Here is a 72,089-nt window from a genome sequence, read left to right on the forward strand (position 1 = left end):
GTGGACGAACTGCGACCTAAATCCGGCCTCTCGGCTCTATCTTTGAGAACAGTAGAGTTTTACGTGGCAATATAATCGTACAACGTGCACCAGTTTCAAGCTTGAGGCTAACATGCAGTATCCACCCTGAGCAGAAGCACCCCCTCATAGTTTGGAAAAAGTTATTTTGGTTGGGAGGGCTCATTTTCTTGGTGGCGATGCGACTGCAACGCTTGCAATTCATGGACGCTCGTGAACCAGCAATGTTACATGTACCAGCACAGGAGAATCAGTTGCTAGGGAAATTGCGCCCTCACTTAAACCAGCTCAGCCCCAATTTTCCAATATTTTTACCAATAAACTCGGCGATGAGTAATGACTAACCAGTCTTATTTTCTCATGCTCATCCATGCACAAGTCTCATGTAAAGCTTAGAAAGAAGCTTCAGCAAAACAGTGTATCAACTTCTATCACAGCATCAGTTCGGAATCCCCCTGTACTGTAAATTAAACAAACAAACAAACAAACAAACAAACAAACAAACAAACAACCCCTTCGTACCTTGTATGCAAAATGGGGACCGACTGTTGGACACATTTTAAACCCATAAAGTGGGGACCAATTTGCAACCTGTCTGCAATCCAGGGACCGTTAAGAATCTCAACACAGATAAAGAGTTAATTGTGTTTAAATTAATACCTTGACCACAGAAAGAGAATATGCGTTTTTATGGCAGTGTTGCAGGCGCCACTCAAGCGCAAAGTTCTAGATCCTACTCCTAAGAGTAGAAAAAGCCAATAACACATTTAAAATCCTGAGACACTCATTGCTTATTACAATGTACATGTACGTGGAAGAAAAAATAAACCTGCCCTCACCGCATAAAGTTTTATGTTTACCATTTCAGAATAAACATGTACGCAAACAAACACGTATGTGTACCAGCTGCAATCCCGGGACCAAACAAACACGTACGTGTACCAGCTGCAATCCCGGGACCAAACAAACACGTACGTGTACCAGCTGCAATCCCGGGACCAAACAAACACGTATGTGTACCAGCTGCAATCCCGGGACCAAACAAACACGTATGTGTACCAGCTGCAATCCCGGGACCAAACAAACACGTACGTGTACCAGCTGCAATCCCGGGACCAAACAAACACGTACGTGTACCAGCTGCAATCCCGGGACCAAACAAACACGTACGTGTACCAGCCGCAATCCCGGGACCAAACAAACACGTACGTGTACCAGCCGCAATCCCGGGACCAAACAAACACGTACGTGTACCAGCCGCAATCCCGGGACCAAACAAACACGTACGTGTACCAGCTGCAATCCCGGGACCAAACAAATACGTACTTGTACCAGCCGCAATCCCGGGACCAAACAAACACGTACGTGTACCAGCCGCAATCCCGGGACCAAACAAACACGTACGTGTACCAGCTGCAATCCCGGGACCAAACAAACACGTACGTGTACCAGCCGCAATCCCGGGACCAAACAAATACGTACTTGTACCAGCCGCAATCCCGGGACCAAACAAACACGTACGTGTACCAGCTGCAATCCCGGGACCAAACAAACACGTACGTGTACCAGCTGCAATCCCGGGACCAAACAAATACGTACTTGTACCAGCCGCAATCCCGGGACCAAACAAACACGTACGTGTACCAGCTGCAATCCCGGGACCAAACAAACACGTACGTGTACCAGCTGCAATCCCGGGACCAAACAAACACGTACGTGTACCAGCCACAATCCCGGGACCAAACATGAGTTAATTCCAAGTGTTATTCCTCTCCATGGCTATAATGTCGAATTGAGAGTGAGCGATGTACAGTCGTCTGTCACACGACCGTTTCAGGGAATGTTCAAATAGCATTGTTGCTGATCTGAGAGGATCATCCAATTTTCTGAGATCACATCATTAAAACAGAGGCATTTATTCCACATTATGACTTCACAATAACTGCTTGCAACCAGATTTTTTTTTTGTATGTCTTTCGAACACTGACACAATTTGTAGGCAACAAACAACTGGATGGCAACTATAATGTCAAGTTTTCTTTGCTGTAGCACAATGCCTGACTTTTAATTTGAAATAACAATACACAAAGTACATTTTTCCGGACTTAATACTGGAAAAGCACAGGCGCCAGTATATTATTGTTTATGATTTATGGTAATTTGTTACGGTAAATCGTTGTCATTTATTGGACAGTAATTAACCATAAAACAACAGTATCATCTCATTCAATTGTATGTATACATTAGAACAGCAAGTTACAGTTTTCATTGATTTCAGGTTCATTCTACATATGCATTTATGTAATAAGTTCTATTGATAAAGGATTATCAAACTCATGTTAATTTTAACAGTTAAAATATAATTACGTATTTCAGATATGCAAACTTCATGTTTAGATGCCTTGGTCGCGTCGGAACCTTATTTACATTCCTAATGTGCACTGGCATGCCACATAATGTGCACTGTTTGGCTTCCATGGACAATCATGGATGGAATATGAACAAGTAAGATTTTTCATTTTTTTACGTTCAATTTATCGGTTTTAGGGAATGGTTCGCATTTACGTGTAAAAGTACTTACAAAAAGCACGAACATTTGTCAGACTAATATCAAATAGCCTACTTGCGTAACGAAAATTACTCGGCAAAAGTAGCATCACTCCATTTGTGCCAATATGCAAATTGAGGACAAAGCTTATACCGTTAAATATTACTGTTAATTATACAGTATTGTCCTACATTCACCAAAAGCGCAGTAAATAGTGTAACAAACACGTTTATTTACTTTTAAACTTTGTTAATAGTGGATTAATGTTAGAAAAATACAGTACAATACTACTCATTTAACTATATCATTTAACAGTGTAGACTGTGACATCCCCCAACTACAACTTGGCTGTGGGCATGAAGAAACAACTACACAAAATACTTCCACAGGATTCAAAAGTTAATACTGAATTTTGATCAGCACTTTCGGGAAGTTTCATGCCATGGCTAATGCTGGTGCGTTGACATGCCTCACGTACATGTAAGTTCGTCTTTGAGTCCCTGCTGGCCTTTACACGACATTATAATGTTAAAAAGTATCAATCAAAATAAACCCCCACATTTGAAGGAGTCAATCTACATACGCATTCAGATTCTTCGTAAAAGCTCAGTTTGATTTAACGTGACATCAACAGTAACACAGCCCAAATAGCAACATTAAGGACAACCATGAAAAAAAGGTTTCGATATAAATGGTAAAAACAAACTCTGGCATGATATTTGTCAAGTACTCTACTCTCAGTTGCAAAAAACTTGAAGCATCAAGACATTGGCTATCGGCAAATTATAAACTTATATGTACCCAGCAACCATCAGAGACAAAAGTGCAACACCGTTTTCGTGGCACCAATTAAAAATTTTATTGTGCATGAGGGATTGTGGCATTTTCCACACTTTGTCTAAAATTAAATGGTCCACAGAAGAAAAGAATTTGCGGTTTTACAGAATTGATGTTTCCAAAATGATGGTTGTAAATTTTCCCTATATATCTTTCTACCTGATGGCAGGATCCAACAATTTTGTACAACATATTTACAATCAACAATGCAATGGTTGCATTGAAATTTTGTCCACATGAAGGAAATTTGGGGATTTTATCCTTTATGAAGAGCACTAGAGCCACTGAAACACTTCCAAACATATTTTAAAATCGTGGTTTAAATTACAACATTTACGCAGGCTTTGTTTAGCTAGAAATTACAGATTGCTGTTTTTTTTACAAGTTTCCTGGATACTGTAGTATTGCCCAAGAAACCTTTCCTTGTCCCAGATAAACGGGTAAAGTACATCATAGGAACCTTCAAAAGGCGTGCATGTAGTTGTTTTGAATTACAAATAAAAAAATCTTCAGGCAATTAATTCATTTTATGACTTCAGCCATTAAAGCTATTTTCAGACAGTTCTCCAGAGTTTAAGTGCGGACGTTTTTAACGGGTACAGAAATCTGTTTTCGCTAAAGCTAAATTAATGGTGGAGTGGAAAAATTCAACTCGATTTATTTCAATTAGTGTCTTATCTGAAATAAATTAACTGTTGCGATGGGGTGCAGTGGAAATCACATCGTAAAAATGAAAGAAAAGTAAATAGTTTGCAGCTACCTAGAACTTATTTGTGAGTGCGACGGGGACATGACGATGGAAAAAAAAGTCGGCCGCAGATAATTCATCTGCCACTCTCAGGCATGCAATCTTAGTCATCTGCCCTATAAGCAGCAGATCGAGTGAGATTCAATACAGCGCAATTATCTATTTAATTGCTTTTGACTTAGAACTGAGAAAATACGGAATTCTCCTTTCGAGAGAATATCCCCAACTGCAATGCAGCTATTGAAGTTCTGTATAAAACATAATTAGGTTAGGGTAATTATGACAGCGAATATATCCTAATTACAAAGACTGCAGGGCAATTTGAACTTTTCACTTGGCCTGAAGTTCCATTTTTTTTAGTTTTGCTTTCGCTTTGTTATTTAAATTATGAACTTTATTTCGCACTTCCATCCATGTCTTTGATTCCAGAAGAGGACCTCCCCTTTTAAGAATCAACATGCACAATGACTTCCCTGGTGCTTTTTTGGTTTTAAAGAAAATTTGAAGTTCTTTTTGAGCACGGAGAAACTTTTCTTGTTTGGAGCTCCACCTGTTATAATGTCTGAGATACGTTTTGCCCATTTTACCATCTTTTACACGGTAGTCAGTATGCTTTGTGAGGTTTTTCACCTTGCCAGGAGCTTTCTTCTGCGATTTGGTGATGTGCACATCATCACATCGCAACTCCTGCTCTTGTATTTCATCTTCTTCACTTTCTCCTTCACTTTCACTGACTTCGTTATTTGAAATCGGCGGAATTGACTCATTTAACTCAACATCGATATCTTGGAGGGACTTGCCTTTATACTTGGCTGTTTTACCCTCATGAGCAAGGTGGAGCAGCTTGCTCATTTTGGCCAAGAGAACCGTCTCCATAGGGAGACGGTAGTACTCACGATGGACTGATATGTCATGGCCCATGTGGGTAGCAAGCTGCTCCAACTCATTCTTTTTCAAATCTATTAACTGAGATAATGTTGCCAGGTGTTTCCTGAGCTTGGTACATCTCATGTTTTCTGGGTGTTTTAATCTGGGCGATGCAACAGAAGCTAGGTCGGAAACAACCTGATATGCCCTTATCGGAGTTGAGGCACCCTCACTTGTCCTTGAAAAGAGAAATTCTCTGTCTTTGTTGTAGTGGGCAAGTAAATCCATACTTTCTCTCAAGTGTGGTGGAAGAAGTATGGGAACCCCTCTTCCTCTTTTGCCCCGCACCATTATCAAACTCAGCCTCTTCAGGGCTATTTTTTCTGGTGCGGTGAGGGATTTCTTAACCTCATCTTGAACTGGTCTCTTGCTCTCAAGACTTTCTTTATAATGCCTTACTGTGAGCAATTCTACTTCTTTTGGACGCCTTCGGTTGTATAATATTACTTGAGTTAAAGTAATACGCGCAAGATCTCTGTATGTCGTGGTTGACATACCAGTTTCCCTGATGTCTGCTTTAAGGTGTTCTTCCCTTTTCTTTAGGAAATTATTCAACTTCATGCAATCCTCTGTTAAGGGGAGAATCTTTGGTGCTTTCCAAGCCTTCTCCTGCTGTTGTCGCTGGGCACATGCTGACACTTTCACACGCCACTCACTCTTTAAAAGGTGCAAGAAATCATCTGCTTTTGAGATGTTATCACGGTTCTGATCCCTTATATTATTGTTCTTAACAACAACCGCCAAATCTGTCAGAGCAAAACCTACTCTCAGCGCAGTTGAGTATGCCTCATATGTCTGATTTTCGTAGTTATAACCAGACAAAGTGAGGGCTGCTTCGACAACATTATCGAAGGAGGACGGCAACACCAAATCTTTTGCCTGCTTAATGTTGTCATTAAGGTCCCTGGAAATGCTAAGTATTTTGCCAAGTGTCCTCATTCTCTCCCTGGCCTTGTCCTCTCGCCTATTGGAATTGCTTACCCCAAGGACGTTCCCCCCAACTTGTAATATTTCTCTGTCGTTTCTGACTATTAAAGACAATTTATCATTTTTCATGTCTCGAAGGGCATGCTGCAGTTGTAACGAAACGCTGATTTTTGTGGGAAGAAGCATGCGCCCTTCTCGTACATGATTTGAGGTTCTCTTACCCTCAGAGAATTGACGAGGACACTTTTCTTTATGCTTCCACAAGGTCTTTGCGTGGAAATATCCAAAACACGTACTACATGGCACATAGTTTTGGACACTATGTTTTTCAGTGTTATTTGTTCTAGGCCGCTTTCTAACTATTAGGTCATGTTTTTCATTTTTTAGCACCTCCAAGTTGTGTTCATGGTTGCCGAGGTTTCCTATATGTTGCCACTTTTGCCTCTTCTGGGCTTTACTGTCTTTTGGTAATGCAAGTACCTCGGAAACAAGTGTTTCCCCTGAATGGACTCTTTTACAGTGGCGCGAGATTTTTCTTTGTTTGGTACCACAGTAAAGGCAGTATGTATACTTTGTTGTAGTTACATCTAATACAAACGCTTCCGTCGACTCCTTGTCTGCATGGTCTGTGCTGACTATGTTAGAAGCTGGAACAGTTTCCTCTCCTGCACTGTCACAGCCACGATTCTGGTGAGGCTGCCAAAAAAAAGCAATATAGTCTTAAAATCATTGACATTTTCATGCTGGCTATCAGAATCCTATTAATTTCCAAGAATTGACCTATATGGCATTGAGAACTTTTTAATGTTATGAGTAAATACAAATCAACATTGTCACGTGCAGAGTTAACTTGTTTAATGCATTTTAATTGCTGCAACAGGACATAATGTACGCCCTGTTGAAAAAGAACAGATTCTCTGTATACTGAATAGACAAACTAACTCACTGGATTCCTTTTCCAATAACGCACATGATCACCTCCCATTTCCTGGGTTCCCCTTTCCGAGGAAAGAGTGACACCTTCTTCCTCTCGTTTGCAAATGCGCTTTGGAGACTGTGGGCAAGATTCTTCACTTTCGTCAGAGCTGGTTCCAGATGGCTCATACTCACTTTCAGAGTCACTCTATTTTAAAACAAATGGACAAAATTTAGAAGGAAAAGTGTAAATAGTGTCTGCATAGAATATACTCACCCAAACCCGTCCAAACCTTATAAACCTAGTAAACTGAAGTAAGAATAGAAAGGAAAAACTGCTTCTAGTAAAGAGCTCTTATAACTCAACTTGTCCATAATCTTATGAATTTATTTGGCCACTGATATTCAATTCAGGTTTTTTAAACATTTGTTTTGAAATTTTTTGACCCAGAAATTTACCAATTGAAATTTACTGAGTTTGTAGGCCCATTGTTGCTTACACATATGTCTGAAGAAGCTCCTACTTTGTCAGACGCTTGGCTACTGATCATGTCAGATCCACTCACAGATATTTCACAGTCAATTCCAAGGTTTTCTGAGTAAGCTTCCTGTCAGGGAAAGATTCATAAAATATGACACGACTATTAACACAACCAATTTTCTTTAAATAGCTTTCTTCAAATATTTACTTTGGGGTTTTAAGAATATGGAAAATAGGCCATGTCATTATAGTGGATAGGCCACTGTACTGCAAAATGTTGCCACTGTGGAATACATGTACCTTTTCAGAAAGGTCTAGTTCTTCTAGCGTTGACGTCCTTCCAAAGGAGGCTGTATTGCCTAGAAGTTTTTCATAAAAACACATTTAGCTGTTAGTCAGTACAAATACCAAGGAGACATTTAACCGGTTCATTAAAAAGCTGCGAATTGCAGAATTTTGCAACTGTTTATGTGATCACACAGTGTACCTTACTAGTTGTAGAAAACCTGCTTTCTGCTGAAAACCTTGTGACGGAGGGAAGAAAAATCAAATCTGCATTCATAAAGATTTCCTCTAATATAAATCTGCACCAACAAGTTACCTTTGGCAGAACTTTGCTCACCAGAGATCTCATCCTCTAATTGATATTTCTGGAAGGGTTGGATTGTGTATGAGCCAATGCTGTCCAAAAGCCACTCCTTGGTGACAATGGGCACTTCATATTTTGTACTTAGATCTGTACAAAAGAAAAAGAAAATTATAGTTATGAGCAAATTTTTGCTGATTCTGAGTAATTTGATAGAAATTCAAAGTATCACACCTATTTCTATCACATTAGTCTTTGTGTTTAGGATTTTAAATATGGCTTTACCTTTGATGGCACTGTCAAAAGGATAGTCAGTATCATGTACACAATCAATGACGACCCGAATGAGATTTTGTGACACAGAAGTAAGTTTTGAAGATGAGTCCACTGTTGTCGCCCCACACATTTTAAGAAGCGTCAGGACGCAGTCTGAAACACACACAAAATGTATCAAATCACACACTGTTTGATGCATTAATTAATCCTAAAAAGCCCAAGTGGGACAGAATCTGCACTCTTGATATTTTCATGATATTGTCGCAGGTTTTCATGCATGAACTTTTTAACTTTGAATAAATTACCATACAAAACTACACAAGATTACTTGAAACAGAACATTTATATTGACTATTGGTGGGCAAACTTTTAATAAAATTGGCCACGATAATTTAGCTATTAGAAAGGAAGGCACAATCCCACCCGCTGCATGTGAAATGGTCCAAAAAAGCTGGCTCTTTAAGTGTTTTCAAAATTATGAGCAGAACCGATTGCTCTATTTTACAAATTTTATCCAGAAAATGAATGTCTCAATATGAGGCATGTATATAACAAAAACCGAGGGATCTGCCTGTACGTAAACACAAATTAACTTGTGGAACATATCCTTCTACTGCAAGTGTTTTGAAGAAGTATCCTTTAAAATAGGCAAATCAATGTCACATTTGTGAAAAATATTTATTGTAAATATTTCCCATGTTTGTCTCACAAAATATCAAGGCTTAGCATATTTCATACCTTTAGGAAGCTTTGCTGATGCACCAAGGACATATGCAACATGAGTATGAAGGAGTGCCTCTGCTTGCCAAAGTCTAGCTCGTTCTGGACCATGTGTTTTTCCCATCACCGTATCTCCTTTTACTTCAAAATCTTTTTCTGGAAGCATCTGGCCTCTTTCTAAAGATTCTGTTATCCCTGGAGAAATAAACGATGAATCATGCTTAAATATGCAGATTTTTCACTACATAGGGTACATTCTGGGCAGATTATGCCCAACAAATTGATACATTTTTAATGGATTATTATTAATGATGCTATCGCAGTGTCTGTGTTGAAAATAGGCAAAAGATGGAGCAGACAAGGCTACTTACATTACAGCAAAAGCAATGACAATTAATGAAAGAAAAAAATAAATCTAAAAAAATGTGATTTTCAGTGGAGCTACGTTTACAACAGACTTTCTATACTAGAAATCCTTACATTTGAAGCTGATGATCCAAACTCTGGCAGCAATTCCCTGAAGAAACTTTAAAGATCTTTCTTTGGCAAGCTGGTTGTCATCTACAAATAAGGATGAATTAAACATAATATTCCCATAAAGTAATACTGCATCTATTTTGGTTTCATTATTTAATTTGGGAGACAGCAAACAATACATAATTACAAAGCATTTCTGCGATAACAAAAAAGACATCCTCGGGTAATCCAGCCCTCAATTTTAAGAATGGATAAAAAATACAGCTCGGTTTAAATCCCTAGCGACCTGCCAACTTGTGTGTGGCAACTTCAGCCAAACTATATGTTTGTCCAAAAATAGTAGTGATCACATCCATGGAATTAGAAGTCTCCATGTCCTGCAAGTGCATGGATTGCTTTTTAAGCAATTAAATCAATTTCATTACCAGTGGGAATGACGACGTGAGTGGTGAAACTGTCAAAATCACGTGTATATGCACAGGCGGTCTCCCTTGCAAGTTGTTTAACTTTTCTCTGCATAAAACACAGGAAATGCTTATGAATACATGGAAATCCTCTAAAGTGTTTTGGGTGATTGAAGGTAAAATCCAGTTCTACGTGACATGTTTTAAAGTACAATGCTCTTAATAATTGAATCTCAAAGGACCTGTGATCAAAGGCTCACCTGTTCCTTTGAAGTTAATAGCGATGCAACCAATGACGTTCCCTTTGTTGATGAGACCTGCAGAGTTTGCTTTGACAGGTCTTTTAAGAAAAGAAAACAATCAAATAATGCTCACAGATTTTACCAGAATTACCTACCAATACATAGTAACATAATTCGTAAGGATGAAAATTTTGTTCTGTGTTGAATGTGTGAGAAACTTTCCTCATTACCTTGAAACTTCTCTAAGCAGAATTCTATGGAGGGCCTATCCTTCTCCTCTGAGGACACCATTTCCCTGATAAGGGGCTGCATATACAAGAAGCTCCCAAGATGTTCCAAGTGAAAGGTTCCTGCTTTGAGATTACGGACCACACCCTCTGGCTCTTTTGTGTAGGGAATTGCTGTCTCATGCGGGATGTGTCCATCACTCAGAATGTAATATACAAGGCAGCCAGTCATCTACAAAAAGCCACAAAAATGGACTGCAGCATTTGTTTACTGGCTTGCTTTAGTCAAAAGCATTCACATATAGCACTATATTATATGTAGTTAAACAAATTGGGCACTTTGATGATGTAGTCATGCCTGACAGTTGCCTATGATACGAAATCAAAGTACATGTGCAGCCTCAAATACATATTTTCCAAGAATCATCTGAAAATTAACTTGCTTTATATCTTTAATAGATTACAAGCCCCTCTACGCAGTAATGGTATGTAGCTCCATTTTAAACAGTAAAGCCAGGGAATCTACCTTGACAAAAAAGAGAAACAAACAGTTTCTCTCTTCAGAATGTTTTAGGGTACTCAGGTGACTTATGCACAGGTTTTCTTCACATACAGAAAACGTCATTGTAGAAGTTTTCTGATGAATTAAACTGCCTTTCATATTTCAAGGACTGTGTAATGAGAGATTCAACATGAAGCTGGGGGTCAGAAAGCCATTTAATAATATCTTGTATTTTTTGGTCGTTCACGAGTAGCAAGGAAATGAGTCCTGGTTCAAACAGATTGGAGAATGCAAAACAATATTTCCAAAATGGACATTTACCATGTTTACATTGTAATTTTAATGGACCTGCATACTAACCTCCTTAAAAGGAAATGAGTACTAAAATCATTCAACATGTTTCATGGCTTGTAAATATATGTACCTGTATATCTGAAGACTTCTTATATTTCACCATTTCTCCCTGAAGGCTTTCAATGGCCATCCAGCAGATTGTCCCAATGGATTGGGTAAATAGAGTTGTTTGACCCATCATCCGGCGAGACACACCAAAGTCAGCAATTTTAACATCACCCTTGGTGTCTGTACAAAAAAAATCCTTTCTTTCAATGAAAACTCTCCAAAACAGCATGTCCTGCTCAAAAAATCCCATTGTCTCCCTTTTTTCACACCATGGTCATGTTCTCTTACACGTGGCTGCTAAAACATTGGCAAGCAGTCAATGCAAAATTGAAAGAAGAGTGCACTAAATGAAAATATAACCCTGCATCAAATTGCTCGGACAATTTTATGAGGATGCATACGTCATAAAAAGACGTTAACAAAACCATTTTGTCACTAATGTCAGGTTTTGTTTGGTGTCGATCGCAACCTTCAACAAAATCCCATGAGGGTACTATTATAAGCAAATTTCTAATTACAGTGTCAGCATACCGATCAAAGCATTAGCAGGCTTGATGTCACGGTGAACTATGCCAAGGCTGTGTAATTCCTGGAGGCCGTTTAAAACCCAAGGCATAGTTTCTTCCGGCCCTCGTCTGTGCGGTGCTTGTCGGCAAAAGGAAGCGTCGCTTCAACAACCTCTTGTATATTCATTTCACACAACTCAGATGCAAGATAGGTAAAATCTTCATCATGCTCAACACAGAAGGTTTGCAAGACATTTGTCAAATGCTTTCCTTGAAGACTTTGAAGTATTTCAACTTCTTTTCCTACGTGATCACTATTGACACGTTTTACCGCCACTGGTAGCTGTTTCTCACCAAAGAAGCCAAGGTAGATTTTTGAACCATTACAACCCTCTGCAATAGCCAACTGCCTGCTGAATGCTACCTGTCCAACATGTTTTTGTTTCGCACTGGTTTTCAGTTGCTGGAGCTGTGATGCCCATCTCTGAAAGTACATGTATGATAAGAAACCATTGGAAATAAGGTGAAAGTTTCACTGGAAATGAAAACATTTTCACTTTAAAGATAAAGGGGAAAAGGGAATGTTTGGATGATGGTTGAATCTCTTTTGTGAAGTGTCTTTTTGAAAAAGCAGTTTGGACTGAATTTAGTTTGTAAAGGTGAAATATAATTGAGCGGCTTTTAAATTTTGAGCTGTTCTATGCTCCTAGTCAACACAACCTACATGAAAATACGTGTACATGTACATACCTCGGGAAACTCATGATCAAAGGACTGATGATCAATGTTCTGTCATGAGAAAATTAAAAAGGAGGTAACCAGTTTGTAAGAGTAGCACAGAACAAATGCAAAACACATTTTCAATCTTCCTTTCAACTTAAAATTGGAATTGCATTTTGTGTAAAGCTTTTTTAAAGATAAATTTTTTACCATTGAAGATCTGTCACTTTATGAAAACAGATGTTCGATGAAGCTTCTTTCAATAGGGCCATAGACTTTAAATTGCATTTAGAATTGCTACTTTCATCAAAAATGTTTTTAACATTTCTGTGACTTGTGGCCTTGCTTTATTTGTGATTCTGCATGCACTTGAAAACGATAATGCAGTCAGTTGGCTTACCTTTTGTCGCCAGGGGACACTTTCGTCACCGTAGTCATACCTTAGCTCTTGTCCTGCTGCTATATCCTCGCGAGCGAACAGGCAAAGACATGGTGTACCGTCCACAGAAATCACCTTCATTTGGGAGTTGGACTTTTTCAAGGGGGCATCATTTACCATTCGACAGGCACCATCTGAATTGGTGCCATCAACGCTGAAAGATTGTTGACAATTAAAACGTTCTTAACGTTTTTGTTTCCTTTTTTACTGTCAAATGCCATTCAGAAAAAAATACACTGAAATTTATTTAAATATTAAATGAATTTTCCTTACATTATTGAATGTTGCCCTGCAGTACAACGCTGCAAGTATTAAAAATAACACACACACACACACAAATAATTTCATCTAAACCACAGGGAAAACCACAGAGTCAGCTTACCAGAGTGAATTTCCTTTATCCTGAAAAAAGTAAAGGAAGCTCCCTTTTTCAACTGGGTAGCTCTCTTGGCGACTTTCCCCTTCAGATTGGGAAATCACTTCTCCTCGGTACTGTAGGAGAAAGTCACCCTTGGCAAAGTCCTTTGTCACAAACGTTCCATGTCCTGCAGATTGACATCCAAAATTAACAAGAACAACTCAACTCAACAATCTGAAGATTTTAGTCATGAAGCATTTGCCATGTGCTAACCATGTGGAAAAATTCAGGAACTTGGTTTAAATTTGCACTCAAACAATTAAACAATATTTATACCTTTTTGGGGGGAGATGGAGGAGTATGAGAGGAGGGCGGCAGTATGAGACAAGTTATTTGTTTATTTATAATAAGACTAATAATAGTGCTATGCAGGTTGATCATATTTAAAAGTGCTATGTACACATCTAAGAACCTAGATGTATTTTTAAAAGCAGTATTGGTAATGTTTGCGTAATATTTCTTGGCTACGTACTTCATAGTCACGAAGGACAAGGTTTTGTAACATACCTATGTAATCGTCGATGTATCGCACTTCGAAACCATCACTGTCTTCCTTTTTTCTGCAGGCTTCACATGCCTGCTGAGATGGGGTCATCCTTGATTTTCTTAAACGAGACATCCTGTAATATGAAAATAAAAATAATAAAGAATACGAACTTCACAGAAAGGTTTAGTGCACACTCATTTCTTTTCAACTTCACTCCATTTAAGTGAAAATCCACTCGATAAACAAAATCAAAGACCAGAAAATTCGAGGGAAGTTTCTGTAATCCCCTATTTCTTTTAAAACTTTTAAAATATAATTTCGGAGTAGTTTCTCTCTAAAAGGCCTTGTCCCCACTGAGAACCCTTTTCAGTAATATTTAATGAAGGTCACATTCTTGCTAACAGGTCTCCATGTGTATCCATATGTAGAGCCTGGCCTTCAGGGCCAAGAGGGCACTGCCAGTTGGTATCTTGGGAGCAATAAACCATGGACTTGGTGTGTTGTTGCAAGTACACTGTACTAGGCCTACAATTTCTTAGCTATATCAGCGGCTTATTGTTAATAATGCATGATTTAACCAAATTGAAGGGATATGCACAGTTTTGTTTCATTTTGTAAAACGAAAAGTAAAAAGCACCACATCTGTGAAAAGGCTCTGAACTTTTTTTTTTAAATTTTAGAGGGGGAAATAGACACCTAATAGTAAACATCTTGCTACAACAACAAAATTCATTCAGTGGAATTTGATGTTTTATAGAGTAAGCCTGATTTGTTTCTTCCCATGCTTTCTGCATGTGGTGTACCTTCCACATCTCAAACCTTCCCCTGGCACATCACAAGAGCAAAGTCATAAACCTTAACTGTCCTTGTCCTTAAAGTTCCAGATGTCAAATCCTTCAGTGTAAACCTTTACCCTTACCCTGACCTGAACTGAAACAAGTTGACCTTTTGTCCCTTGTAAAAAATATCAGGCACTTCAGGGTTAAGTTATTCCCTTCAAGTACATCACCAATATATATGTAAAAAATGGTTTCAAAAACATCACTACACCTTGTCCCTCCAACTTTTTTCTTTCACAAAAATACTTTTCTAAGTTACCCCTTACCCTTCTTAATTTGTGGATGCTTGCATTAACACTTAAACCGACTTGGTTTTGGGTTTCTTTATAAATCTGATAAGTAGCAAAAGACCTTTAAGAGTTTCTTGCATGGGTGTCACCCTGGTGATTTAAAAAGGATTTACGGTCAAGTGGATTGCCAAAATCTTTCAATCCGAAAGAAAGTTTTTCCCTCAGTGTACAAATACCGTTTTCAGTAATATTAATGAGGGTCACATTCTTGTAAAGGGATATAGATCCATATGTCAGGTCTGACTTTTTTGGCTAAGTTGAAATTGGTATTCCCAAATGTGAGGGATATGCATAGTATGAAAGGTCCCTTGCTTTGTAAACTTAAAAGTAAAAAAGCACCAGATCTGCTAAGAAACAGCTTTCCACAGTATATATATTATGTAATTGTAATGATTCAGAGGGTCTAGACACAAATTGAAATCTCACACCCCCCCCCCCCCACAAAAATTAAAATATACCTTTATAGACTTATCCAGGTTTGTTTCTTTTTCTGCTTTGCTAAAAATGTATCAGCTGTCATTAGCTTTATGAGTTAGTGACAAGCAAGCAAGTGCGATAATTTAGATATATTAATGGCTTATAACAATGTTGAGAACAGGAAAAAACGAAAGGAATAATCACAGTCAGGTTCCTTGTGTGAATTATTTAACATATTACTGTTTCTTTGATGAATCATTGGCATGCAAGAAGGATGGCCAGTTAACATTATCAGAATGAAATAAACTAGTGCAAAAAGGCAAAACAACAAATTATTAGCCAAATTTGGTAAACTCTTCCAGATTGTGCATTGTTGGTAAAGGATCATTCTATTCTATCTGTTCTAACAATATTGCTTACTAAAAGGACTAAATCTGTTATGAAAAAGCCCTGTACTTTCTGTAATTTTAGAGATTCTGCGGAACGTGAACACCAAATAAGAACCATCTGGAACCCTAAAAAATCTCACTTGGATGATGGATGTTTAATTTTATGGATTATACTGGTTTACTTCCCTCTACGCTTTGCTCAAAATGCAAATAATTATCACCAACCTCATAGTTTAAGAAAACAGTTTCTAATGATCTCATTGCAGATGACATCACATGCAGAGATAAAACTGATCAACTTCAAAATGAAGATTAAAAATAACAGGCTAACAGTAACAAAACTTAGCCCAATATTAAGGTTTTCTGCAGAATCACAGAGTGGTTTCATGTCCACATTACCCAGACAATAAAACAATTAATTCAAAAGATTTAAATGCACTGCCACCTAAGCTTGAATTGTCCTTTCTGTAATTTCTTTCCACTGGTAAATGAACTCCAGGCCTGCATTGACATTACACAATATCATGCATTATTGAGATAGGCCCTAGGCCTAATTTGAAAGTCAGACCAGACGCCCTTTATTACTGATAACATACGTCCTTTTTGATCATTTGCACAGAAAAAACTTTAAAAAACCACCCCCGCTAAAAGTACAAAATAACAGAAACCCTCAAATAAATATATTTTCAGCTACGGTTTACAACTTACATTTAAGTAGGCCTACCATGACTTGGCTCTGAATGTTCTGATTTTCCAGTCTTGAAACAGGGGAACCAGATATAGTACTCGAGCCATCAGCCCTTGCAGTGAGTAAGAATGACGACCTGGTCGTCTTGCACGGCCGGTATATCAAGGTCTTTACTAAAAATGTTCAATCGGTCTGTCTCTTCGAGCCAGGAGGCATAGCAGCGATTGAAGGCACACCAACATGCCGTGCATGCAATAACAACCTGATAGCAGTCGGTTATACAGAAAAAGAACAGATATCGATATCGATTCACCATCTTGACGGATCTGTGCTGAGAGCCATACTGGCTCCAATGATTGGGAAGAACCTGATCATCAGCAAGGATCAACTTTTCGACACAATTTAAATGAAATGTTAGTTAATGGTCGTTGACCTCGAAGGTAAACAAGTCTTCAATATTGGAGGGCTGAGTCAGAATCATAAAGGAGTGTGTTGCGATGAAGCTGGAGATGTTTACAATGAGGATAACGGTGGAATGTACGTTTATAATAAAGCGAATTGCAACATCATTTCCTGGTTTCCTGTAACCGGAAAGACCACCATATTCTCGCCAGACGGTGCATTGCACGCATGGCAGGATGGAAGTATCAGCACTTTTAAGACGGCAGGAGAAAAGTATGTACATGCATCGAACAAAATAAACATTTGCAGGAGCAATTGTAGCAGTCGCCATCACACCACAAGATGGGTGATCGCGTCACTTCTCAAGCATTTACAAGCTTAACTACAATGGAAATGTAGTGGCCGGTCCTTCTACAGTTGTCAGGAGGGTGGAGATCCGTCCGCCAATTAAGGAGGAAACGAGGCACAAAACCAGGCAAAAAATAGACTCGAGGCGACTGTGGCTTGATTCCCTTCGCTTTATTTCCAGGTGTTAATCAGCTATGAAACTGCAACCAAAAAGAAACCAAAAGAAAAACCCTAAAGAAAGACAAAGGACAGACTATTATTGAGTGATGGCTTACATGTACATCGTAATAAACGGTACATTCGCTATGTCCATGATAAATTCACACAAATTGGCTGTTTAGTTAACTGGCCTTGCCTTCGCTGATGATGTTGTACTGATGAGTGACACAGTCAAAGCAGCACAGCCCCTATTCGACCGTTTAGAATCTGTCATGGGTCGCTTGCTGAAGACTCGAAGTGCTTTGGAGGTGTTGAGCAAGTGATCAAACTATTTATCGCGTGCATCGAGTCAGTGCTCTTCTACTGTGGGGCTAGCTGGACGTTGACAGAAACGCTCGAGAAAACAATCGACGCATCACACCGAGCCTTGTTACGCTACGCACTGAATATCAGATACCCTGAATGCATCATCAATGCTGAACTGTAACGTAGATGTAAAGTCAAACCATCATCAACAACGCTTTGCAAACAGCGCCTACAACTGATAGGACACGCAATTAGGTATGATGCTCCGCTGTCATTGCTCCTGGACCAAAACAGCCAACTAACAGAACCATACCGTAGAGGCGGCGCACTTATGCGAACCTACCAACAACAACTTTCTGATGATATGAGGATTGTTCGAATCAGCCTCATCATCAGTTACAACAAGCCACATTGAATGCTGAACAATGGAAAGTGACAATCAACCTAATATGTTAGCCACTGAGCAACGCCCGTGCGCTGCTGGCGCACTGGCGTCACCATGATGATGATGATGATATATTCACACTAAGAACTGTCTCTATACAATCATAAATTCTTTAACCCTGACGTCTAAAAGTTTGCCCAAATTGGTATGAACTCTTGCGGACGGAAAAAAGGCCTTAAGTTATCGATATCCCACAAGGAGCCATGTTGCTGTGACTGCCAGCCCACCAAGGTCCAGGTCTCAAGCGTTGGAACGGTCACTGAGAAAAGCCCAGAAACTTCTCAGGTGCGCCAAAATGTAATACAATGTAAGCAACTTCCGGCCGAAGGGCGTGGCTTAGAGATAATTTAAGTCTGCACACGGCAAGGGACGCTCATACTCACGCATTGATCTCGTGCCAGAGACCGGCAGGTCAGAGTTCATATTCGCACCAAAAGTAATTATCTCACCGGAGAAACCCGAGATCCCTACAGAAAGAAGGAATTAGCTTGAGGTTATGTTGTTGAGTTTGTTTCTGCATTCAACTGGGGACCCTGAACAATAGAGGACAATAAGGTCCCCGACTGACAGAGGGTCCCCGATTGACAACTGTGTACAAAACATATGGGTGGTCTTCTAAAAAAGTTGAAGTACAAAAAAAGAGGAACACTAGGGGTTCCCCAGTTGCAGGCAAATACACAGTTGTATGTGTTGACATGGGTGCCCAGTAACACGGCTTGACAGGGCATTAACGCAATTCAGAATTGTGAACAAGGCCTGTCCTATTGGCAAACATTTTGTTTCTAACGGTATACAATTTCACACCTCGCCATACTCATAGTCTCGCCATGAGCAAAGTCCCACATGCTCTGACAATTCTAGCATTTCTTTCAAATTGCACAAATGTGTTCATATGTAATGACACGATTTTATGATTAGATACATTCTTACTTTGTGTGGCTGTCTATTGTCGATACGTTATGCATAGATACATAACGTTTAACAATAGCTACGAGCCGCTGGAAATGATGCAGGTGCCGCTTATCAGGCACCGGCAGTGAATGCAAATCGTTATTTGCACAAACGCACTCAAGGATCCAATGTGCCATGCCCGCTGAAGCTTGCGTCCAAGATCAATTATATGGAAGGATTTATTTTAGCACGCTGATTTATAATAACTCATGAGTCGATGGTGTTTGACAGAGAATGCTCAAGTTGCTTCATTAAATTTTATCTTAAGAAAGACAAGTGTGTTTTCAATCTGGCTTGTAAAAACAGCTGATATATGTTGGTAAATTTCTCGACACTAAAATCAAAACATTTTTGCTCACTGTATGTATACACTGTATGTTTGAATACAAACATTTATGCCAAGGTGTTCGCTGATCATTATTTGCTTTCAGAGACTTGTTTACCAATAACAGCTGCAGCTTCAATTCAATTTTTTATCATTCTAATTTTCTATCATTCTAATAAGGTGTCGAAATCTGTGTGTAAGCATACTCAATTAACGCAATCATAACTTTTTTCCTTGAAAGTCTGACCAACACTAGCTACTGTTCAATGTAAACACCAATGAACATTATAAGCGTGTCTGTGCATTGGTTGTAAACATGTAACGGTTTAAACTTACAACCTGTTTGGAAATTAGCATGTTTTGATGTTCAAAAAGTGTTACAACCCGATTAATATGTTTTTGCGTCCTGGTATCAACATGTAGATGTGTCATTTGTCTAAATTCATTAATTTATCAACACAACACCACAACATGTTAAGCTTTAGACTATTAACACCACAACACGTTCATAATATGTTAGCAGTTTTGGTGTTGAAACATAGACACTTGTATTTACAGTAGTGCTATTAGATGTTGCTCAAACCGTCAAGAAAGCAAGTAAGGAGAAATTGTAGGAAAGTATTGAATATCCATGCGGTTTTTATACGGCATAATATCAGATCAATTTAAGGATATATCAAATCAGCAGGTTTAGGAATATCCATATATAATAAGGTTGTTCACATGAACTCCAAAGTTGAACCCCTAAGCTGTCTGCATCATTAAAGTTATAAACATTTTTGTGCAAGTTGTGGAGCACGTCGAACTGGTTTAGTTTTTAACTTTGCCCTTTATCAATTAAAGACAGCTGTAAAGACAACTAACTTCACATTTTACGTAATCGATGATCATTAATGAAAGAGTTGAAAAAAACCTGAAAATTGGAATACCTGAACATGTGTTACTCCCTACAAACAACGAGGTCTTGAATTAAGACAGAATATTATACGCATGGGCATCGCCAGGCTTTTTTTTAGTTCGTGTACATGTGTTTGTAAGAAGCCAAGGTAGGCTAAGGCAATGTCCAACAAGTTTTGAAATGCTAGCGCTTCCTCCAAAGAGATACAAGCAGCAAGTTATCCGCCCCTCAGCCCTCGGTTATATCCACCAGTCAGTCTATCAAGGTACTATTTTTTTTAAACAAAATGTATTAGGTTAGTTTCTTCAATTAAAAAAAACCGGGAACGCTAACACCTATTGCAGTTTATGAAATATTATTTAAAACATATTCCGTGGCAGATATTTCTGGTTTGTTTGATTGAAAGAATTTTTTTTAATGTAAAACGATTAAGAGCAACGTTAAATTCTATATGAATCTTTAAAATTGCTTTTGACCTTTTGGAATTTTCTAATAATAAATACTTGTATCCTGGTAGCTGCACTACTTGTTCTGTATGTGAATGAAGATATTTTCAACATTCACGCATGCTGTTGTCATGAATATTTTTGCCCTAGTTTTTTCTTAACCCTCGGGGTTTACAATGTACACGTAATTACGCATTTTTACCGGTACTTCCAGTTTTTAAGGCAAAGGACCTGCATAGGCCTGAAAGTGGTTTAGCCTTATGGCGGATATACCCATCACTCACAGAAATTATATATTTCAATGCCCACGGCCACACAAGTGCAGCGGAGCAATAAATACATTCCGTGCTTTGTTTGGGTATCCCTCCGGTAGCATTCAACTACAGCAGGAACTCGTACAATATGGTGATCTATTCTTCTCATTGGACACAGACCGGTGAAGTCGTTGTGGCCCAATGCACGTTTCCGTCGAAATACTCACGAATGAATCGCAGCGTATATCAAGGCTTTGAAAAACGTTATGTAAGTGCCTAAAGTTAGTCAGTTTATGGGCGATTACTTTGGCACGCTACATGTCACGGTTCACTGATAAATACTGGTTTGTTTTGAAGCAGCGTTTTTGTTAGTGCAAGGAATGAAAAAAATCTGAAAGATGAAGCTTTGGACTTATTTTTTTTACGAAATCTACAAATGTAATAAATGTATGTATATGATAGTTGTATTCTTTACCATGTTATGAGTGCTAAGTGAAATGACCTTTTTTTCCTTAGTGTAAATAATTTAATATGAAAGGGATTAACAGCGAACGCTGTTGATGGTTTATCAGTTCATATAATGAAATACTGAGTGGTTATCTGCTTTGTAACTTTCTTCCTTGGCAAATACTTTGGGGTGTTGAAAATATTTTGCAGCGGTATGGCTTAGCTTGGGTTTTAAACCTCAATAAAAAATGCTGTATACCTTTCTAAATGTATTCCTCATGTGTTGAAAATATACACACCACTTTGTTCTTGGATGTGGTAAACGTACAAGAATCATAGGAAAGAGCTGTGTGCTCGTGCACCCATCTCAGGGTTCATGTGTAAAGGCAATACATCAATGGCACAAAAAAACGCAACTCTTTTGGCTGCCCTAATCTAATTTATTATCATAACATTAAAACAACCTGGACCCCAGCTCATTTTACCGCCTCTCTTAGAGAATTATACTCACAACAAAAATTATAACATGTGGATATTTATTCTATTTGAATCCATACCCGTTTGGATACATGTATTCCACGTCTGACAATGCAGTATATTTCGTTTTTTGTTTGACGTGTTTGTTTGATTTTTTTGCATACACTTTGAAAGACGACACACACCAATTGAGCTTTTATACTCTTGGGTCGTTAAAGGTGTCATTTCACTTTTATATCGACGTTCTGGAGTGTCCTTGAGACCTTGCTTAGAATACAAAGCTGGTTAGAGACAGTGTCACGCTTTTATAGAGTACAGGTTTCTTATCGCTAGGGAAAGAAATTGCTTAAGTGCCCCTGACAATTGTGTGGGGCCCGTGGTCCCTTGCACTTTCACAGCCGGCTCACTTATGCTATTCTATGGACACGACGAGACAGGATCGTTCAATATCATAGTATTTTTGCTTGACAAGAATGAAATATATTTTAACCACCCAGAACACTGACATGGATGCTAGGCTGTTTAAGTGTCTAATTATGCTGGGGTTTTGGTACTCAATCACGACAGTTCCGCTTGTCTCATCGCAGAGAGTGTCTGCGTGGATTGTGGAGCCCCAAAACAACGACATCAGGGAAGGCGATGTGGTTCACATGACGTGCGTGGCATCCTATCTCCAGAGCTACCACGTCGTGGAATGGGCGGCCGGCAGCCCTGTCCGGACTCTCAGATGGGGTAAAGCTACCATCACCAGCGACCCGCGGTTTGCTTTTGAAACGACCGAGAGGTTATCAGCCCGACTGGTCGTCATCCAGGATTTTACCATCACAGGCTTGGAAAAAGCTGACGCCGGCGAGTACATGTGCAATATCAAGGATGTCCAGACAAACCCAGGTAACGTTTCGGTAGCTTCTGCGAGAATAACGCTGCAAGTGTTGTATTTTCCCAGTGAGGCTTTCCCGGTTTGTTCCCCTGAAGGGCCCATTTCGCTGTTTCCCGGAACGATATTAACCATGCAGTGTGTCTCTGAGTACGGTAACCCTAATATCGAGATGAACGTCTATGGTGAGCCAGCCAAGCCTATTAGTTACGTGCGGGCAACGTCGATCTTCAACGGCACCGTTGTACGCTCTTGGCGGCTGACAGTGAACGCTTCCAACGATGCAGGAAGCACCTTTGTATGCACGATCTCATCAACCTTGTTTCCTCAGATGAGTCGTTCTTGTACCGTTGGGCCAATTAGCGTGCAGGGCGGTGTGACAAGACCAAACACGGAACCCACGGCAGAACTTACAACTTCGGCAATACGCGAGTCAGTCACCTCAGCAGGTCTGTCGACAGAAACCGTGCGAGCACCTAATACGCCTTTTGTGACAGTTGCGGGAGCAGAACACACAAAAACATTACTGCATGCGACCTCAAATCCTACTGCCGTGACAGTCAATGCCACGGTCTCGGGCTCAACAACCAAGGAGGTAGAACTGACCAAAGACACACCCATCGAATCTGTGGTTACGCCTTCTTTGTCGGGAACCATGCCTAGCAGAACAATCACCACGATGACCCATGAGCCAGTTTACAGTCTCCTGTCAACAATCGCTAAGATTCATGACCCCTCTCCTTTGACCCCGTGGATGGCCGCCTTTGTAGCCGTTGCTGCTGCCTTCACTTCTTCCCTTGTCGTCGTCGTCGTCCTCGCTTTTTGTCTCATAAAGCTGATGAGACAGCTGAAATCCTCCAGTAAGAATGAACCTGAGCGGCCATTAAGTGAACCGTACATCGAGTTACAACCAAAAGATGTCAAGGCACGATAGAGTCAACAATCGCAAACGTAGGATATTAGTCTTTTTTGTCTCCCCTGACAATACAGAAAGAAAAAGTTTCTTTTTTCGTCTTTCCTGTTGCCATCAAAAATATATTAGTTACTAAACAAATGTAGCATCTTTTATCGAAAATTATCTGTCTTCTTGTTAATATCATGTGAAACATATGTAATTCGTCATAATTCTTGAGGTGGTATGGCGTTGCTTATGTCGTTCTAGTTTTGTGGTGTTTTTCATCTTGTTTTGATATTTTATGGAGTTTGTTAATGAAGGTGAGTGGTAAGTAAATTTTCATTTTGGGGTAGGGAAGGCTTATATTTCATTCCTGTACCTCAGCTGGTATTTATGTTGTGTTAATAATTCAAAGCTTAGCATGCCGTGGTGCCTAGACGTGCCAAGACTTGTTGACGTGCTTATAACTTTAAATACAAAGACACCTTTGGGTTTGAAGAACAAGACACCAAAACACGTTTATCTCGCGGTAACGCTCTTTCAACAACGAAACAGGTTCACTTCAAAAGAGGTGCTTGAATTTTAAATAGTTACATACACTTGTTAACGCAATGACGCCTTCTTAATGGACATTGGTTTGTACAGTGCTGATTGAGGAAGTGTCCAAATCAATTAGCTTTCCGCCCTGAGTTGACGGGCACCCTCATAGGCGGAAGTAAGACAGTCCGGTACGAAGTTTTCCAGCTGGGTTCTTGCCCGCGTTTGGCGTTCACGCAAAGTCCATGCATTCCAGGAAATAAACTCGTTGCCCTTTTTTTTATCGTGCCCTGCGTCAAACGCGCTTAAACTTGCGCGCCTATGCGGTGATTCCGTACCAAAGGACTGTCAATATTGCATTTAGATAAAAGTACGCCACTTGTTTTTCCTGCTGGGAAAGGATAGGCCGACAGTTACATGTGTGTGTACAGACGTTAGCTCCAGCCCCTTGTCATTAGCTAGCCCGAGCGCTTATGTTATAGCCTATCGAACCACAGTCGCAACTTTTGGTACAACGCCTCAGATAATGGCCTAAAGATGTTAAACGGAGATATGACTCAGAGTGAGAACGGTCAGTTACCGGCTGCGCTTCTTTTTTTTTTGAACAAACTGGTGTTATACTGTTATCACGAGATGAATGCTCATCATTTCTGAAATCATTGTGGGGTTGATCCCCACCAGCGTGAGGATCATTTCGATTGGTTCTACGTGTATATGATCAGGTGATCATTGCCACCTCAGTCTGTGTTACTGCCACCGGATCCTCAGATTCGGTTGAATATTGTGCGCATATCTGGTCACTGGTTGACTGATTCGAATTTAGGATTCAAAATGTAACAGATCAGTTTAAATTGAATTTGACAGGAGGTCAAATCTCTAAAGGAAGCAAACTAATCTGACTCAGGTTGATTTATTCTAATAATGACCCTCGGGGTAATTTTTGAAAGATTTTGAGAAAGATTTGTGACAACACGCATGGAATGATTAACTACTAAATTTACTATGAGCATTACTACTGATTTGTTTATTGGAAACAACATTCAATCGATTGGGATAAATACTGATAAAGACTGATGTTATGTGACCCACTCTTTTAAAAAGAGCAACGACAAGTTGCCAAAGCCACTCTTGGGTGACAGACCTGTAGAAGAATCTTGCACCATGGTTATCAGAAGGAGCCCTCTACATTTCTAACCCACATAATGTTTATTTTCTTCATCATACCAAAGTAAGTGATACACGTACATCAACACGAAAAGTTCAGTTTCCTCTTTCTATCTCTAACTGGAACAGAAATTATAGATAAAAGCCTCATGAATCATTTTCAAGGAGACGTTACATATATCCTAATTTTACCGTTTCTCTGCTGCACCTTATTGGTTTACATTCTATCACTTCACAGTATTCTAGACATCGACATTTCTTTTTCTTTTCTTTAGTTTCAACTCCAGATTACTAGATGCACATTTTCCAGTGACATTCACAGCATTAATATTATCGTGCATACCAAGGGGTGGAAAACATCATTATATCAGGCTAACACTACCAACATGACTGTCAATAATGAAATTTACAAACTTGGGCCTTAAAATCTTCTTTCAAATCAGGTAAATGTACGCCTTTTTTAAATCTTAATGATCACCACACCTGAGATTGTCATGTGTAAGGATGTCAGACAGAACCATGCGAGAGGTGTGTTAGCATACTATTTCTTAAGTAGACATATGTTCAGTTTTACTACTAAATGTCTCGTGCTGCTTTCTTAAAGCTATCGACTGTGTTTGATAAAAACCTGGTAGGATGAATTACGGAATAAAATAGTTAATTGGCCAGGAGACCACTAACGTGAACACATGTTTTTGCTACTTCTTTAGTACCGTTCATAAAACACAAACTTTTTAGACCAACTTTTCATTCTCGTGTTCCTCTACTGTGCTAGCCTGCTTACTTTGAACGTCTCAGAATGAATCGCGCGAAGAAAGCAATTAATTTGCTTAGAAGCAAGAAGTCCTGATTGTATTGGGCACAGACACAATATTGTATTGGTGTACGAACTGCGCTATTTTTGTTCCCTTCAGGCGAACGCGTACTTTTTGAAATCACTATGTGAAGAAAATTTACCGCATACAAGTGATGCTCTTTTTAGCACTTGCGCGATGAATCCTTCTTACGGGGCATTAGCAAGTAATAAAAATGATTCACCCGGGGAAGGGCGGGACTCTGAACTAAAACCATTTTCAGTTGCTAAGCAGAAAATGTTACTTTGTGAAAAGGCGGGGACAACGTGTACGCACATCAGAAACAAAAGTGCTGTACACGGATGGGTAAACGTCCTGGTTGAGCACAATGACGAAGTTACACTCAGAACTGTATTAGGTCCTTATTCTTATACCAGTACTCGGGGAAAAATTCGTCCAAGTAAATGAAAATAAATTCTCAATTCCTAGTTAACTCTGTTTGAGCTACAGCTAGTCACGTTAGATGACCTCCCCGTGCTGCGTGACATTGCATTCTTACGGCAGCAGAGAATACGCAGAAAGGCATCCTTGAACAGTGGGTTGGCGACGGCGTAGCAAAACGGATTCAAGGTGCTGCTCAAATGACTCATCCAGCCCAACACCTGAAAATGAAATAAATTATGGCAAGTGGTCAAAGCGATCGACTGTCATCCGGTAAATAAGGAGGAGCAAGTGTTGAAGGCAACGATATAAAGTGTTATTAATTAACAGAACAGACAGAGGACAATTACTGACAGCATATGCGTTTCGCCGGTCCTATAATGGGGGGGGGGGTTGACACTAAATGGGTCGGCTCATCAATGGCTGATGACATGGTCTCACAATTGCCCCCACTTTGAAAATAATTCTGCTGCAACTCTCCCCAAGCGCGCTGGTCTTGGCCCAAAAGAGGCATTTCCCCAGTTGTCAATAAAAAAATCTCAGTTCTGACACAGGAATTTGGGACACCTGGTTCACTACAAAGTGGACGAACTGCGACCTAAATCCGGCCTCTCGGCTCTATCTTTGAGAACAGTAGAGTTTTACGTGGCAATATAATCGTACAACGTGCACCAGTTTCAAGCTTGAGGCTAACATGCAGTATCCACCCTGAGCAGAAGCACCCCCTCATAGTTTGGAAAAAGTTATTTTGGTTGGGAGGGCTCATTTTCTTGGTGGCGATGCGACTGCAACGCTTGCAATTCATGGACGCTCGTGAACCAGCAATGTTACATGTACCAGCACAGGAGAATCAGTTGCTAGGGAAATTGCGCCCTCACTTAAACCAGCTCAGCCCCAATTTTCCAATATTTTTACCAATAAACTCGGCGATGAGTAATGACTAACCAGTCTTATTTTCTCATGCTCATCCATGCACAAGTCTCATGTAAAGCTTAGAAAGAAGCTTCAGCAAAACAGTGTATCAACTTCTATCACAGCATCAGTTCGGAATCCCCCTGTACTGTAAATTAAACAAACAAACAAACAAACAAACAAACAAACAAACAAACACCCCAACAAACAAACAAACAAACAAACAAACAAACACACACCCACCCCAACCAACCAACCAACAAACAAACAAACAAATAAACGACGACTGAAACTGGATGCTCATAAAACAACACTCACCTTGAAGATGTTCACAATTGACGGCGGTAAGCTCACTGGGTCCACTGCTGCCCACAAGGCAAACACCGACCAAGGCATGGCAGACACGATCATGGTCGTGAAGACAAGGGTGAGGGTGCGGGTTGCACGTCCAGTGGCCAGACGACTCTCGCGTTTGGACAATTGTCCAAAGCGCGCTGAGTCTCCCGGTCTGTCGTGGGGGTGAGGTTGCCCTGTTGAAGGTGTAGTCCGCCTTCGTGTTGGCCCAGTCGTTCCATGGTACTTAACCGCGTCAGCGCTTTGATCACTTTCCAGAAAAACCTCCAAAGCTGGGTTGCTCATTCCTCGGGAGACTGCGGCCGAGACGCTCAACACAGAGGAGGCATTCTCCGCGTCTCTCGCTTGTTCGGGTAATTCTGCGTCAGAGCAATTACTTGTCGAGAAAGATTCTTTGGGCAACGCCTTTCTCTTGAAAATGGCCCGGGAGACAGTCGGTTTTGCATTTCCTCGATTTTTTTCAAGACCTTTGCGAATAATAGCGCAGTAGACTAGAGCGTACAGGACAACAGCCAGGCTCATGGGTGCCCAGGATAGAGAGAGCACCGTAAATGTCAACAACCCCGGATAGAAGGCGTATGGGCCATGACAACTGGGAGGTCGCACCCGCCCGATGACTCCGGCGTACGGGAGGATAATGATCACAGGCGTCCACAGCAGTACTGGGATGAAGTAACCGAGGAATATCAGGAAGCATACGTGGCCCAGCGTCTTCTCCGACAAATGCTTCAGCGGCATGTTGGTCGCCCGGAACCGGTCGTAGCAGATGACGAGCGTCATCATGAAGGTTGCTTGCAGGAAAATGTGATCGAAATATATGGTGCATGTGCAGTAGGCCTCACTAAAAGGCCAGTTCTCATGGAAGTCTTCCAAGAATCCTAGTACAGGCATAACGCCGCCACTGACCAAGTCTGCAACTGCTAAGCCTACGATGTAATAATTGGTATAGGTGCGCAGTTTCTTTGTCCTTGCGTACGCGTAAAGAACTAAAACATTCGCCCCAAATGTAATGAACAGGACAACTGCACGTATCACGGCGTAAAGAATTAGCCACGTGGATATCTTGGGCGTATCTTGGACAGGATCGGACTCGGTATAAAGCAAGGCTTCGGTCAGAGTGCTTTCATTAAGGAAGTAGTCACTAATATCAGTGCGTGCTGTAGAATAAGGTCCATTCGGGGATTCCATTGTCAGTGTTGCCGGACTGCTGTCATTGGGCCACGCTGAAAGACCTTCACTCGACACGTCGCCGGACTCCGTTAGTAGCGTGAACAACCAGGATGTACCAGTCTCCATACTGGACGGAATGGCAAGAACTTCACAGGTCAGTTTTGTTCTAAGTGGAATGTTCGATGTGTCTGCTAATAACTCACAACTCAGGAGTTCAGGGCAAACGGAATTTTGTTACCACGTTAACTTCGAAATTTGACAGCTTTTTGTGGCATGCTATATCGCGACGTTGTAATTTCTATACCAGACTGCTTTTCAGATTTCCAAACCTTTCATTCTGAATAAGGCCCACGTCGATAGCTCCTAAAAGCTCTTAAGTCGATCTAATGGGTCATTTTGAGTGCTCAGCAAGCCTTGCATTTATGCCTGCTCAACGTACACGGAGGTCTGTGCTCGTATGAGGATGGATTCAGAGCTGTCTCCTTTTAAGAGGATATCGCTTTCACTTCATGCTCGCATCTGCCACCGCCATATCGCGTAAATCTGTCTTCCCGTCACTCGGGATTTAGACAATCCGTTAATGAAGAGACACGAGGGACGACAAGACACTGTGATGTTGGCCTCTATGGAGCTATTAGATTACTGAGGCGACAATCTACGACAAAGACTCCTACAATCTTGACGTGTTTGAATATATCTTATATAAGCGTGAATGTCTCGGGTTCACTCCATGCAGGAAGATAATGACTGTAACTGATGAAAAATACAGCAGTCAGTACGCCTGTAATAAGATTTCTTGCATTGAAATCGACACGATGATGTTGCTGATACTCCAAGGACTGAAAAATGCACTGGAAGAATGGCGCATCTAGTATGGCATTAAAAATGTGTATTCCTTTTACTTACAGCTGTTCTGTTACACGAACTTGCGGGTCAAATGACAGCGAGAGAGCTGAGCGCACAGTACTGAGGTTATAGCCAATTACTACTTGATCTCTCGGTTGTTAATAGCCTTTAAGTTCACTCTTTAATTCGTGTGTGGTTATTATGTGATCCATTCTGTCCCCATGCTCGGCTGAATAAAAGCTTTACACATCATCGTGTGGTGGGGAGGGTGGACTCATCCAGCGCAGCTGTGAACTCTCTCACATTCTCTGAACCGATCTTATCCCGATGGGCAGACAGGCTGCATCTTGCGTCTAGAACCAAATCTAGAGCCCTGTTTTCATTGGGAGCCTATTGAACGGATATTCGCTAAAATAAGTACTAAACACAAACAAGTTATCGGCGAAGTTTTTGCTCACAGATCAGTGGACGACGCATCATACTTAAAATGAAGTTGTTAATCAGTCGTGTTTGTGGTCTAGAACAACTGATATGAGCGAGCATGCTGCGTCGTTTTACAATTGGCTTCGAAGCCTGTTCACCATTGCCGCGATCCAGTGTGCCGCGCTGATTCGGCCCGGTTACCACGCGTGGTCGTGGGCTGATCAGCACCACTGGTTTCGGCCCACGTCGGCCCACAACCCCACTGTATGGAATTCCATTACTGCCAGTTTACGCGTGGGAGTGTCGCATCGTCGCTTTAACGTTTCTGTGATTTTGTTTTCGCTAGTATGTAGGTGGCGCTGTTTTGAAAGCAGCCGCAGACTAATTCTATCTTGTAACCGATTTATAAAATTTCGGGCAATTTCTTACGGTGGAAAAGGCTCAAGCCTCTTGCGATATGTATATAATTTATGGAGTCTTTGTAGTAGTTGTTGTGCTAGAACTAGTTTTGCTTGACAACGATGAACAGAACTTCATCAGACTACACATTAACGAACCCTTCTTCGCGTTGGCATCAGGACAGTGTCCTTTTTTGACTTCATGCATGAAGTTCTTCGGTGCCTATCCGAACAACTTGACTGCGGGGTGCTTTCCATTTCCCTAAAAATCACACATTAATTTTACTCTGTTTATGGTACTTTTTTGTATGATGTGATACAGATAAAACCCTGAAAGGCTAGGGGGAAAGGAGTACCCAGTTACTTGGATTGCATGGGTCTGGCCGGCATTTGCCCTTGAAATCATTAAAACAAGAAAGTTGCAGAAGGAACAGTGCTGTCGACAGTTGATACGGTGTGGTTATTTCCCCTTTCCGAACTAAACGACCTTCGCAAGTACTGTACATGATGCCACTTTCCACTCCATGACTCATATAACAGTTCCTGAACGATCGATTTTATGTTATGAATTAATTGTCGTGAAACTTTCCTCCACTTCACGTTAAATGATTTTTTTCGAAATTTGGCATATGATTTATTTCTTCACGTTGACAAAAATGTCACAAGATGAGCTAGTACGCCATTCTTTTGGAGCAGGTTACACCTATCCTGAAATTTGTGGCATTCTGGAGATTCGACGCGTTCTTTGTAGGTAATGAATGAATTGTTTTAGGGGTATGTTCCTCAGCTTAAACTTTTTTATGCCTCGGTCCTCGAGCTTTTAGGCAAAAAACATTTAGAGTGGAGAGCGACAAAACATATATAGGAATTTTTCGTTCCTCAAAATATCAATTGCCACATTTAAGAACGCAGGAAGAAAAAATCATTTTGGAAATGAAAGGATTTCCAAATAAAGAACGGTTGCATAGCTTTTAGCGGTGGTTGGAATAAAAAATAATATTGTATCTATTTGATCAATTTTTCTCAGAAAGGTTGGTCCAAAAACATGCCAAAATAATTTATTTTCTAATTCTTTTCAAGGCAGATCGAGAACCAAGAAATAAAAAAGTGTGTCCTCAGCAACAAAACGTGAAATTGTCCACGAGTTAAAAATGTCTTGAGAGGTAGACCACTGGAGATGCCACTCGGATTATTGAATCAGTTGTATGATATTAATTAGATGAGTGGTTCATAGTTTATGCTGTAGGCTTTACTTATCCCACAGCTGCTAGGCTACTAAATTGATGCTTTCTTTACTGTCTGATTTAATTTAGTCTTGATCCTAGTTGCTCACTTTACTCATTCCATAAGATATTGCACCATTACATATTGCGCCAATACGGTTATAAACCCTTTAATACGTTCACTCTGAGCGGAAGCAAGAACACGTGTTTTGTTTTTCGGGGAGGGGAGAGAAAAGCAAGTAGGGGAACTAACTTATAGACCAACAACAGAAGGAGCGAGAGTGTAATTTCACGGAGGATGCTCTTTTCAAAAACCATGGGCAAACCTGACTGTCACAGACGCAAACATTAGCATTATTTGTGTACTGAGCGAGACCGTCTAGTCAAATTGTCTCAGAAGAACCACCACTGATAGGCGTAATTTGCATTTTTATTATTAATTTCAACAGGTAAAACCAAACTTAAAGTACAGTGAGGATGGATTAAACTTTTGAGTTGTCGATTAACTTTGATTAACTTTTTATTTGGCATTTTTGAGAATCATCACAGTGCTGTCAACCGAGCATGTGGCATGAGCGTAGGCTAATCATGTCAATGTTAACTCTGGTCTCCAGTTTCCCGTAAGCTGAGCCCTTAGTTATAACATTTGCTCTCTCTTTCAACGTAAAGCAATGGAATCATTGGTTCAAAATAACACATTAACCCTAAACACTCTCCTTTTTTCATGCACATCTCATCGTACTAAGGTCCATCCATGTGGTTCTAGTTATACCATGGAGGAAGGAAGACTGGTTACACATGTCTGGATTTGTAATTTATAAGTTGGTTCGAAATGGACAAAACTACTACCTCAGTTAATTAAAGTGATTCTTCACTCACTTCCGGAAATGCTAGAGAATATTTGAACTTAAGCTTTGTAATGAGTAGGGCGCTCAATTATCCTGAAGAAATGGTAGGTCTGGAAATTCTGACAGTGAGCTCTGAATTATACCGTAAAAAAATTATATTCGTATGCATGTAAATGCTAGTATTCCAGTAATTTTGCTTGAGCACAAATATACCGATGGTACATTTGCATGTACATATACATTGATGCCAATTTTGTTTGAAAATTGATGTTGACAATCAGTGTTTCCCATGTCTCTGATTCCTAATTTGTATAATTTCGGCAGATTCACCATGGCTCAAACGCCTGGCTCAGGGAAGCTCTTTTGGTGAAAAGAGGAGAGAGAAATTTCATTCCTCTCAACTCCAAATGGCCTCGCCAGAATTAGAATAGTGGGTGTATTTGTAACACTTTACTTGCTTATGCCACCCTGTATTTAAAAGTACAGACTGTCCATGTTTAGAAATTATATCTAAATTCAAGATTATGAGATGATAATATAAAACGACTTTTATAAGACATGCAGCAGTCATCCTTTCAGCGCCCGCCCCTAGTGCTATCCCCCCTTGAATGCCAACCCACAGAGAGACAAACTATCAGCTCAATACCACAACCTGATATAGTGCATGCTTGCAGACTGCCCTCTGCAGATTTTATGGGCATAACCTGACTTTACTGTGCAGTGAGTAATAAACCAACATTGACACAGTGGAGCAGTTCCAACAAACCAACTAGAGACCACCTAATCACTTAGTCTGCCTTTAATGCTTTCACAACCGAATTCCACAAAACGACAATTATTAGTTGGCACTAGCCGGAAAAAAGAAATTAAGAGTTCAAATTTAAAATGATATAAGAAGTTTTCATTGAATACAAAAGCAAAAATTACCATCATTGGACGGAATTCCAATACCCCCCGTTCAATGTTGGGAGAAACTCTGCACCATGCTGGTTCCTTTCTACCGCAACATTGAAGGGGGGGGTGGGATTTCTAGTCAACTGGAATAAAAGCCAACACAATTTGAAACATTCTTTAAACCAAACTACTCAGTTATACTCTATTTTCGGCACCATTCTGGCTCTTTTTGACCCCAACATTGAACCAAAGTAGTCAATTATACTCTAGTCTGTTCTATGTGCACCACCTTGCGCTTACCTCAATACACAACTGTTCCCATGGAAACATTGCAAATTGCATGTAGCCTGTCCGCTTGGCTAGCGTAAGCTGTTTTTTTTTCGACCACTGTACTGCACATCTTGTTATATGGTAAAACCTTGGAACTTATAAAAGCAAAAATATCAATCTTATATCCATTAACGATTCTAAATTCCTACTTCAATGTAAGCAAAGGACTGGCGAGACTCTTTAGAACATATTGGACTTCTTGATTCTGAAATCAGTTAAGCTAAAGTAACCATTCCATTTATTTATATTAGTACATATATTATAGGCCTTAATCTGTGGAGTTTCTCTTCCAGCCATTATTCAATATTATACGAATAAATTGAAAACTATAGTTTTTTATGTAAACGTTGTACAAGCTGCCAATTTTCAGCCCAGGGTAAAAAAACAGAAATAAAAACTCAATGAGCTAAAAGGCTCTAGAAAACCTTTGCCTGACAATTATACTTGATTTTTCTGCACCATGCTGGCTCTGATTTAACCACAACGTTTGAAGGGAGGAGGATTGGGATTTCCAGTCAACTGGAATAAAAACCAACACAAATTGGCAAACCGACAGATTTAAAGAAGAATTCTTGGGGTGGTATAATGTTGCTTATGTCGTTCTAGATTTGAATTTTGTTTTTCATCTTGTTTCGATATTTCACGGAGTTTGCTAATAAACTTGAGTGGTAAGTTAATTTTCATTTTGGGGTAGGCAAGGCTTACGTTTCATTCCTCTACAAAGTAACTCAGCTGGTTATTATGTTGTGTTAACATTTCAAAGCTTAGCATGTTGTGGTGCCTATTTCTTGAACAAAGACTTGTTGACGTGCTCATAAATCTAAATACAAAGACACCTTTGGGTTTGAAGAACATGAAGCCAAAACACGTTTATCTCGTGGTAACGCTCTTTCAACAACGAAACACGTTCACTTCAAAAGAGGTGGTTGAATTTTAAATAGTTGCATACAGTTGTTAACGCAATGACACCTTTTCTTAATGGACATTTGTTTGTACAGTGCTGATTGAGGAAGTGTCCAAAATCAATTGGCTTTCCGCCCAAAGTTGAAGTGCACATTCATAGGCAAAAGAAAGACAGTCCGGTACGAAGTTTTCCAACTGGGTTCTTGCATTCATGCAAAGCCATGCATTCCAGAAAATGAACTTGTTGCCCTTTTTCATCGTGCCCTGCGTCAAACACGCTTAAACTTGCGCGCCTATGCGGTGATTCCGTACCAAAGGACTATCGATATTGCATTTAGATAAAACACAACCCCTTTTTTTCCCGCTGGGAAAGGATAGGCCGGCAGTAACACGTGTGTGTACAGAGGTTGGCTCCAGCCACTTGTCATTAGCTAGTGCGAGCGCGTGTGTTATAGCCTATCGAAACACGGTCGCAAATTTTGGGACAACGCCTCAGATAACGGCCCAAAGATGGTAAACGGAGATATGACTCACAGTGGGAACGGTCAGTTACCGGCTGCGCTTCTTTTTTTTTTTTAACAAACTGGTGTTCTACTGCCTTGACATCACCACTTGAATGCTCATCATTTCAGAGATCATTGTGGCGTTGATCCCCACCAGCGTGAGGATCGTTTCGATTGGTTCTACGTGTATATGATCAGGTGATCATTGCCACCTCAGTCTATGTTACTGCCACCGGATCCTCAGATTCGGTTGAATATTGTGCACCTTTCTGGCACTGGTTGGCTGATTCAAATTCATGATTCAAAATGTACCAGATCATTTTGAAAAAAAAAAAATCTTTTAAAAAGAGCGGCCACGAGTTACCAAAGCCACTCTTGGGTAACAGACCTGTAGAAGAATTTTGCACCATGGTTATCAGAAGGAGCCCTTCACATCTCTGACCTACATAATGTTTATTTCCTTCGTCATACCAAAGTAAGTGATACACGTACATCAACACGAAAAGTTCAGCTTCCTATTTCTATCTCTAACTGGAACAAAAATTACAGAAAAAGCCTCATGAATCATTTTCAAGGAGACGTTACAAATATCCTAATTTTACCTTTTTAATGCTACACTCTATTGGTTTACATTCTATCACTTCACAGTATTCTAGAAACCGACATGTCCTTTTGTTTTTCTTTAGTTTCAACTCGAGATTACTCGATGCACATTTTCCAGTGACATTCACAGCATTAATATTAACGTGCATACCGAGGGATGGAAAACATCATTATATCAGGCTAACACTACCAACTTGACTGTCAATAATGAAATTTACAAATATGGACCTTAAACTCTTCCTCGGAATCAGGTAAATGTACACTTTTTAAATCTTAATGATCACCAGACCCGAGAGTGTCATGTGTAGAGAATGTCAGACAGAACCATGCAAGAGCGGTGTGTTAGCATACTATTTCTTAAGTAGACATATTTTCTCGGTGCTGCTGTCTTAAAGCTATCGATTGTGTTTGATAAAAACCTGGTAGGGTGAATTACAGAATAAAATAGTTAATTGATCAGGAGACCACTAACGTGAACACATGTTTTTGCTACTTCTTTAGTACCGTACATAAAACACAAACTTTTTAGACCAACTTTTCATTCTCGTGTTCCTCTACTGTGCTAGCCTGCTTACTTTGAACGTCTCAGAATGAATCGCGCGAAGAAAGCAATTAATTTGCTAAGAAGCAAGAAGTCCTGATTGTATTGGGCACAGACACAATATTGTATTGGTGTAAGAGCTGCGTCATTTTTTTTCCTTTCACGTGAACGCTTACTTTATGAAATCACTATGTGAAGAAAATTTACAGTGTACAAGTGATGCTCTTTTTACCGCTTGCGCGGTGAATCCTACTTATTGGGCATTATAAAACGACAGTGTGCACAGCAGTGACAACCGATGATCTCAGCAAATATTGAAAATAATGCGCCTGGGTAAGGGCGAGACTCCGAACCAAACCATTTTTCGGTTGCTAAGCAGAAAACATTACTTTGTGAAAAGGTGGGGCAACGTGTACACAAATCAGAAAAAAAGTGCTTTATGCGGATGGGTAAACGTCCCTGGTTGTGCACGATGACGAAGTTACACCCAGAACTGTATTCGGTTCTCATTCTTATACCAGTATTCGGGGGGAAAATTCGTCCTACGTAACTGAAAATAAATTCACAATTCCTAGTTAATTCTGTTTGAGCTACGGCTAGTCACATTAGATGACCTCCCCGTGCTGTGTGGCATTGCAATCTTACGACAGCGGAGAATACGCAGAAAGGCGTCCTTGAAAAGTGGGTTGGCGACGGCGTAGCAAAACGGATTCAAGGTGCTGCTCAAATGACTCATCCAGCCCAACCCCTGAAAATGAAATACAGTTATGGCGCGTGATAATACCGATCAACTGTCATTCAGTTAAGGAGGAACAGGTGTTCAAGGCAATCATATAAAGTGCTATTAACAGAAAAGACAGAGGGCAATCACTGGGTGCGTAAGCGTGGGGGAAGGGCAGGAGGTTCGGTGTCCCCCCCTCTTTTCGACTGGGGACATGATCCCTCCCCCTTGTTCTGCAGGCCCTACAATGGGGACGAGGCTTAATGGATCGGCTCATCAATGGCACGTGTGGGCGTCGAGGATGAAAATACAGGAAAAAGATAATCGATGACTCGCGGAGTCGTGTTGCTGGTAGCGACGTTTCGGCTGCTGGTGCTGCTAGCCTTCATCAGGCAACTGACGCCCACACGTACTGGGACAGGATGGGTAAGCTCATCTCCACGGGCCCTTACTGGAAATTGGCTAAGGACCCCACCGACCGGCTCTGCAGGAAGATCACAGCCCAGCTTCTCGCCCTTAACAAATCCGGAGACCTTGATGACGCCACCTACCGGAAGTTACGCCCCAACAGCAAACAGCCTCCCCGGATGTACAGTCTACCCAATATCCACAAGCCGGGGACACCCTTGAGACCCACCGTTTCGTGCGTGAGTTCCTTTGCCTGCAACCTCTCCAAGCATCTAGCCGGGATCCTGTCACCGCTGACCGGTAACACACCGAACACCGTGCCCAACTCCACAGCTTTCGCAGCACATCGACAGCCATGAGGAGTTGATCTCTTTCGTCGTCGTGTCTTTGTTTACCAACGTCCCCCATAGATAACGCTTGCTGTGTGGCCCTTCGTCGCCTGGAGGAAGACCCTGAGTTGCCTGACCGGACATTGCTCTCCCCAGCCGAGATTGTCTCCCTGCTAGAGTTTGTCCTGCGTTCTACGTATTTCCTGTATGATGGAGCGTACTACGAACAGACAGACGGAGCAGCCATGGAATCGTTCAAGGAGGAGGCCCTGCAGAGTTGCCCACCTGACTGCCGTCCTACCCTGTGGAAGCGATACGTCGATGACACCTTTGTCATTGCACCACGGGATCAAGCAAGCCGTCTACTCAACCACCTGAACAGCCTCAAGCCCAGCATGCAGTTCACCATCGAGAATGAGCAAGACAACAGCATCGCATTCCTGGACACCATGGTCCACAGGGAACCCACAGCAGCCTGACCATCACCGTGTATCGCAAGAATACACACACCGACCAGTACCTGGCCTTTGACTCACACCACCCAGTGTCCGTCAAAAGGGGCGTGGACAAGTGCCTACATGACTGCGCCTCACGCCTAGTCACCAGACCGCACCACACAGCCGCCAAGAGACGCCGAGTCACCGCTGCCCTCACGGCGAACGGGTATCCAGCGTCCTTCATCCGGCAATCATCAAGACCTAAGACCAGCACCGAAGTGGAGCGACCAGAGTACAAGGCTTTCACCGTTCTTCCCTTCGTGGACGGTATCTCCGGACGGCTGAAGAGGATCCTGGAGGACCACGGCGTCCGCACCGTGTTCCGATCATCCACCACCTTGAGGAACCAACTCGTGCATCCTAAAGATCCCATCCCACCCGGAAGACGCGGAGGAGTGGTCTACGGGATACCACGCGGTGACTGTGGCAAGGTATACATCGGCGAAACTGGCAGACCAATCGGCGAGAGAATCAAGGAGCACCAGCGCAACGTGAGACTCTCCCGTGTGGAGTCGTCAGCGGTAGCTGGTCACCACCCCAATTGGGACGGCGTGCAGTGCGTGGACCCAGACCAGCATTGGTACACAAGACGCGTCAAGGAGTCCATACACATCCGCCTGAATGGACACAACATCAACAGAGACAGCGGCATCGCCTTCCCCGGTTCTGGCTCCCCACCATCCGCCAGCACAAACACTGGAGCACCGGAGCGCAACGGAGCCACACCGAGGACACGCCCGCTCACGCCCGTGGAGTGGAGCGTGCGAAGCCCGCTGAGGTCACCCGTACTGCGTCCGCAATACACGGCGGGGGACACGCGGAGGACGCGGTCCAGCGGTATATAGCGGACTCTGCAGTATCTAGACTTCAGTTCCCTGATGAAAGCTAGCAGCACCAGCAGCGGAAACGTCGCTACCAGCAACACGACACCGCGAGTCATCGATTATCTTTTTCCTGTATAAAGTGAAGTTACATGTACAGACACAGGTGACTCAGTTGCTAGGAAAAATGCGCCCTCACCTGATCCAGCTCGGCCCCAATTACAGCCTGCTGTCATGATATTTTATCAACGAACTCGGCGATGAGTGATGACTAACCATTTTGAATTTCTCATGCTCATCTATGCACTCGTCTTGTGAAAAGCGTATGCTTTACGCAAGCTTTAGCAAAAACGGATATCAACTTCTATAACAGCATAAATTTGGAATCTCCCTCAACTGTCAAACAAACAAAAACCCAACAAACAAACAAACGACGACTGAAACTGAATGCTCTTAAAACAACACTCACCTTGAAGATAATATCAATTGACGGCGGTAAGCTCTCTGGGTACACTGCTGCCCACAAGGCAAAAACCGACCACGGCATGGCAGACACGATCATGGTGGTGAAGATAAAGGTGAGGGTGCGGGTGGCTCGGCCCGTGGCCAAACCACTCGCCCGTTTGGACGATTGTCCAAAGTGGGCAGAGTGTCCCGGTCTATCGTGGGGGTGACGATGCCCTGTTGAAGGCGCAGCCCGCTTTTGTGTTAGCCCAATCGTTCCGGGGTACTTTGCCGCTTGAATGCTGTTTTCTAGAGAAACCTCCAAGGCTGGGTTGCTCATTCCTTTGGACACTACGGCTGAGACACTCAACACAGAGGAGGCCTTTTCTGTGTCTCTCGCTTGTTCGGATACTTTGGCATCAGAACGATAACTCGTCGAGTAAGGTTCTTTGGGTAACGCATGTCTCTTGTGATTTGCCCCGGAGACAGTCGGTTTTGCATTTCTTCGATTTTTTTCAAGACCTTTGCGAATAATAGCGCAGTAGACTAGAGCGTACAGGACAACCGCCACGCTCATAGGTACCCAGGATAGAGAGAGAACCGTAAATGTCAACAACCCCGGATAAAAGGCGTATGGGCCGTGACAACTGGGAGGTTGGACCCGAGAGATGACCCCTGCGTACGGTAGAATAATGAACATTGGAGTCCACAGCAGGAAAGGGATGAAGTAACCGAGGAAAATCAGGAAGCATGCGTGGCCTAGCGTCTTCTCCGACAAATGCTTCAGCGGCATGTTGGTCGCCCGGAACCGGTCGTAGCAGATGACGAGCGTCATCGTGAAGGTTGCTTGCACGAAAATGTGATCGATATAATAGATGCAAGTGCAGAAGGCCTCACTGAAAGGCCAGTTCGCATTGTAGTCTTCCAAGAATCCTAATACAGGCATAACGCCGCCACTTACCAAGTCCGAAACTGCTAAGCCTACAATGTAATAATTGGTATAGGTGCGCAGTCTCTTTGTTGTTGCGTACGCGTAAAGAACTAAAACATTTGCCCAAAATGTAATGAACCAAACAACTGCACGTATCACGGCGAAAGCAATTAGCCACGTGGATATCTTGGACGTATCTTGGACAGGATCGGATTCCGTATGGAGCAAGGCTTTGGTCAGGATGCTTTCATTAAGTAAGATGTCGGTAGTGTTAGAAAACACATCCAGGGATTCCATTGTCAGTGTTGCCGGTTTGCTGTCATTGGGCCACGCGAAAAGACCTTCACTCGAGACGTGGCTGGACTCCGTTGGTAGCGTGAACAACCAGGATGTACCAGTCTCCATACTGGACGGAATGGCAAGAACTTCACAGGTCAGTTTTGTTCTAAGTGGAATGTTCGATGTGTCTGCTAATCGCTCATAACGCAGGTGTTCAACAGAGCGACATCATACTATCAGGGCAAACGGAATTTTATAACCACATTAACTCCAAAATTTGACAGCTTTTTGTGGCATGCTATATCGCGACGTTGTAATTTCTATATCAGACTTCTTTTCAGATTTCCATGAGTTTAGACATAAATCTTACTCAAACCTTTCATTCTGAATCAGGCCCACGTCGATAGCTCCTAAAGGCTCTTACGTCGATCTAATGGGTCATTTTGAGCGCTCAGCAAGCCTTGCATTTATGCCTGGTCCACGTACACGGAGGTCTCTGCTCATATGAGGATGGATTCAGAGCTGTCACCCTTTAAGAGGATATCGCTTTCACTTCATGCTCGCATCTGCCACCGCCCAATCGCGTAGATCTGTCTTCCCGTCACTCGGGATTTAGACAAATCCGTTAATGAAGAGACACTAGGGACGACAAGACACTGTGATGTTGGCCTCTATGGAGCAATTAGATTGCTGAGGCGACATTCCACGACAAAGACTCCTACAATCTTGACGTGTTTGAATATATCTTATATAAGCGTGAATGTCTCGGGGTTCAATCCACGCAGGAAGATAATGACTGTAACTGATGAAACATACAGCAGTTAGTACGCCTGTAATTAGATTTCTTGCATTGAAATCGACACGACGGTGTTGCTGATACTCTGAGGACTGAAAAATGAAAAATGGCGCGTCTAGTATGGCATTAATAAGTGTGTATACTTTCTACTTACCGCTGTTCTGTTACACAAACTTGCGAATCAAATGACAGCGAGAGAGCTGAGCGCACAGTACTTAAGTTATAGCCAATTACTGCTTGATCTCTCGGTTGTTAATAGCCCTGAAGTTCACTCTTTAATTCGCCTGTGGTTATGATGTGATCCCTTCTGTCCCCGTGCTCGGCTGAATAAAAGCTTTACACATCATCGTGTGGTGGGGAGGTTGGACTCATCCATCGAAGCTGTGAACTCTCTCGCATTCTCTCTATCTGGATAGGCAGACAGGCTGCATCTTGCGTCTAGAACCAAATCTAGAGCACTGTTTTCGTTGGGCGCCTATTGAACCGACATTCGCTAAAATAGGTACTAAGCACAAACAAGTTATCCGCGAAGTTTTTGTTCACAGATCAGTGGACGACACATCAGCTGTGGTCTAGAACAACTGATATGAGCGAGCATGCTGCGTCGTTTTACAATTTGCCTCGGAGCCTGTTCACCGTTGCCGCGATCCAGCGTGCCGCGCTGATTCGGCCCGGTTACCACGTGTGGTCGAGGGCTGTTCAGTACCACTGGTTTCTTTGGGCGGCCAAAAGTATCAAAATTAATCTAAATGTAAAATTAACACTGGGAACCTATAACAAAAAATAGTTCACAGAAATTAATATAAAACATCAAGAAACGTATAAAGAAACGTTTTCTAAAATAAATTGAAAAAGTAGTAAAGAACTAAACTAACAGAATAAATGTAAATTACAAACGTTTAATAAACATCACTAGTAAAAAAGAAAATTTCACAACTACAAAACATATACATTGGACCCGGTTTTTTTTAACACAATTTGAGAGTAAAGTGAACAATGGAAAAGTACCGAAACTTCCACAACCAACGAACACACTAAGAAAGATGAATTCTTCTTGAACGCCGAGGGCGACAATTGTGAAGACCATAATGTGGCAAAGTACAAGCTTCACAAGCTACGAACAAACTCAAAAGGACTAAGTATTCCTGAACGCTGAGGGCGTTGTTCGTAAATATACAGACAAAAATGGCATGACCGGCATGGTTCAGCTCGGCCTAGCCTGGACTGCACCTGCGCTCATTTGGACGGTAGCGTGGCTTTAGTTTTTCCGCACGGTTCGAATCTCACAGCATTCCCTGGAAATGGCGCAAAACCAAGGTGTAACAGAAGACACTGCCAGGCATCTTTTAGATACCTTACAACGAGTTCTTGAGGCTCTGCCAAGTTCGTCAGAGTCGGGATGCCGAATTTCGGCCCCCCCGGCAGCTCCAGCCGCTTCGGTCTCCGGCCTTCGTGGGACAGCGCCTGATCCTAGTGCATCCACACCATCTACTGCCAGTTCAGGGACCCTCCGCCCTAACGTACCCCCAGGAACGACCGCGGCAGTATCTGGTGTGAGAAGGGCCCACTCCTCCCAAAGGTACTAGTATTTCTCATATTCCCGATTATCATAGTTATACCTTTTATGTCTCCGGTGATTGCATTTTGCTTTACAGCCATCAAAATGAAGCACATGATGGAAGTGCACGTCCTTGTCACAAGAACCCGACAAATTGCCTTTTTAAACATTTAGTCATTGCCTTGCCGTGTGCAGTATTACGAAAGTGATCGCCTGGAGAAACAGGTACAGGTTTTAGTAAAGTTGAAGAAGCCACGCAGATCTATACGAAAGAAAACCATGCTTGACCCGTTAACATAGGCCTGTGCCAGAAAAAATCCCTCATTATTTGACATGTAATGTCGTGAAATATTTGAAATTTTGACTCTTTTGTGATAACCAAACGTAATTTTTTTCCCTGTGGATTGAAAATCGGGATTAATTCAGTCCCTAAGAAGGAATGTAGTTTCGCCTTGTTAATTCCTTTAATTGTTAAAGATTTCAAATCATGTTCCCGTTATTCCCAAACTTGAAAGTCAGGTATAACATGGAAGCCGTACTTTAATGGTTGTGTCTGTGCCCTCACGCTGGATGATGTATTCCATTTTTTGTAGCTTTAGCGACTTTCCTGTTGAAGAGTCTCTTGCCAACGTGCGTTAAAACAAAAAACTGGAAATTTCAACATTTGATAACAAAATTGAGAAAAAGATTCAACAGTTGTTCCTTGTTGATCTAATTCGCCTCTTAGTTAAATTTTGGTCTAGAAACAATCAAAGAATTGTTTGAAGGATTTGTAGCGATGTATGACACTTAATTTTCATCGTGAAAACGCGACACGCTATGAGGAATTATAATTGTTTTACCAGTGCTGCAGCCACCATGTGGCCAAGGTGCAGGTGGGCTATTTTGATCTTACATTGTCTGGTGGCACAGATTATATTGCATTGTAAAATGTATACTAGTGAAGCCCGGGTTCCATTCCCAGACAAGACAGGTTTTTAATTGCATTTTGTCTCCAACCCATGGGTATTCCGTTTTCCTCGTGCCTCCAAAACTGGTTATTCTTACTAACTCCGTAAAGTGATGCTGATTAATACCTGTGCAGGTTATGTGAATAAAGTCATACAGTTATTCGCGCAAAGAGCCATACTAAATGCCATTAGGGTAAAAGAACAACACAGTGTGGAAAAGCATGTGTTGCTGAAAACGTAACTTGCTACCAAAGACAAAGTAATCCATGAGAATTCTTGTATTGAAATTCATTACGTTTTATAATTGGTTGTTGTAGCTGAGGTTAATTTTTTGTCAATAATCTTATTACATCTTACAAACAGTACTGCTGTCGAAGTTGCCAAGCAATTTGCGCCGAAAACCTTTTAACATTGTAGTGCTAGCTATTGGTTGATTTTGTTGGCAATAGTTTAAGTTTTGTTTCGTTTTGTTGTTTCTTTTCAGACTACCCGTCCTACACGAGCATGCCGATTATTTGGGGTAAGACAAATGATTTTGTTAAAATTTATAGGTTACAAAATAACTTTTTCCCTCAACCCTGTCCGCTGACATACCCCATATCGTGCAAACGCGAACGGTTGATCAGAATTACATGTACTCCGGACTTGCACGTTGGATGAAGCCTGTCGTAGAAAATTTGCACTGTGCATTCCTTTCACTAGATATTGTTTTCCATTGACACATTGGTATCGTTCTTTTCACGGTTCTTTCGTATCGAAATTGAAACTTACCAGGAGCGCTGCTTACCGGCCATTCGAAAGCATTACTGTCATTTAGCACAACTCCTTAAAGAATACAGAAACCATTTTTGGCGGTGTATAAAAAAAATGTTACACTTGTATTTTGTCGTATAATGTTATGAACAGTAGAAAGAATAAGTCATGAGGCAGAGTCATTGCTTCGGAAAACATGGGTAGCGGGCCTTTCTTCTTGTTGAGAACGAGCTACTTTAATTAAATATTGAAGTGTTTCATGAATTTAGAAAGTTCTTGCTTGTATTTTATTTCTACAGTATACTCCATCTACCCAGCCACCCAAAAAGAGTGAGTACATCTGTACTTGTAACAATTGTGCGTTATAATGAAGTGATTCAAAGATTTTAATGTGCAGAAAGCTTCATTACTGACGTTGGATGACCCAATTTACTGTTGCTGTTAATGTATTTATTTTTTTAAGAAAATTGCAAATCTATGTCGCGCATTGTTCTTTGCTTGGCTTGGTGTGATTCTGATGTGGTGCCCTCGATGGAGGGAAAGGTTGTCCTGAAGGCGAGTGGGCTAGGCGAAAAAAACATCGAATTTGACATGGACGGTAATGCGGAACATGTACAGGAGAAAATACTAAGGTATACTTTTTCCTCTGAAATTGGGATGAAATACAAATACCAACAGTTTGCTGTTATCTGCTGCTGTAAATATGCTCACGTTTTTCAATAATTAGCCTTTCGAGAATGTTTTCTTTATTGTTTTGTTTCGGTTTTTTATGTTCTTGGTTTTTATTTTTAAACTTATCAGGTGAATTTCGTTGCATAGAAATAAGTACAGTGTTTTTTTCTGAAAAACTGCACTTAAGGCCTAAACCTCTAAATAGTAGGGGGCTGAAACTTGTTACATTTAACAGCATGACCAACAACCCAAGGTCCCTCTGTGATGACAACTCGGCTTTTGAAATGACGCCATCCACTAGAAAACCCCACCAGCCTCCTTTTACCTGGGCCCTTTTAAGCGTGAAGACTGAAATCATAATCTTACTGCAAACTGCTCATTTTACCACCCAAAATGGCATACACACAAGCCAAGTGTTGTCATAGCCGCAGAATTATAGGTCGTTTAACTGTTTGTTTTATTGTTTTGTTGAGTCTTTCTTTTGTATTGACAGTTCTATATTTGTAGTAATTTTTTTCCTTGCTAGTGATCTTACATCCTCGTTAAGTTATTTTAGTAGTACTTATTCGTAATGCGCGTTCGAGAATCATTACGGAGACTGCAACGCAAATGTTATGTACTTGAAATATTGTTTTTGCCAGTGTGAACTAAGACCTGCTACACTGCCCAGACATCAAGTTCCATACAAAACGATTGGATGGAGACGACCCCCTTTGAAACATTCATATTACAGTTTGTGTTCATTTTCCGCACGTGTTATGTAATAAGACAAGTCGTAATTTTTTCCACAGTGCGTTTAACAAGATTGAATTGACGTTTGGATTCGAGTTTCTCGTGATTAAGAGTAAGTCCAGGTCGATGCTGGAGCTCGTGCACACTGGGCCTTGTTCGACGAAAGAGCTGAAGTTGTTCAGCACTCACCGGATGTACGTTCGTCGGATTCAACAAGACATCGAACTGTCAGAGTCTTCCCCACCCTCTTCCACTGCCACTTTGGCGTGCCTTTACTCTGCGGCAGAGAAATCGCAACCAGTGAAATTCGGAGTCACGTGGAACAATGTAAACAATCTGTAAGCTTTCTTTCTACACCCGGTTTATGTCTAAGTTTTCTTGCTTTTGTTTGGCTGTTATTTTGGTTTTCTTTAAAATCAACATGAGACCATTCAAAATTGCAGTTCGTCAGTAATGGTGCGTTCAAAAATGAACCGAATGTGTTCTCCATGGAGGGCCAAGCCCCAGCAGAATATTTCTTTGATAATAATGTGAAAGGGTTCATATTGGAGTAACAGATGCGTTCAAATCGTTTGGAGTTGGAAATTGAGTTCTTATTGTGTATTGGCTATTACGGAATTCAAACGAACAACCTGACAAGGTCCCCGAATAGAACCCAATGTTACCCTACCTAGTCTTAAATTTCAAAATGAGGTAATTAAATTAAAGTATTATCACATAAATCTCCCTTTACTTGTAAAACTGTAGTTCAGTTTTCCGTACGAAAGAACGCTTGCCCGGATTATATTCAATACCTGTATCGATTTCCGGCACACATTACAGCAATCCATTTTGTGATACTACTGTTGTCTTTTCATTTACGAACCATCTTTTATGACGTTATATTGTTACGATCCCAGTTGATCCAAATCCTTTTGTGTCTCCCTGAAAAGGTACGTGTGGAATTTAGGCACGTTCCAAAAACCTATAAAAGACTCCGTAGTCATTGATTTCGCTCTCAGTCAGTGCCTATATGCTTTTAGCATGTGCGTTTCGAAATAGCCGGCGTTGGGTCAGCACCTCCTTGTCGTCTACGCCCCGATTACTGCCGCACCGTGGCCAAGGCTGACACCGCTGAGGGACCGTGGACCCTGGAGTGTCGTGGCTCCATGTGGAAGCTGAATCTCGGGGATCGACACTGACCTGCCTGTCTGAACTGGGCTGTTATGGCGCGGAGTGCGGAGGTGCTTGGCCCGACGACCGCGCCCTTTTAGCCATGGCACTGACTGGGCGGGGCCTAATTTTCTTCTGTTCTCTTGTTGGCTCCTTAAGGTAATCATACTCGGCCGAATATAATTTGCCTCTTCGCATATTAACTTGTTTTGCCGGCTTGCTAATTTTCAGTGTAATTAATTCTGCTTGGCTGTGCTAATGTAAATAATTTCCTTTTATGCTTTTGACTGTTCAAATTCACGATGCCTTTGCATGGGAAGTTTAAGTTGCAGCAAACCACTAGATTTACTTTGTTTTAATTTACTGCTTTGCTGATTCAAGTTAGTAATTAAATGTTATTCCAAATTAGTTCCTTTATTGTCCTTTGCTCGTATGTTTTAGTGTCCTGATTCCCGTCTTTTGATTTTTCTTCTGCCGTGCATTCTCCGCACGTAACAGAATTGGGGGCTTGTCCGGGAAATGAAGCCATTAGACACTGTAGCAACAATTGAGAGTGTTTAGAGTTACGATTTGTGTTTCATGTTATTTAGTGATTGCGTAGTTCTAACTCGGAAACGAAATCATGGCAAGTAAATTTGATATTAGCAAGTTGTAGCCAGCTTTGAAGCCTCTCCTTCGGAGATTAAATTGAATACATTGAAGCGCACTGAATTGTTTGACGTAGCTAAACATTACAATGTTTCTGTGCTTGCTAGTATGAAAAAAGCAGACTTGAAGGCTGTTCTTGTAGAGTTCTTTGCCGACGAAGGCATATTAGAAACTCAAACTGTAGAGCCTAGTCATTACTCAGAGGACGCTGCCATTAGGTTAAAAGAACTTGAGCTTCAAATTCAAATTGAGCAAAGGAAAAAGGCAGAGGTGGAATTAGGATTAGCGAAGTTGAAGCAGTCTACGCCTACTTCACATACTACAGCGTTTGATCCAAGTAAGAACATCCGTTTAGTTCCACCCTTTCAGGATAAGGAAATTGATAAATATTTCGGTCAGTTTGAAAAGGTAGCAGATAGGCTCCAGTGGCCATCAGATATGCGTACTCTAATGCTGCAGAGTGTCTTAACTGGCAAGGCACAAGAGGTGTATTCAGCTCTTCCAGTCGAACAAAGTAAAGACTATGCAATGGTTAAGTCAGCAATTCTAAAAGCTTATGAGCAAGTGCCTGAGGCGTATCGGCAAAAATTTAGGAATGCAAAGAAGCAGGATAGGCAGAGTTATGTTGAATTCTCACGTGAGAAAGAGATTCTTTTTGATAGATGGTGCAATTCTTGTAGTGTACGCAGTGATTTTGCTAAGTTGCGGCAGGTCATGCTTTTGGAGGACTTTAAAGGCTGTGTTCCAGATGATGTAAAGATGCATATAGAGGAACAACAGGTTAAAGAATTACACCGAGCAGCTAGGTTAGCTGATGACTATGTATTGACACATAAACAAAATTTTGCGAAGGGTAGTTACAACCCTTGTAAACGTCGGGCTCGAAATAGTCCTCCGCGTTCTTTTAAGTCAGTAGATACTGATAAACCCGACGGTACGAATTCAGGGACTAGTGCAAAAAAGGAAACTTCTAATAAGTCAACCGTGATTTGTTCATTTTGTAAGAAATCAGGCCATGTGAAATCTAAATGTTTTGCATACTTGAAACATCTACAAGCTAGTGGTAGTGGCGACTCAAAGCCGGTTGCGTTCACTAAGAGTGTTCCATTGTCTGCATTCCCTGAAGATGATAATGAAGTCAAAGGCTCACTATCTGACATAAGTGAGGGCTATTTACCCTTTATTACCAAAGGATTTGTTTCACTGGGTGAAAGTGGAGTGGACTTGCCCCAGTATCCAGTTGTCATACTCAGAGACACAGGGGCTTCCCAGTCTTTACTTCTCGAGGGAGCAGTTCCCTTAGATGCTCAGTCATATGCAGGAAGTAATGTTATGGTAACTGGTATTGGTAGTAGTTGTGCTGATGTACCCCTCCATCATGTTAATTTACAGTCAGATTTGGTGTCAGGGCCTGTGACAGTAGGGGTAACCCCAAGTTTACCGAAAGGACTAGAAGGTGTAACCTTACTCCTAGGTAACGATGTTGCTGGTCGCAAAGTTGTTGTTGAACCAGTAATGGAAATGACAGCGAGTAGTGTCAATAATATTACTCAGTTGGAGGAAGATATTCCGGGTATCTTTCCTTCATGTGTAACAACTAGATCAATGGCTAGTAAAAGAGAAAGCATCACAAGTAGTGACTTGTTGGGTCAGATGGATGACATAGATTTGAGCGATACATTTATGGCTCAGTCGTCTGTACCTGCTCAGCAGAATTCTTCAGATGTTCAGTCTAATCTATCTAGTGATCTTTTCATAAATAGAGAAGATTTGGTTGTTGAACAAGAGAAAGATCCGGCACTGACTGGCATTAGACAAATGGCTTTAAGTGAAACTGAAGCTTCTGAAGTGCCTGTTTGTTATTTTGTAAGGAATGGTGTACTTATGCGAAAATGGAGACCTCCGTATGTCTCCGCTGATGAGGAATGGAAAGTTGTCAATCAAGTGGTTGTCCCTAGAACTTATCAGAATCACATAATGAGTTTGGCACATGACAACCCTATGGCTGGACACCTAGGTGTAACAAAAACTTGTGATCGTATTTTGCAGCATTTTTATTGGCCTAACCTTAGACGATCTGTTGCCAATTACTGCAAAACTTGTCATACTTGTCAGTTAATTGGTAAGCCCAATCAGGATCCGCCTAAAGCGCCCTTGAAACCAATACCCACCATGGATGAACCATTTAGCAGAGTTATTGTCGATTGTGTAGGACCATTACCCAAGGCTAAGTCAGGGCACCAATATATACTAACGGTTATGTGTTCTTCCACCAGATATGTAGAAGCGGTTCCGTTACGGTCGATAAAGGCAAAACCTGTTAGTGAAGCTCTGATTTCATTCTTCACTCGTTTTGGTCTCCCAAAAGTTGTTCAAAGCGACCAAGGATCTAATTTTACATCCAGAATGTTTCGAGATCAACTCAAAACCTTAGGCATTGATATTGCAACATCTAGTGCCTATCACCCTCAAAGTCAAGGTGCACTTGAGCGTTTCCATCAAACCTTAAAATCTATGATAAAAGCCTATTGTGTGGAACATACCAGAGATTGGAATGAAGGTCTACCGTTACTTCTGTTTGCTGTTCGCGAGGTGCCTAATGAATATTTAGGCTTTAGCCCATTTGAGCTAGTTTTTGGACGCAATGTGAGGGGTCCATTAACTTTGGTGAAAGAGAAGTGGCTGGGAGATGACCAAACTCCTGATAACGTTCTGAATTATGTTGTAAAACTTAAAGAGCGTCTCAAGAGTGCTTGTGAACTTGCGAAAACCCATCTTCAAGAAGTTCAAACAGAAATGAAAACCTGGTATGATCGTAAAGCTCGGAGTCGTAGTTTTGCCCCAGGGGACCAAGTTCTTGTATTATTGCCATTGCAAGGTCAGGCACTAAAGGCCCGTTATAGTGGCCCTTATGTAATCGAAAGTAAAGTTGGCGACTTGGATTACGTAGTTAAGACTCCTGATAGGCAAAAGAAAAGGCAATTGTGTCATGTAAATATGCTAAAATGTTACCATGTTCGACCATCAGAAACCAAAACTGAAACAGCAGCTGTAAATACATTAGTAGATTCTGATGTTGATGATGTTCATGTGCCAGGTGACAATATTAAATTGAGTAATTCGCAAATTTTAGCGAATCTGGATGTAAAACTGCAAAATCTGAGTCCAGATCAGAAATCAGAGATGTCCGACTTGTTGTATGAGAACAGACATTTATTTTCTGATGTGCCTACGAAAACTGATATTTCTGAGCATGATGTAGATGTTGGAAATGCCTCACCAATCAAACAACATCCTTATAGATGTGGACCAGTTAAGCAATCTCTGATGGGAAGAGAAATCCAATATATGAAAGAAAATGACCTTATTGAAGAGAGTAATAGTTCTTGGAGTTCTCCATGCATTTTAGTTCCCAAGTCAGATGGATCTGTAAGATTTTGTACTGATTTCAGGAAAGTTAATTCTGTAACTAAACCTGACACTTATCCACTCCCACGAATTGACGATTATATTGATAAGATTGGTAATGCTAAATTTGTGAGTACATATGATCTGTTAAAGGGATATTGGCAGGTACCATGGACGGCAAGAGCTAAGGAAATTTCAGCTTTTGTTACTCCGCAAGGCTTATATCAGTATAAAGTGTTGCCATTCGGTATGATGAACGCCCCTGCCACGTTTCAGCGGATTATGAATCAAGTTACTGCAGGGTTAGAAAATACTGAAGTGTACATTGACGACATTGTTGTATATAGTGATACATGGAAACAGCACATGGAACATACTAAAGCTCTGTTCGATCGACTTTCTCGAGCTAACTTCACGGTTAATTTGTCCAAGAGTCAGATTGGGAAAGCAAAGGTAACCTTTCTGGGCCACGAAGTTGGTCAAGGAGAAGTGAAACCAGTAAACGCAAAGGTTGAAGCTATTGCTCACTTTCCTCAGCCTCGAACTAAGAAAGAGTTGATGCGTTTCCTTGGAATGGCTGGGTATTATAGAAAGTTCTGCCGTAACTTTTCAGATGTTGTTTCCCCACTGACAAACCTGCTTGCTAAAAATGCAAAATTTCTCTGGAGCGATGAGTGCAATCAGGCTTTTGACCAGATAAAAAAACATGCTTGTGTCTGCACCAGTTCTTGCAGCTCCAAATTTTGATAAACCTTTCGTACTAGCAACGGATGCCAGTGATGTTGGAATAGGTTCAGTACTCATGCAGGAAGATGATTGTGGAATTATGCATCCAATCTGTTACTTCTCGAAAAGGTTGAACCGTCATCAGACGAAGTACTCCACAGTCGAGAAAGAAACTTTGGCATTAGTTCTGTCCTTGGAACATTTTGAAGTGTATTTGGAGTCGGCAACCAAACCAGTTGTAGTATATACAGATCACAACCCTTTGACCTTTCTAAACAGGATGAAAAATAAGAATCAAAGGTTGTTAAGATGGAGTCTGGCTCTTCAGGAATTTGCTCTTGAGATCCGTCATATAAAGGGGAAAGATAATGTTATTGCGGACACATTATCTAGGTGTTACTAATTAGTTTCAGTGACAGGCCAAGAGCTATTTAGATATTACTGTAATGAGATTGAGTATTTTATGTGATTTTGCTATGTCAATGTCAAAAACAAGTTAATACATTGACCAAAATTTGAATAGCATTGATGACCATGTAAATTTATACTTTGTATAAACTTCTACAACGTGTTAATTATACCAAAAGAAAAGTTCTTCCTGTGGTTCAAACTTTTTTTAAGGAGGGGAGAGTGTTACGATCCCAGTTGATCCAAATCCTTTTGTGTCTCCCTGAAAAGGTACGTGTGGAATTTAGGCACGTTCCAAAAACCTATAAAAGACTCCGTAGTCATTGATTTCGCTCTCAGTCAGTGCCTATATGCTTTTAGCATGTGCGTTTCGAAATAGCCGGCGTTGGGTCAGCACCTCCTTGTCGTCTACGCCCCGATTACTGCCGCACCGTGGCCAAGGCTGACACCGCTGAGGGACCGTGGACCCTGGAGTGTCGTGGCTCCATGTGGAAGCTGAATCTCGGGGATCGACACTGACCTGCCTGTCTGAACTGGGTTGTTATGGCGCGGAGTGCGGAGGTGCTTGGCCCGACGACCGCGCCCTTTTAGCCATGGCACTGACTGGGCGGGGCCTAATTTTCTTCTGTTCTCTTGTTGGCTCCTTAAGGTAATCATACTCGGCCGAATATAATTTGCCTCTTCGCATATTAACTTGTTTTGCCGGCTTGCTAATTTTCAGTGTAATTAATTCTGCTTGGCTGTGCTAATGTAAATAATTTCCTTTTATGCTTTTGACTGTTCAAATTCACGATGCCTTTGCATGGGAAGTTTAAGTTGCAGCAAACCACTAGATTTACTTTGTTTTAATTTACTGCTTTGCTGATTCAAGTTAGTAATTAAATGTTATTCCAAATTAGTTCCTTTATTGTCCTTTGCTCGTATGTTTTAGTGTCCTGATTCCCGTCTTTTGATTTTTCTTCTGCCGTGCATTCTCCGCACGTAACAATATGACGCTTGTCATTTTGACATTCACGAATTTATACCTGTCATGATCCATGCAAAAATTCTCCAGTATTGCAAGGCGTATTTTATTGCTGTATTGACAGGCATCCTCCCGACCAGAGGAATCTGTCACAGTGGTAGAAAATCCCAGAACTCTGCAGGAATCCATTCACACAGAAGAACCCGCCCAGAGCCAAGAGCCCCTCCGAGGTCAGGAAATCCCCCTTGCCCAGGGTCCCCCCTTGCTCAGGAGCCCACCCAAGTACAAGGACCCATCGAATCCCTTGAGTGTGAGCCACTCCGTCCTACTTCTTTCGGGAACGGGCCATCATTCGTGGTTAGTAGGTTGTGCATGTGCATTTAATGTAATTTTGTACGTTATTTGTTTCCTATTGTTTATTTGTTTTGAGAAATAAATGTTATTGTATTTTTCACTCCTGCTCCTTTTGGAAACAAAATGTGTCATTGTATAATCCCTTTTTATGGGTTGTTTTTGAGTGAGCTAACATATGGATTTTTAATACACGGAGGCGTACGTGTATACGTTTTATTTAATACTGTATTATTATTTTTCAAGATGTATTTTTGCGTTGGGGAGATGTTAATTTATATAACGGGTTTTGCCCTACCCCAAGTTTATATTAACCACGTGGATTCGAGTCCCACCCGAGTAAGCTTGTGACTTTTTTTCGAAAGTTTTGGGACAAGCACTGAGCATACAGTGTTTATCAATATATACGTTGGGTAAGGGTAAAACCCGTTATATAAACTATATTATTAAGTAACCACAAATTAATAAATCAATTAATAACATGACAGCGGGCAACAGGAATTAAAATTTATAGCAGAGCCTTTCCGAAATCGCGAAAGGCTGCAACCACGGACCAAGGAAACAAATCGATTCAACATACATGTATTGTCAATGGAAGCTGATGTTTACATTCTGTAATTTACAACAGGGACAACCACTTCAGGAGAACCACGAAGAAATCATGGAAATCCTTCGTCTTCTACAGGAATGCTTGTAAGTGTTCCTTTCATCTGAAAGGATGGTTCTCTCCAAACAGAATAATTTATTTGAGAATGACTCTTCAGACTCGACAGAATAACACTAAAACATGAAATTAAAATTACTGAATTACTGTATGAAAATAAAAACCCAAAACTGAGAAATAACCTTAAGCCAAGAAAATGACGTACTTGCATCCTGTATAAGTGCCGGGCTCTGGGCCTGCGCTTGAGTAAGGCTCTCATTCATTAACCATCCCCAGTGTTTGGCTCGCATTAGAAAGTTGTTAATCTGGCTTATGTGCCTGGTTGGATCGACAAGTATCAACTATGGGATCTACAGAACACAGGACCTTGGGCTGTCCAAAGGCTCGAATCAGGGTGTCATAACAATGTTGCCAAGCGTTGCATAGTTCTGGTGACAGTAGCTGTTGGTTCAAGGGTGCGGTTCCAGCTGCAGATTATCAATGACGACAGAGAACCGACGTTCACAAATGGTTTCATAAGTAAGGACGGATGCGCAGAAAATTGGCCGGGGGGCAAGAAGTCTCAGTAGGTCGGGAACTATTGAAGATGTTCAAAAGTGCGACTTTCATTTTCTCTAATGTTTTCTGGTCACTCACGCTTATTGCCGCCAAGCCCTTTTCTGTGCACACGTGCGTATAATTAGGATTGTATTAGTGATGAAGTTTTTGCAGCAAGTCGCAAGTAGATAAACCAGGCACTCCAGATCAATATTAGAACAAAACTTCAAATTAGGATCATCAATAGGATGCTACAGTCAGACTCTCCAAGTGGATGCCAGGAGCAAAGAGCAATACATGTACATGTATCTCAAATAGTGGCGTGAAAAGTGTTCACAAGGAAGAATGGCAGTATTGACGGTATGCGGGCTAATTCGCAAAATGTGGCAGGAGGACCAGCCGATTTACAATTTGGCCCTTTGCAAAATTGGTTGTACCAACGTGACACTCCCAGGAAAAAGTTTGAGATAAAGAGTGTGGGATCAGTTGACCCACTCAGTTAACAAGGAAAAGAACCATTTCATGCAAAGACATTCAATGTTACTGATGGCAAACCTCCAGTTGCATGAAAGCAAGAACAAATTGGAAATGATCTGATCAGAAAATAAAAATAAAAGTGAGTTTACAACACACTCTTGGAAAAATACAAAATGAAATTTAACCAGTAACTGGACCTATATGGAATCAGGGTTACACATCAATATTATTTTACGAGCAATGTAGTATACAAGTGAGTGTACTCATAAAATATTCTTGTTGGTTGACGAGCTGAAGGATGCTTGAGTGAGGTTTGCGGGAGGACCCCGCAGGGAATTCTTGCGCTTGTGCTTGGACGATAGTCAATCGGGTAACGACAGGGCCTGACATATCAAGAGACCTTGACCGTAGCCAGGCTGACAGTTACCTTGAGAAGAAGGTGTACTATGTCGCAGGAATCGTTATCAGTGAGTTGAAATGAGTCTTTAGGACGTAAAAGCTGAAATCTCTTTTTTTTATTTCACAATGGAAAAAAACTTCCGTATGAAAACCGTACTCGAAATTCTAACAACATTTATTTTGCATCCTATGTTAGATTCCTTTCCGAAAATATGTTTGTGTTTAACTTTGACATTTTTGCTGAGACATTACAAAAAGTTGTGTATATATATATATCTATCTATATCTATATATATACATATACATATATACATATACATATATACATATACATATACATATATACATATACATATATATATATACACATATATATATACACATATATATATATATATATATACATATATATATATATATATATAGATATATATAGATATAGATATATATAGATATATATATATATATATATATAGATATATAGATATATAGATATATAGATATATATATATATATACAACTGCTGTCAAAAGGGGCCAAGATATTGTAATTCTACGGTACCGGTACCAGGTTTCAGGGATTAGCCCAACACTGCATAGGAATATGCTCAGCAGCAGACAAGCGTCCCAGTTCAACAGGGACTTGGCGGTTGTTCCACGGCCACTACTGTAGGGAAGATATGGCCTGGCTCTGCAGCAGATTCCCCGGTAAGTAGTCTCTCTGGTCTCCCCAGCTACCGTCGGCCTGACACGCCTGAGGTAGGTAAACGGCTGGTAGGTACTTGTAGGCAGCGGGCTCCAACTCACCAGTCCACACAGGACTCAGCTTTGTGTACAACTGTACACGGCGGGCTCTCCCTACTCAGGAGTAGACTCGTCGTCCACCTCACACCAAATCCACTCAGGATTATTTTAAGCTTTAAATGGTGGTCCACTAAGGACAAACAATCCAGCCTCATTAAGTACCCACGGGGGGGGGAAGCCCTTTAGAAAAAGATCAAATATTGTGGATACTGACAGTATTCTAAAAAATTCTAGCTTTTGGTTAACACTTGAATAATCTCAAAATTCACCGTCAAGTTTAACCTGGATATGATAATTAATCCATAATTTCCTTGGCATGAAAATTACCCTGAATCAAACCTACCCTCTCAATTATAACTTTAAGAAACATCCAATAATTTAAGTAACCAGTATGAAGAGAAAATAACCCCACATCTGTAAAATTCATCCCAAAATCCTTATCTTGTAATATGTTCTTACACTAAAAGGGAAAAGAAACCACTTACAGTTATGGTATACTGGCTTAAATCATGGGCCACTCCCTGGTACACGCAGTACCAATGTAAAGTACACTCCACACAGGAGGTGACTGCTCACAGTGCAAGCTAGTAAGGCAGTGACTTGGGGGATGCACATGGCATCTCAGTGTTAAACAAAATCACTGAAGCAAAACCTAATTTGCCTAATGCTGATTTCCATGTGAAAGATAAACTCAGATACTCCCTGGGTCAACCTCATTGCTAAAGAGGGGGATTCAAACACAGTGCAAGGTATATGTGAGTCAAAGAATAATAAATTTAATATATTTCAGAACACATTGTGACAACAGCCCCCTATTTAAGATTAAAACTTGTTTTTTATCATCTCTGAAAATCAGTAATTTAGTACAAATTTGACACACATGCTAGTACTTATCACATCGTACATCTACTCAGGAAGTCTGGTCCTACATTTTGTGAACCTTTTATCGCTCTGATGACACACCGGTATGGTTGTAGGCTAAGAGCCCACCTCATCACACGATTATTGTTTACCTTGGCTTTTGTGAGATTCAAAATTCAAAATACGGCGCCTAATATTATAGTCCTTTTCAAAATAACGGAAAAGGGTCAGTTTTCCTGGTTTGTGTTCCAATTAAGACTCATAATTTGCAGTTGAGAGTTAAGGTGTATTGTTTTGTAGCCATCACTTTTGAATCTCCATGTCTAACGATACTGAAGCCATACAACAAACTAGGCTGGATGTTTAAGAAACCACACTTTTCCTGCGTGAAGACATTACTTTCCATTACACAAAGTTTACATGGTCTTTAAAATGACTTTTCAGAGGGGCTAATTACTTTGTTGAGAGCAAAGAATGCGGAACGCCCTATTCCACTGCATGCTTCATGATTTCCTAATATATATAGCCCGATTGACACGAGAGCGTATAATGGAGAATGTCATGGAGTGTTGAATCGATGGGAGTTGCATAGGCCTAAACTCCTCATCGCAAGGAGTGGGTCTGTTGTGGGGTGGGAAATCGTTGAGCGATACACTAACTGTAACAGTGTCTACAAAGCTGACACACCGTGTCACTCTCGAACTATTCCAACACATGTACAGTGACTGCAGCATTGCAATTGTGGGGTCGATTGTAAACGTAGGCCTACAGGTAACACCCGCATCGCGGCGCTCACACATTATGCAACTGTTTCCCCCTACACAAAAACAGAGAAACAAGTCAGCCATCATTTCCCCTGTTACACATCATAAAGTCATTAACTGAGTTGGAGACAAACCGCTAATGTACACAAGCGAGCTTTGGTGTCTCCGAGGACCAGACACGATCGTACACCGCGACGTGTTGACAGGCGTTACCCACCCATTAATGTGGCCTTGCAGCAATGCCGGAGACTGCTATTGCTTTCCCAGTCGGAAAAAAATAATGTATACATGTACTATCTTACTGTCCAGGGGTTCACCTGAGCACATACTTAGGTATCGCCATCAGTGTATCAAAACTGACATCAACCAAAGATCACACACAAACATTACAAAACATTCAAACACATCAGTGAGGAGAATCCCCGTCTATAAAGCTGTATATTAATTAATTAAGAAAGATGATGACTTCTTCTTTCCCCTCCATACAAACTTTAATTCAATAATATTGAAATAACCTTGGATCGTCTTTTTAAATAAACGATACTAGACCGATTATTATTGGACATTTGCTTGCACAAACAGGTTTCCCTTGATACTTTCTTAGCTACCAAACGCTTCTTGTCAAGAATAAAAATCTGGAAAACAAGGAAAATTCATGGTAGCGGCCAAACTCCGCCAAAACATGAAAAATATGTAATCACAGCCGGAGCCTATTCAGCTATAAATTTTGAAACAAATGGAGGTGAAATTTTACCGCAAATATAAGAGGAGATACAGAAAGCGCAGAAGTGTGTCCAGCAGATAGTGTGTCCGGAAATTGGCAGTAATTGGAACAAACAATAGCGGTCACTGTTCATTATTGTCTCGTAACCGGTCAGAATTTTGTCTGTTGTTTACCATATACCTGCAGTAATACTATGTTGGCTTAAAATAAATGTCGGTGTAATAAAGTAGCCCTTTATTGCAGACCAGATCCCTGGACTTCCTCCTTCCTTCCATCACTATACAACTATAGGTGGCAGTTTCCTTAGCAGCCTCTCCCTTTGGTAGCAGTGACCCAATTCAAGGGAAATTCTCCGCCAGGCCATGGCGTGTGAAACAACCCCTTTCAATTCTTTAGAAACTAGCAGTCTGTGTGAATCTATAAATTGTGAGATTGTGTCAATAGGGCCCAAGATCATGACTACAGATTTGGGGGTATCCGTATGGGGGCAAAGCAGACAAAAATGTGCTTTAAAAGTTGCCTGAAAAGCCTGATAAAGGTGAGGGAAGTCATTTGAAAAATGGCTGCTGAAAAGATTTTGAACATTCAACTCTATTCAGTGAAGCTTGTATCGGTTCTGTTCACCGCTATACCGATACCACACCAACTTGTTACCATTGTACGTGTATATCCCGACTGTTATGGGTTCTAAAGCTTAACAAAATAAGGACACTCCACAACGACTGCGATGTCTGCCATGTCTATATTGTGCCTGTCTTCCACATCACACTTGAACAGAGGAGGGCGCTATAACTCTTTCCTAGACATCTCCCTCCTTTTGTTTTTTTCAAACATGAACAATTAAAAAACTTGGTAAAGCTTACCTTTAACAACTTGCACAAAAGAGAAACAAAAAATCATCTTTCTTTCTTCGTAAACTTGACTTTCTAAAAAAAGAAATAGAACTTTGGAAAAGAAAGAATCTTTAGTCTCCAGACACCTGTAATGATAACAAAGTTAAGTGAACTGCTTTTACTTGGATTAAAGCCAAAGGCTTCCACATTTGGATGTAAAATTTTAAAATGCCTGATTTGACTTAACTGTTATTATGATGCACCTAAGTGTAAGTTTGTATGAGAATGAGAGGTTTGGAAATTAAACCAGGTTAAACATTAAAATTGTCCTCTGAAAAACTGAATCACAATGGAAGTGTCCTTTTGTGTGCAATCACTCCTTGTTTGGTGAAAATCTGCATGACAGAATTTAGAGTTCATTGTCACGTTCAAACTACAAAATCCTTGAATCTAGATGGTGGTTTGATGTTGGATCGAGTTCGCGTGGACTTCAAAGAGATCTGTTGGCTGCTTGGTGGATTTGTCTTGGGTCGGTCTGGATCTGTGGTCGTTTTCACTGGCTTGGCTGGTTCAGATAGGACTGTTGGTTTATCTGATGGTGGGGTTGAGGTAGAGACTGAGTCTGGCTGGACTGGGGTTGTCGCTGAAGAACTTTTCTCCGACTGTTGAGTTGATGCCCGCAAATGCTTTCTGTTACGTCTAAACACTTGTCCACTGTCTAGCTCGATGAGATAGGAACGGGAACCGTCACTGGCAACACATTTTCCAGGTTGCCATGATGTGGTCTTGCTGGTTGGCTGAATTCTGACTGGTTGTCCAATCTGCAGTGCCGGTAGTGGCTTTGCAGATTTATCATATTGGTGTTTGGCCTTCTGCTTTCGAAGTTGGATATTGTCTGGCACACCTTGGACGATGTTTGGTTTCAGATATGCTTCAGGTGTTGGCAACAGTGTTCTCGCCCGTTTAGACATCAATTTCTGCACTGGACTGCTGCCACTGGAATCAGGTGTGTTACGCCAATCTAGAATTGCAAGATGAAGATCTTCTTTAGCTTTGGTCACTTTCTTGATAATGTTCTTGGCAATCTTCACTGCTGACTCTGCTTTGCCATTACTCTGACTGTGGTAGGGAGAAGACGTAACATGCTCAAACTCCCATTCTCTGCTGAATTCCTCATAATCCACAGCAATGAACTGAGGCCCGTTGTCAGTAATTACCTTGCTGGGTATACCGAATCGTGAGAAATGCTTCTTGGTGCACTCGACTATGGTTTCTGATCTGGTGTCATCGAGTTTGTCTAACTCCCAGTAATCGCTGTAGTGGTCAACTGTAATCAGGTAATCAGCATGCCTGTAGTGGAAGAGATCTTGACTGACTACGCTCCATGCCCGATTGGGAATTTCATATGACATCATCGGCTCTTTCTGTTGCTTGTTCATGAACTCATTACAAGGCTGGCACTGGTTGACCCTGTCTTTGATCTGACTTGCCATCCCTGGCCAGTATAGCACTTCTCTGGCTCTTCGTAGGCATGCTTCTACACCCAGATGGCTTGAATGGATTCTGGTAAGCATCATGCTGTGCATAGACTTGGGTACAATGACCCTCATCCCTTTGTAGAGAACACCATCCTGAACGGTGATTTCTTCTCTGAAACCAAAGTACTCACGAATGCATATGGGTACTTCATTTCTCTGCTCTGGCCATCCGTCCAGAACTACATTCTTCAACACTTGAAGAACTGAATCAGACTGTGTGGCCTTCTTGATTTGCAGCTGTGTGCTATCTTTCATGCATAAATAGCTGGATTGGTTGATGACTTCAATCTCTGACTGGAGTTGCTCTTCCTGTCTCAGCTGGAACATCTGATATTCTGACAAGCAACTCCTATCTGTGCTCTTCAGGGAAGCCCGGCTTAGCATATCAGCGATATACATCTGGCTTCCTGGCAGGTACTGCACATTCAAGTTGTACTTCTGTAATCTCAGAAGCATGCGTTGGAGCCTCTTGGGAGCTTTATGTATTGGCTTTGTGAAGATTGGCACCAACGGCTTATGGTCGGTGTTCACTTTGACCAGCTCTCTGCCATGCAAATACTGGTCAAATCTCTCACACGAGAAGACTATGGCTAGGCACTCTTTCTCTATCTGTGCATAATTCTGCTCTGCAGAGGTGAGGGACCGGGAGGCAAATGCAACTGGTTGCCCATTCTGAAGAAGAGTTGTTCCAAGCCCTTTCTCTGATGCGTCACACTGTATTGTGACTTCTTCCTTCAAGTCGTAGTACCTGAGTATTGGAGCACTGGCAATCATGTCCTTTAACTGCTGAAAGGACTCTTCCTGTTGTGACTGCCATGTGAAGATTGTACTCTGCTCTGTCAACTTTCTGAGTGGCTCGCTTACATCAGCAAGCCTTGGCAAGTACCGTGATAGGTAGTTGACACATCCTAACAGACGCTGGACTGCTTTCTTGGAGTCTGGTCGCTGCAAGTTTTTTATTGCCTCTACCTTCCTCGGGTCTGGGCGGACTCCTTTTGAGGTCAAAACTTGACCCATGTATGTCACCTCATCCAGTCGTAGTCTAATCTTCTTTCGGTTGAGTTTCAGGTTTGCTTGACGTGCACGGTGCAGCAGTGTCCTCAAATTTCTGTCATGTTCTGCTACATCACAGCCGTACACTAGAATATCATCAGCGATGACTGCTGTGCCAGCCAGCCCCTGCAATATCTCTATCTGTCGTCGCTGGTATTCTTCTGGTGCTGATGCTATTCCAAACGGCATTCTCAGATAACGGTATCTGCCGAATGGGGTCCAGAAAGTTGTCAGGAAGGAGCTCTCTTCATTAAGTTTGACTTGATGAAATCCTTCCTTTGCATCTAAGACTGTAAAGACCTTTGCATTAGCGAGAGAGGGCAATATCTCGTCAAGTGTTGGCATCGGGTATTTAGGACGTTTGATAGCTTTATTTAGCTCTCGTGGATCTAAGCAAACGCGCATTTTGCCCGGTTTCTCAACAACCACTAGGCTACTGATCCATGCTGTAGGCTCGGAAACTTTTGCTATGATGCCTCGTTTCTCTAGCTCACGTATCTTGTCATACAGCTTATCTTTCATGGCAACCGGAACACGACGTGGTGCATTCTGCACCGGTCGCACAGCAGGATCAATGTCGATGTGGTACTCCCCTGCTAGGCATCCTAACCCTTCAAATACATCACTAAACTCAGACACAATGTCAACCTCTGTCAAGGGCACTGTGTCATGCTGCATGCTATTGACTGCACTGTCAACATGTACGCTTATGAGGCCCATCTTTGTACATGTCTGTCGTGACAGTCGGGGAGGCTGACTGGAATCAACTATCTTGAAGTTAAGATTCCTCTGGACACCTTTATAGTGACATGTCAGGTCACATTCTCCTTTGACATTGATGACACTGTCATCGTACAATTTCAATCTGGCTGATGACTTTTTCATGTGAGGCTTTTTTGTCTGCTTGACGTCACACAGGGTGTCAAATGACATCACGTTGCAAGTTGCCCCTGTGTCAATCTGGCACTGAATGCTTATCTCGCCAGGCTCTGAACTGAATGTCAGCGGAACCGTAAGCACTTTGTGGCCGCTGCTGATAGCCCCAAGTAGTTGCACACCAAAAATAGACTCGTCTGTATCACTTTCTGATGATACTTCTTGCATTACGTGCAATCTTTTCTGTGTTTCTCTCCATCTGCATACTGACCGGAAGTGGTTCATTTTTCCACACTTTCCACATTTCTTTCCATAGGCAGGACATTTCTTCTTGTCCCACTCATGTGAAGATCCACAGTATTTACAAGATTTCAGTGTCTTGGGCTTCTTGGGGTCCTTAGGCTTTGATTTGTTGGCGCTCTTTGCTTTTGTGCTCTCTCGTTTCTTTACGGCATGCACGGTTTCTGTTTGTGGCACATCAATCTGCTTGAGCTGTTCTTGTGTCAGCTCACTGATTCTGAGGGCTTCAATCGCTCTCTTCAGATCACATTCTTTTTCTCTGAAGAGCCTCGCTCTTGCTGCTTTATCTCTAGTTCCAAGAACAAGCCGGTCTCGGATCATCTCTGTTTCTAGCTGACCAAATTTGCATTTCTCTGCTAACTGCCGTAAGCGAATGACATACTGATCTATGGTCTCATTCGGCTGTTGATCAGCAGTATGAAACTGATATCTCTCATACAGTACATTTCTGCTTGGTGCAAAATGTGCCTGTAGCTTATCGAGAATTGTTTTGTGGCTTTTCATCTCGTCATCTGTGAGCTGAAGCTGCTTCAGAATATTCTTGCACTCTTTTCCCATCACACTTTTCAGAGTAGCCACTTGGATTGTTTCATCCTTTTTATCTAGTTCTACTGCTTTGCAATAGTCCTCAAAACTTTCTCTGAAAAAGTTCCAGTTATTGGCAAGATCGCTCCCTTTACAGTTCATGGCCTCCGGCGGTGGAATTTGATAAGCCGCCATCATGCAAAGTCGTTTATGTCGTTATTCAATATGCGTGTGTCGAGAATGCATGCACCTACGTAGCAATGCTCATGTACCATCGCACATGACACTGTAATTTCGGAAGTGTTGTTGACTTACCCCCGAAAAAACCTCTCTTGTTCTCGGTTAAAGGCTGGCTACTCCACCACTAAGTTAAGCTCAATCAAGTCTCTGATATTTTCTCAATATATCAGTTCACTTCTGACACCATGTTATGGGTTCTAAAGCTTAACAAAATAAGGACACTCCACAACGACTGCGATGTCTGCCATGTCTATATTGTGCCTGTCTTCCGACAAGGACACTGTAAATGCATTGCCAGTTGACACATGTGTACGTGTAGTTCTGATCGTATTCTTCTGAATCTGTTACCACTATGCAGAGGTTGTACAAGCTTAATCACTCCTCATCTTTTGGTATACATGTACATGTACTTTCCATCCTTCACAGCCCTTTATACCATCTACATTATGACAGTTATTCCAATAGCATTTATCACTGGAGATCACTTTATCGTTGATCACTACACCTTGACATTTCTTGTCATGTTCCTGCCTATACAATTGACTAAAATAAAGGAAACACGGACAAGGATCTGTTTTAACTGCCTGTTTTATTTCCGCATTTGTCTTGGAAAAACAGTTTCCTTAGGAAGTGTACATGTAATTACCCGTGATTATTACGAATTTCTCCCATTTAAACGAATCCGAGTTAGACCTCTCTAACTCGGAAAGAAAACATCCATTCTGAAATGACAGCTTTCCCCAGTGGACAATTTTTTTTGCCCCCTTGTGGTGATAAACCAGTAGTCCTATGCTTTTGACCTCTGCCAAAGGTACCAGTCCTTGGTACAAAGTGAATGACAGATTTATGTCATCCTTTGCTGGTTGTGGTCATTCATTGCTGGATTGATCGCTGGCTTGATGCTCAGTCAGTGCGTAGTGATATGAAAATCAAAAAATAAGAATTTAGAGTTCATTGTTTGGTGCACGTATAAAAAAGCAATTTGTAACAAAGTAATCATTTGCAGTCAGAAAATCAGCGAGATAATTGTGTCATCAGTTAAAATGAACTATTTTGAGGCCTTTTTTCCTTTCATGATGGAGTCTCCAAGAGTAAATTGGCTGCCATATAAGGGCAAGTTTAAGGTGATTTCCTCATCTTCATCATCCATCATTTTACTGCCTTGGTGCAGTTCTCAAAATGGTCAGTTTCTAAAGAAGGCAAAATGACAGGAAAATTCTCAGTTGGAAGTTGCGTCCAGGTATTCCATGAGTCGGGAAGATGGTGTGCAGCTAAAGTAGTCAAAGATGAAGAATGGTCATACCTAGTGAGTTTTATTGGATATACTGGGCGTGATATCTGGGTGGATGAACGTTCTGTAAGACATCCAGTACCTCCCTATGAAGAGTATCATCAGAGACGTAAGTAACATGCTCGTGTTCCATTTTAACATTCAGTTGTTGGTCTACCGGTATATCCGAAAGTAGTATGATTTAAAAATTAATATATATTTCCAAAAGATACCGGTACTTGTACAAAAAATTAATGAATAAATAACAAATTTGTTATTTCCTTGTAAATGCACTGTACTTGTTTCTGAAAAAAACCTACTTAGGAAGGATTAGTAAATCGGAATATTTGCGGTAGGCAAGTTTTCTGTGGTACATGTAAAAAATTGTACCTGTTGATGTAATGAAATGCCATAAAACCCTAGAAAGATATTTGAAAAGTCGTCCCGTCTTCATAAATCACAGACTTCTACCTTTGAATATTTTACAGTTTCACATGGGTGAGCATTACAGCCAACAAATATCATATATCTTTGTTACAGAAAACCGCAGGCAAGCCACAAAAAAAACATCACTGTCACAAAAGTGTAAAAGGAAGCAGTACAGTTTTTGAGAGCAAGGCGACCAGGTTGAAACAAGTGATGGACACAATGGCACTATTCTAACAGTGGATCCCTTCAAAAGGACCTTTGTCCTGCAAGATGGAACTGCAGTAAACCTTGAAAACATTTCCTTTTTCAGGGAAAGATTACTCAGATAAATGTTTTAGGGTTTCCTACATACATCTTGGCCATGCATTTTTTAAGTTTCTTATTCCTAAAAAATCCTGGAAAAGTCATGAAACGTAGTTTTCTGTGGAAACCCAGTTTTCACAACCAGGAGAGCAATTTGATAACAAGTTGACTCTAGAGTTTGATTTAATTTAATTATTTGGATATGTTTTCTGTTATCTTTATATTAGTTAATGAAATCTGTTTGGACTCTATACACAGAAGTAATCTGCAAATGCATTGTTAATACATTTAAAAACTCAGAATGCAATTTGTTGTTGATTTTTGTCATGACTCCTAAATATTGACTATTTTGTTGATGTTTATACTTTTTTTTGGGGATTTCCTTTAACAGAAAGTACTGATTCCAATGAACAACCTATGAAAAAGAGGAAAACGAAAAAGCAACATAAAAAAGTATTATGAGATTAATGTAGAGAAAATACAAGTCTTAAAGAATAAAGTGCTGTTGACTTTACAGGATATTGAAAGAAACGTGCATCCATCTACATGTATTTGCTAATAAGTCATATAAATATGGTTTTACTTTAAGAGTGAAGAAACAAATGGTTCCCCGGTCGTCCTGCCACTGTCCCATGATGAACCACCCACACTAAGGGCCAGACAATACAAATCCTTGTCAACGAGCAAGCAGTATTCAATTCAAAGAAAATGCCAGATATTGTAAGAGAGGTCATACACCAGAGGTATCCAGTTATGGAATAGAACTTACTAAACTTAACAAACTGTTCGGGAAAAATTAATCAGCAACCAACATATTGTGACAAACACTTCAGTAAAAAAATCCCGTATGACAAGCCTCAGTAAAAAAACAGAGAAGGATAAAAGGTAAATCAGGACAATCTGCTAAAATGCTCAATATTATGTATAATGTGTGACAGTGATTGTCATCCGAACTACCTCAGATTGGTTATGGTTATATAACTTGTTTGTTCTAGTATTAATTAAGATAATTCAGGTGTGTTGTTTGTGTATTGTGCTTCAATTTTGTATAGCCATGTTCTTTTTTGTCAGTTTTTGTTAGTTAAAGGTGCTATAAAACTGGTTATTATTATTATGTTCTCGTGTTTCTTGATTAATTATACTGATGTGCTACAGAAACTGTTTCTGTGACAAAATTTTTAATAGTTCACCAATTTATATACATCTTACAAAGACGTACAACACACTTTGTTTTCTTAAACTGGTATTACTGTAGTGGTAAAAGTGTTCGGAGTCTTTTGTCAGTTCTACATGCCTAAACAGTGGCGTAACTACAGGGGGGCACAGGGGTGCACGTCCCCCCCCCCCCCAACAAAGGCCCGTGCTCCTGGGTGCAACCCCCCCTTTGAAGTTTTGAAATAAATAATATATATACCTAGTTCGATTATTTTCAGTGCCCCCTGAAAAATATTGTGCACCCCCGGGTGCCCCCTCAGCTGTGGCACCCTAGTTATGCCACTGTAACTAAATGAAGTTCATTATCTACTTCCCTAGTTGTAATTTATTTCCAATTTGGTAAAACTGTCAAATAGGACTCACATTTGCTGTATGGTTTCGCATCCTCAATTAAGTGTGTTTATATCACATCTCTGATTTTGTAAATATTAGTGAAGCTATACTACCCACTTTTATTCTTTCAAAATAAAAAAATTAGTTGAATTTGAGTAAAATACTTGTTTATTTTGTGGTTTTATGGAGTCGAATCAACATTGGTGTGTTATTCGAAAAATGCAGCATCAAAATCTATACAAACATGAAAGAATTGTTGAGACCATTTAAAATATACAAGGGCAAATGAACACCATGCCACTCCATCCCCACAAACACCTTGAATAAAATAGACAATTGAAAGTGTAAATACAAAGGAAAAGGAACATGTTCATACCTTGTAGAAACCTATAAACCTGTACATAATAGACCTATATTTTTCAGAATCCAGGAAAAGTACTTGGGACAATGTATGTAGCATCCCTACTCGAGATGGGATCCCAGAACACACAGGCAGTACTTCTACAAAGTGTATTTGCATTGTGCATGTACAATGTACGTGTATTTACACAAGTGTTGTGTACAGATGTACTGGTAAACTCTTTTACTGTGTGCATGTAAATGTAGGCCACTTTTTCCCCCTATTATAATTTTCTGTGACCAGTTTGTGTAAAATACTCCCAGAGGAGCCATTCACTGCAGCTAGAACTTATCTGGCCCATGGTTGACCTGTGGTTCTGTGGCATAGTCATTGGTGGGGCAATGCTAAGTCAATAGACTGACCACCTGTACAGGCAAGTCTGGATTGGTTAGATGTTGAGTGATTGGATAGATACCAAAATCCCCAAGGAGACATGCTGTCATTAATCTTTTCTTCGAAAAGGATGTGGAGATTTGAAAGATTTTTAAATGAGAGAAATGATGATGATAAAATTATTTGATGGCTGATCTTGAGTTCACTCTTTGATTAACGTAATGTGCAGATAATGTTTGGAGTTTTCACACACATATCAGCATGCGGATGGAAGTTAACTGGGATCACGTCGATGGTTCACGTGGATCAAGCAATGCAGATTGCGTGCATGAAGTCCTTTCAATAAGTAACATGTATAAACAAAGTAGGACTTAATTTGTGAAGACTTAGCAAGTCCTTGACAACTGAACACGATTAAAATGAATAGTAACAAAATAAACTGCAAAATGAAAAAGGTGAAATATGAACAAAACTTGTGCGAATTGTTAAAAAACCCGCTACTAATTTTTAATTTTACGCCGACTTGAGGGCGAAAGTAACCAATACTTGTCGAAGGTCACAAAGCGAAATTCCCGTATGACCAGTGAAAGAGCATGTTCTTCCGTAGTAGTTTGATACCACATATGAACATCTTCTATAAAACTGAGAGTTTTGTGTTTCATTTTACTAACCCTAAACAGGGTTCGTTTTGAAGTGAAGACTGTCCATTCAGAGTGATCTCTGCCCTAATGGCATTAACCTGTAGTCTGTTCTATGCGCGCAACCTTGCGCTTACCTCAGTACACAACATAACTTGGGTACCCATGGAAACATTGCAAGTTGTATGTAGCCTGTCCGCTTGCTAGCGTCAGCTGTTTTTCCGACCACTGTAAAATGAAAACTTTCACATCTTGTTATATAGTACAGCCTTGGAACTTATAAAAGCAAAAATATCAATCTTGTATCCGTTAACAATTCTAAATTCCTACTTCATTGTATGGCGAGACTCTTTAGAACATATTGAACTTCTTGATTCTAAAATCAGTTAAGCTAAAGTAACCTTTGCATTTATTTATATCAGTACATATATTACAGGTCTTAATCTGTGGAGTTTCTTTTCCAGCCATTGTACAATATTATACGAATAAATTGAAAACTATAGTTTCGTATATGAAACGTTGTACAAGTTGCCAATTTCCAGCCCAGGGTAAAAAACCAGATATAAAGCTCAATGAGCTAAAAGGCTCTAGAAAACCTTATGGCCTGACAAATTAATTTGATCACATATCAAAGGAGTGGTCAAGGAGTAACCGACTGTGGAGCAGTGAAGGACGCAGGCTAGAATGGCCACACCCAAGGCCACCTTCTATATCTTCTGACCTCCTTACATTCCATTCAAATCGGCCTCATTCTAATGAAGCTTGCGCAAGCGTAAAGCTTGCAGCGCACAAATTTTCTCTGCTATATACTTCGTTGTGCAGAGAAATGAACTTTTTTACACCATGCTGGCTCCTTTCTTCCCCAACATTGAAACAGAGGGCATCGGGATTTCTAGTCAACTGGAATAAAATACCAACAAACTTTGACACATTCTTTAAACAAACTAGTCAATTATACTTGATTTACTGCACCATGCTGGCTCTGATTTAACCGCAACGTTTGAAGGGTGGAGGATTGGGATTTCCAGTCAACTGGAGGGTGCACTGAACTAATTCAAGCTCCATTGAAAATAGTGTAAAATCAACCAAGTTTGGAGCCCCATGGCAGCCAACTGAAGTCCTGAGGCCTCTCAAACAAAAAACAATGTGTTGTTTGGTCCTTCAGATTTCATTTGATTTTCAATTTTTAGCAGGTTTACCAATGAATTTTTTAATTATCCGCGCAAAACAAACTAACCCCCCCCCCAAAAAAGTGAATGTTGCCAAGCCCTCCCAGCGGCCATTTTTCAAATGACATCCCTCACCTTCCTGGGGCTCTTCTGACTAATTTTCAATCCCATATTTGTCTGCTTTGCCCCCAGATGGGTGCCCCTGAATCTACAGAGATGATCCTGAGCCATACTGACACAATTCCACCATTTCTTGGCCCAAACAGACCCCTCTTTTCGAAACAATCTCTGGGGGTACTTTTGTGCGCCTCGGCCTGGCGGAGAATTTTCCTTGAATTTGGACACTGCACCCTGGAATAAAAACCAACAGAAATTGGCAAACCGACAGATTGAAGGGAGAATTCTTGGGGTGGTATGATGTTGCGTATGTTGTTCTAGATTTGTATTTTGTTTTTCATCTTGTTTCGATATTTCACGGAGTTTGCTAGTAAACGTGAGTGGTAAGGTAATTTTCATTTTGGGGTAGGGAAGGCTTATGTTTCAATCCTCTACAATGTAACTCAGCTAGTAATTATGTTGTGTTAACAATTCAAAGCTTAGCATGTTGTGGTGCCTATTACTTGAACAAAGACTTGTTGATGTACTCATAAATTTAAATACAAAGACACCTTTGGGTTTGAAGAACATGACGCCAAAACACGTTTATCTCGTGGTAACGCTCTTTCAACAACGAAACACGTTCACCTCAAAAGAGGTGGTTGAATTTTAAATAGTTACATAGACTTGTTAAACGCAAAGACGCCTTTATAATGGACATTGGTTTGTACAATGCTGATTGAGGAAGTGTCCAAATCAATTGGCTTTCCGCCATGAGTTGAAGTGCGCATTCATAGGCAAAAGAAAGACAGTCAGGTACAAAGTTTTCCAACTGGGTTCTTGCATTCATGCAAAGCCACGCATTCCAGAAAATAAACTCGTTGCCCTTTTTCATCGCGCCCTGCGTCAAACGCGCTTAAACATGCGAGCCTATGCGGTGATTCCGTACCAAAGGACTGTCAATATTACATTTAGATAAAACACACCCCCTGTTTTCCCGCTGGGAAAGGATAGGCCGGCAGTAACACGTGTGTGTACTGAAGTTGGCTCCAGCCACTTGCCATTAGCTAGTGCGAGCGCGTGTGTTATAGCCTATCGGACCACAGTCGCAACTTTTGGGACAACGCCTCAGATAATGGCCCAAAGAGGGTAAACAGAGATATGACTGCTTACTTAGAACGTCTCAGAATGAATCGCGCGAAGAAAGCATTTAATTT

The 72,089-nt window shown here is 41.0% G+C and overlaps 3 protein-coding genes across 3 annotated transcripts; all 3 read right to left on the reverse strand.

Annotated features, from left to right (window-relative positions):
- Window positions 1–751: 751 nt before the first annotated feature.
- LOC110986593 (uncharacterized) lies at window positions 752–16,461 on the reverse strand. Its single transcript, XM_087147582.1, is given in 20 exon segments — window positions 752–757; window positions 4,557–6,701; window positions 6,952–7,128; window positions 7,421–7,528; window positions 7,702–7,760; window positions 8,024–8,137; window positions 8,273–8,416; window positions 9,002–9,178; window positions 9,464–9,544; window positions 9,886–9,973; window positions 10,125–10,204; window positions 10,337–10,565; window positions 11,260–11,417; window positions 11,769–11,841; window positions 11,843–11,909; window positions 11,911–12,227; window positions 12,494–12,532; window positions 12,864–13,056; window positions 13,285–13,447; window positions 13,828–16,461. Coding segments are annotated over 20 exon segments (4,530 nt in total). The 5' UTR covers window positions 13,940–16,461.
- Window positions 16,462–24,641: 8,180 nt separating this feature from the next.
- On the reverse strand, window positions 24,642–29,472 carry LOC147796397 (muscarinic acetylcholine receptor M4-like). Its single transcript, XM_087147606.1, has 2 exons — window positions 27,827–29,472; window positions 24,642–26,817 (listed from the first exon to the last, which is right to left on the reverse strand). The coding sequence occupies exons 1-2, from the start codon at window positions 29,156–29,158 to the stop codon at window positions 26,641–26,643; spliced, it is 1,509 nt and encodes a 502-aa protein (XP_087003732.1). The 5' UTR covers window positions 29,159–29,472; the 3' UTR covers window positions 24,642–26,640.
- A 3,320-nt stretch (window positions 29,473–32,792) lies between these two features.
- Window positions 32,793–42,021, reverse strand: LOC147796398 (muscarinic acetylcholine receptor M4-like). Its single transcript, XM_087147603.1, has 2 exons — window positions 39,790–42,021; window positions 32,793–37,292 (listed from the first exon to the last, which is right to left on the reverse strand). Exons 1-2 carry the CDS (start codon window positions 41,098–41,100, stop codon window positions 37,116–37,118), a joined length of 1,488 nt encoding a protein of 495 aa, XP_087003729.1. The 5' UTR covers window positions 41,101–42,021; the 3' UTR covers window positions 32,793–37,115.
- Between the last annotated feature and the right edge of the window lie 30,068 nt (window positions 42,022–72,089).

The sequence above is a fragment of the Acanthaster planci genome, linkage group LG16 (assembly GCF_054643075.1).
Source record: "Acanthaster planci isolate LZ-2023a linkage group LG16, COTS_SCS, whole genome shotgun sequence".
NCBI lineage: Eukaryota > Metazoa > Echinodermata > Asteroidea > Valvatida > Acanthasteridae > Acanthaster > Acanthaster planci.

What these genes read in the sequence shown, in the direction of transcription:
- LOC147796397 (XM_087147606.1), bottom strand. Translation starts at nt 29,158, where the DNA reads ATGGAGACTGGTACATCCTGGTTGTTCACGCTACTAACGGAGTCCGGC. An exon ending in CAATTGTGAACATCTTCAAG is followed by an intron (nt 26,818 to 27,826) that starts GTGAGTGTTGTT and finishes TTTCATTTTCAG; the next exon opens with GTGTTGGGCTGGATGAGTCA.
- LOC147796398 (XM_087147603.1), bottom strand. Translation starts at nt 41,100, where the DNA reads ATGGAGACTGGTACATCCTGGTTGTTCACGCTACCAACGGAGTCCAGC. An exon ending in CAATTGATATTATCTTCAAG is followed by an intron (nt 37,293 to 39,789) that starts GTGAGTGTTGTT and finishes TTTCATTTTCAG; the next exon opens with GGGTTGGGCTGGATGAGTCA.